The sequence below is a fragment of the Eretmochelys imbricata genome, chromosome 1 (assembly GCF_965152235.1).
Source record: "Eretmochelys imbricata isolate rEreImb1 chromosome 1, rEreImb1.hap1, whole genome shotgun sequence".
Lineage (NCBI taxonomy): Eukaryota > Metazoa > Chordata > Testudines > Cheloniidae > Eretmochelys > Eretmochelys imbricata.
The window spans coordinates 291,940,580-292,012,668 of record NC_135572.1 but is presented as its reverse complement, the minus strand read 5'-3'; positions in this window follow the sequence as shown (position 1 = coordinate 292,012,668).

Genomic DNA, 72,089 nt, shown 5'->3' with positions numbered 1-72,089 from the left:
CAGACCAGAGAGAATGTCAGCCAGCAGAACAGAATAAAGGATTTCTAGCCATGGGGCATTTCAGTTGGCTTCAGTTCTATTCTTAGTCTTTTATACGTACTGCATATGATTGTCCTGATGAAGTCAGGTTCCTACTCCTGTAGCCAATAGGAGTTATGCCTGTATCAGGACTGACTGAATGGACTCGAGGTGGTTTTTCCTCCGTTCTTTCCTTGTCGTGATTCCTGATCACCTCCTCCCATGAAAGTCTACATGACAGCTCTGTCTTTCTGCACCTGCTCAGCTAGCTTGTGCTCCACTGCTCTGGCCACCAGAAAGTACAGCCCCAAGGAGCTATAATGACATGTTTTATCTCGGGCCACTTTTTTCACAACCACTCTGAAGTGGTTTCCGTAGTGTGGAGTTAATGCATCATCATATAGCCGTGACTTACAACCAGCTTTTCTGGGAGGGAGGGTGTGGACTTCCCGTCCCGGGCATGCCTGTCTTTGTAGTCCTGGGAAGGTAGGAAAAGTGCCAGGATGGTAAGCTGTCCACCCTCATCCAGGTACAAGATGGTGAAAAGCAATATAGTGGGTCCCCTCACTGCAGCTAATATTGAGGGTATGATTGACACTCTAGTTATTTGCATGCCCTTTACCCTTCCCTGTTACCTCTCTCATATTTTCTCTTTCATCCCTAAAACCCCCCAATATTTAAATTTATTCAGCAACTATAACCACAATATCTGTTTGACTTAAAGTCTCCTATTTCAGTTTAACCTACGTTTTATTCCCCTGAAAATACACAGTTTTATATCCAAAAGGACAAAGTTTTATTTCTTTTGTACACCGATACGGGGGATAGAAAAGATAGGGTAAAGGAAAAGTAAGTGATACAGCTGCCGTCAAAGTGTCATGGATAATTGTTGTGCCTAGGAAAATTAAAGTTTTGATATGGAAATTTGGCCTTATGCTTCCAGTACAATGATGGCAGAAGATTAATTTGTATAGTCCAGCAATGTGATTAACTAATCCAGTCTTTGTGCATGTAGGGCTGAGGTGGTTTTTTTGGTGGGGAACTAAACATTTCTAATGTAATCACTCATGATAATCAGTAAAATGTGGACACTTTTATAGAATAGTTTAATAAGTGTGGTTGCAAATAGAACAAATCTTTAATTGCTAGTTTGAACAGGATCAAGTTCCATTGCTCTTTGTAAATTTTATTACAATGAATCAAGTCGATTTATATATCTAGCTTACTTCTGTTCTTGCATTCACGCTGACTCCTACTGGCATAGGTCCTGGTGCAGATCTCTGAGGGTAGAAAGTCTGCTGGGCAAAAGATTGTGCGCCTCACACCTACAGCTCCTTCCGCACAGCTGTACTACCCCCAGACCCGCCCACTGGGGCGGGCACCAGCCTCACCGGCAGCTGTCCCTAGTCCAGACATGCCAAACACATGGCAAAAACACAGAAATTTGGCTTGTTTTTGGCTTAATTGGCTTGTGAGTTGCTTGTTGGCTAGTTTTTGCTTGTAACTTGTTGCTTGTTTGGCTTGTAGCTTGTTGCTTCTTCTTTTTTATCAGCTCTCAGAAAGCAGGGGCAACGGGGGGCAAACAGGAGTAAGGGGGGGGAGAGTCAGGGGTGCACAGCGGGCCCACCACAGTCTCAGACTGCACGTCGGGGGGATCTAGTCACATAGAGTGTTGGGGTTCTTAGGCTTGTTTGGTCCTTTTTGAAATGGGATAACCTGATTTTTGGCTTATTGTGAAAGTTGGGGTGCTTATTTACCGTGTGAAAGTTGGCAGCTGTGTCCTGGTCACGAGCTAGTGTTCAAGCGCCGTGCACGCCCCCAGACAGGAGACACAGACAGCTGCGTGGGAGGGACATGGAGGAAGACTGTGGAGGTATAAAGCAGACAGCCTCCCTTCAGAGGGGCACTAGGTGGAATATGAGGCTAGCAGAGTCTCTGAAATGTGCAGGATTGGTCAGGAACAGAGAGTGTCAAGGACCTCTGAAGAAGGCACTTATTGAGTGCTCCTTCTCAGCAGCTCCCACCAGAGGAGCCCCCAGCGGGATTTAAAGCTATCTCTCTCTTTTTCTCATTAGTAATGTGTAGGAGGGGAGCAATGGAAACACTGCCCGATGTCCCTTGGGAATCATCCCTCTTTTGTAATTAGAGCTTTGCCAACTAAGGCAGTGAAGGTTAAACCTCCCTTCTGCAGCTTTAGTGACTCAAACCCATTAATTGTAAGTCATTGTGGCCCAAGGAAACAGCTATGTACAAGCTTAAATGTTCCTCAACATTACTCACTTCAGTGATCCCATTGACCTCTCAAGTGAGTAATGTTAAGGATGTGTATAGGTATTTGTGGGATCAGAGCCTGTGTCTGGGATAGTTATCAAAAGACAATATAGCTCTGTGCACTGGTTTGTAAATATTTGCTTTCTTTGCTAATGAATAATTTCCCTGACAAAAGAGAAAGACGGGGTCAGTCAATAAGTATACCAGCATCTTCATCATGAAACTCTCTGCATTCTGATATACCCAATACCAATTTTTCTCTGCACTGCCAGAAGACAGAAATTAATTTATGATTCTAATGACCTTCCTCATACTGACTGTATTTAAAACATAGTATCAGGACTTGCACCAGGGCAGGAGTCAGTAGTCGGAAGCCAGAGCCAAGGGTCAAACCAGAGGACAGGAACTGGATACCAGAGCCAAGGATCAAGTCAGATTCAGAAGCCAGAGCCATAGGTCAAACCTGAGAACAGGAACTGGAGCAAGCAAGGTAGCAGGCAAGGAGGAGTTCCGGGCAGGGGCAGGACCAAGGCAAGACTGGGTTCAAAGCAGGGACATCAGGAACAAGCTAACACAGGAGTAGTCAAAGTGATGACCACTAAGCAGGCAGGAAGCAGCTGCTCCTGCTGGCTTCAGAGCCAGTCTGCTGGTCCCTCCAGCCAATCCGGTGGTGTGGCCAAGCAGGCAGCCTTCTGCAGGCTAGCTGTACTGATGAGATTGCCTAGCTCTGCTGCAGGCCCTGATTCCTGACACCTGGGCCCCCTTGTGCTAGGAGCTGTACAAACACATAACAAAAAGACAGTCCCTGCCCCAAGGAGCTTACAGTCTATGTTTCAGACAAGAGACAACAGATAGATACAGACAGGTGTGGGAGTACAGGAAAACAATGAGACCATATTGGTCAGCATGGCAGGCAGTGGTCTCTGCACTCTAGCAGCCTGATGGTTGTGAAGCTTTTGGTAGGTATCATGAAAAGGCAGTGCTTTTGAGGTGGGATCTGAAGGTGGATAAGGAGGTAGCGTTGCGGCTGCTCACAGGAAGCACCTCCCAACTACTGGGGGACAGTATGGCAAAATACAAGAAGGGGTTTGAAAATGTAAGAGTATGCCTTAATCCTGACACAGAGGGCGTGAGAGGGTCATTCAGCTGACATGCCCGTTTGTCCTTCGGACTCTTTGAGACTGCCAACAAATGGGGACTATGTTTCCTGAAGTCTGGTATTCAGAATCAAAGTATAATTATGGTTGTGTGTATTTTGTGGACACCTGCCTATTAGGAGACCATGGACTTACTTCAGACAGGCCATCAGAGAAATGGAAAGCTATCGGGTGACTTTTAAGCCACAGCTTGTATTGTGGGTAAGATGCCGAGGGTTTCCCAGGCTGAAGCCCCTGACGGTGGGGACTAGACTCCAGAGTGTGAGCTCTGCCACCTTCTTGCAGGGAATGTGCACTTCCTTTCCTGTCCCAGCACCCGCAGCCAATGCAGGAGGGGGACAGAGCTGTGGGTGTACCCTCAGCCCAGCTCCTTGGGACAGTCTAGCACTGCTGGTGGTGTTAGACCCCAGCCCCCACACTCTGATTGAGGCTGGCCTCTGCAAAGTAGGGTGGAAAATTCCGTGCACGCTCTCAGATCTCTGTGTCTCCTGTCACTCAGACTGACTCTGCCACAATCTGTTCTGAAAGCTCTGTGTCCTCTTACTAATCCCCTGAGGCCACAGTGAGTCCTTAGCAATTAGGAGCCAGCTCCTCAGCTGAAACCAATGGAGCTAGATCAGTTTAGGCTCTCATCCTGTACTATTAAAGTCAGTGGGAACTTTGCCATTGACTTCAATGGATGTAGGCTCAAGCCCCTAATGAGGATCTGGCCTGATATATTATAAGAAAATCTTACCTGAATTTAAACAGTCACGGTCAATACTGTATGTGTGGGAAGCATTTTTTTTCTTTGCAAGAATACCACTGGCACCTAAAGCATAAACATATTTAAATTCAATAGAATTTAAAAGGCAGCAAAGTTAAAAGCGATGCCCTTTTAACAGATGATTTATATCATTCCATACCAAAGGCTGCATTCTGTCTTCCCTTGGCTTGTCAAGAAGGCTTTACCCTCCTCCATCAAATCTGCTGTGATTATGTCCTCTTTTCAAGGTTCCATAACTTGGCCGTAGACATTTGCTCTGGGGCCAAATTTATGTCAAATAAGTTCTCAGCCTAAAAACAATTTGGGCTTTGGCTTGTAAAACAGATGTACCCCTGGGCACTTTAACCTATCTATGCTCCCATACGTTTTTGAAAATGCCATGTTAGATATCCATGAATGTAGGGCCAGATTCTGACCCCTGTAATACCAGTGCGAATCCAGAGTGACTCCACTGACTTCAGTGGAAAGATTGAGGATTTAAATTGGTATAATTTGAGCTCAGAATTTAGCTTGTTATCTCTTGGTGTAACTTTAGAGATAAATGTTCCAGTAGTAACATTAAAAGTTTAATTACATGGCCTTTTTTTTTTAAAAGTAGTGAAATTAAGAAGGCAAATCTACCTCTTCTTATACATTTTCTATTTCATTAGTTCTTTCCTAAGATAAGCAATAACAAGCAAGACAATTTTCTGTTGACACTTTGTTCTTTAATAAAACCTTTAAAAACCTAACTAAGTTCTGAGATATAAAGTTATTGTTGCTGCATCTTGTCCTAAGAGGGAGTGGTGAGTATCAGCTGGGTAGAATGCTATGAGATAATTCAGACAAACTGAATGGCTTCTGTACACGGCAGTGTATTAATTATTTAGTAACCCTCAGCAAACATCAATTAAAACTATAGTGTAAGTCCATTGGGAGCAAGGATCATATTTCTGGATTGTCTGTGCACAATTCTTAGCACAATGGGGCTTTCGTTCAGGATTCCCAGCCACTACCACAATACAAGTAATAAATAATACCAATATATACCTGATTCTGATCTCGCGCTGCATTGGCTTTCATTCATTCTTCAGTGTGAGGCCTACTGTGCTTATTCCTCTTAGCCCCTTCCCCTGCATTTTGATTTGATAACAGCGGTAATGATCATGGCAAAGGGTATTTTCAATGGACCACTGTTTGTGTTTTGCTGCATCTTCAGTGCAGCCTTGAGAAATGCGGCAGCTGGGACTTTTTCGATGCTTCAAAGTGATTTGTCTGGTACAAAGGGTAGCATCTGATAATATATTCTGCCACATGTACACTGTACAGTTAGCAGAATTCAGATGGTTAAATGACCAGCTATGTTCAATGGCTTTTGCCTGCACCTCAGGCCTTCAAACTCTTTTTAGCTGGTAATTAATCCCTAGGAAATGCCACAAAGCTTGATTGTTATTACTTAAATGTATAATTAGGGATTTACTGTACAGTGTTGTCTGCTGAAAAATAATAGGGGTAGGTGAGAGTTTGCAGACATTAGCGTGAATGTGCAAGTTAAATTCATTGCAGGTTTGTAATTTCATGCACCAATGCTATAACCGCTCCCTCAGTTCTCTGGTAGCGCACAGCGGCTGCTAAACTGGTTCCTGTTGAGTAGTGCACTCCAGAAAGTTTCCCACTCAAGCTTTGCACTCTGCTAATTCCACTTGCTTTCCCACCCCCTTCATATTCTTTCCCCACAAACACTTCTGTGCTTTCTCCCATGTGTCCCTGTAAGTATGGAGTGTCCTCTCTAATCTTGCAAGCTGTCATGTACTTCTTGTACACGGTAGGTTGCAGGGCTGCTACTAGCTAGTCAGGCTTATGTACCAGATTTGTACAGATTTGTACCAGAAATCTGCAGATCTTCCTTTCCTCAGAGCTACACACCTCATGCTTTCACTGTAAGAGCCTTCAAAGCTCTGCAAGGTATGGCTGATAGCTTAAAAAAGGTATGCTACCCACAGTGCCGCCTAGTGGCTGAACAAAATAATACAGTTTAGCATTCCATTACTCAAGCACTTCCAAGTCCAACCTCCAAATCCATCTGTCTGTAAAGTCACTAACAATGCTTCATACTCTAGGGCAGAGTCTCAGACTTGTCTTATTCCCTTTGCCCTTTTAAAATATCATTAGCAGAGACTGGCCACATTCTCTTATTTGCTGATTCCCTCCGCGTGTAGGAGTACCCAGTAGGTGTACAGTCTGCATAGCCAATTCCTACACCTCTTGCCCCACAGCAGGGGATTTGTCAAAGGAGGAGAATTTTCAAGAACAGGAATTGGCACGTCAGGGGCAGGGAGTGACTGGGAGGAGGCATAGCTGGAAAGCACTGTGAGTTGGCAGATGATTCTTGGGGGTGTGTGTTAGAGCAAGTCTCTCTACTTGGTGATTGGGACTGGGGCCAGGAAGAGAATCAGGAAACAATTAGCCTCCTGATAATCCTTACTCTCTGCTGTATCCAGCAGGAAGTGACACCCTAGTAAAATCCAAATTATTTGAAAAACCAAACAAATGAAAAAGGAACTAACATGCTGCCTGTCTTAAAAAAAAGTAATGTTATGGCATGCAATTTCCATCCCTCTCTCCCTCCCTCTGCCTTGACTGATATGATCTCTCTGGGTGAAATAAACTCCAGTGCAGAAGTGATTTAAGTGATGCGTGGGCTGGTGCTAGTCTTTAGCACAAGCATAAATTTGACCCTCCTTCCACTTTGTCATGTCATGCTATGTCTAGCCCAGGGCTCATCCTGCAAGTCTTGATTACTTGGCGTAGTACTTAATAGAGGACCACTCATCTGGTAGTCTATGCTTGGAGCATCCGATTAATAGATTGCTAGCTCCTTGGGGCAGATACTAGATCTTTATTCTCTCTGTAAATTGCCATGCACATCTAAGGTGTTATCTCCAATTATTAAATAGTAGTATTGTTTTAGAATTGGCATTTGACCTAAATGGGGTTATGTTGGCTGCGAGAAGAAAGAAAGAAAGAAAGAAAGAAAGAAAGAAAGAAAGAAAGAAAGAAAGAAAGAAAGAAAACGTTAACAATAAGGCTAAAATTTCCAATTTATAAATCAAAGTTAATTTTTAATACACTTTTTGGAAGACTCTGTCTTTTGTACTTTCCACCCCCAAACCTACACTTTCGGTGACTGGCTTTGCTGGTGTTAGATTATGTATGTACATCTCCACACACAGGTTTTTTCTAATACTGAGAGCCCCATTGTGTACTCTTTGAGCTCATTTATAGTCTGCACTTTGAAATGGTGCTTAACATATAAAGGAAAAGCTCATAGTTCATGAGTCCCAATGACCACATTTGCATTTACTTTTAGCATTCATGTCTCCACCAAAAACTTGTATCTGATGCTGCATTTAAAATACCAAGAGAGCAAAATATCGAGCAAAAATGAGAAGACCTTCACTCAATATTTCTACTAAAAACTAAATTATGTGCCCATCAGAAGGGACATAAATACAAGCCTGTTAATTTTCATTCAAGGCAGTTACTTTGACACAATAGGCTAAGGTCTCCAGAGGAGCTATAACAATGCATTTTGTTGTCAATAATCCATGTTTTAAAGGGTTTCTCAGAAGCACTTATATATACAAAGCACAGTCTCTTAGGTCAATAACACACACTTTAAGCAGTCCAAATGTATGCAAGATCCATTAAGATTTATGAGCTCAACACTGTATACACTAAAGAGCCCATACATATGCATTGACATGACAGGAGGTGTTAATCTATCTATCAAGGTCTATCAAGTCCATATTGCACATTTTAAAAAGTCACTAAAAGGTAGATTTAGCCAACAGATTGGATCAGGGATGAATGGGCTGTTACAGGGTAAGGTGGTCATGATGGTCCCTTCTGACCTTAAAGTCTATGAGTCAAAAGCAGGGTCATAGACAACCACCAGTGGTTGAGGGTGAGGGCTCCTGCCCACTTCTCTTGAGGGTTTGTAAACATTTTGGTGCAAATCAGAGTAACTCCACCATGTCAATTTTGTCATGACAGCTGAAGATCTGTCCCTTTGTTTTAAGGTCCAAGAACATACTTTTGAGGAGGAGAGTTTAGCCCCTTACCTTATTCTTGGTAACATTACACATTGTCTAAACTGCTTAAATACTAGCAGGTGTTTAACATATGATCTATAAATAGGACTTCAATCTTGGCAGCTCTTACATGTCAATGAAGTATGTTTTAACTTGCTTAAAAACCCTCAGAAATGAATATATAAGAAATGAATTGATATAATAGGAAGGGTCTCTAAAGAATGCATGGAATTCAGCTGAGATTGGTGCCCTTTGGAGATCAGATTAAGCCATAGTTGTCAGGTTTCAGAGTGGTAGTCTGTATCAGCAAAAACAATGAGGAGTACTTGTGGTGCTTTAGAGACTAATACATTTATTTGGGCATAAGCTTTCATGGGCTAAAACCCACTTCATCAGATGAATGGAGTGGAAAATACAGTAGGAAGATATATATATATACACACACACAGTACATGAAAAGATGGGGGTTGCCTTACCAATTCTAATGAGACAACTCAATTAAAGTGGGCTATTATCAGCAGGAGGAAAAATCACTTTTGTAGTGGTAATCAGGGTGGCCCATTTCAAACAGTTGTGACATGTGTAAGTCCCTATGCATGATTTGTGCATGCCTTCCCCTGAGAGATGTGACTGCCCCAAGCAATGCTGTCTTGGAAGGCCAGGATGTGGATCTGACCTATTTAGGAAAGCAGCTATAATCCAAGGAGTAGAGGAAAGTATTGTTCCCTCTGTGGAACCTTGATGTATTTCTCTAATCTGTATACAGGGCACGAAACACTGTGGGTGCCATGGAAATATATGTAATAATACAACTAATTTAAATTAAATCTTAAAATTAAATTTAAATCGTATAGTGTCAAATTATACTCCCCCTCAGATTGATCCCATGGGAATGAACCTTAGAGAAGGTAAACGATACACCTCCTTTCAAGTGTCCTTCAGATTCTTTTGGCTTCCACAGAATAATTAGGGGTTGTATTGCCAGCCTTTGGATCCAGCGTGATCTGTAGTAAGCCCAAACCATCTAACATGGAAGCCATGTGCCTTTTCACTGTCAAAGGCACCCCTGCATCTTTCCTCTTACACCCAAACAGTATGGGTGAGGTAATATCTTTTATTGGGCCAGCTTCTGTTGGTGAGAGAGACAAGCTTCCGAACCACACTGGCTTTTATTGGATCACAGAAGTTGGTCCAGTAAAAGATATTACCTCACCCACCTTGTCTCTCTGATATCCTGGGACCCACATGCCTACAGCTACGTCACATATCCAAACAGCATGGTAGTATTTGGACTTCACTGCCAGGGTTTCCCCTGCATTGAGAGACACTTGACTTTTCTAAATAGTGCCCCAAGTCCCCCCATCCTCCTATGCACATGAAGATCTCAGGCCCTGCTGATGGCCATCCATGGGATCCCAGGAAGGGGGAAGGCTAGCGCTATGGAGCTGGCTGATCTCTTATGCATGTCAATCGCAGTCAAGATCAAACCTTAGATGACTCAGTATTCAAGACTTCTTATCTGTAACTTCCATGGTTCGGAAGGAAGCCAGTAAGGTCTCAGGTCAATTTTTCTAGATCCCAAATAAACAAAACAAAACAAAACAAAACCTAAGACGGAAGATCTCAATTGGCAAAGAGCCAAGCACACTTTTGGTGATAAATGAACATCTTAATAATAACAAAAATCTTTCTGAATTGTTAGGTTTCAAATACCCCTTCCTTTTTTTTAAGGCTCCTGATGTCACACTGAGAACCTTCACTTATGCAATGTGTTCTGCCACCTTGGATTAACAGTGGGAACTCATGTTTAGATTCCATCAAAAAATTGCAGCTTGACATGGGATTTTATTTACTTGAAATAAACACTAATCCTCATTTCTCAAGGGCATTGCACTGGAAAAGGGTCATAAAACCTTGTCAGTTGATAAACCTAACTGATCGTAAAAGAATATTAGTAGCATAAAAAAATTAAGAGTAAATGAGAAGATAATTTGGATGGTGGGACTTACCAATCAAAAAAGAGGAAGGAAATCTAGTAGTAGTGGTCTACTTTGCCCTTTATTAAATGACTGGTAAAAATGCAAAGAAGATAATTTTAATATAGGAGATGTTGGCTGCAGTCAACCTTTTTTGTCTCAGAGGTGAAATCTTAAATAGTCAGATGAGTTTGAGAATAATATGGTCTCTATTAAAGTGATTTTAAATTTAAGCATAATTTTTGCTAATACCATTGAGCAATGGGAATAATTAGAATGGTTTCAGTAATGCTGAAGATTTGAATAATTAAAGACACAAGATTAACTTCAGAACAGGCATCATTAACCTAAATCAAATATTAGATTTTTTTTGTAAAAGAGAGGTGGGGGGGTTTAGCCATAATCACATTTTTCATTGAGGGAGGCTCATTAAATAGCATGGTTTGTGATTTACTCTGCACCCGCAGGATTTACTTGCATGAATATTAGATCTGTGTATATTGAATATAAGCCGTTAAATCCCATGAAATGGCCCAACATTTTTGTACTATGTAAAGTATTAATTGAATAATCTTGTTTTCACATTGGATGATGACAGTTATATAAAGGCTACTTTCAATTTTGTTTTGTTTTAAAGAAAGGAAAATTAGAAAATCCAAACCAGATTTCTATGCTGGTCAAAATGATGCTTCTCCCCTCTTCACCCCCCCGCCCCCAAATATCTCTAGGCTTCATTTATTAATGTTGCAGTTGCTTCCTTTTGGGTGGCATTTGGCATAACTGGAATCTTAATGATTGATTAAGCAAAGAGTAAATACAATACACAGTGTATCAGTGTTGTACTGGAGATTACTGGTATTCAGTGTGGGGCTGGATTCCTCGGAAGGATAATGAGTAAATCTAGGAATGTTAATAAACACAGTGCAACATGTATTATTAAAATGCAAAAAACAGATAATTAAACAAAGAGATTATAATAAAAAGTATGATTTTCTCTATTTATAGAAAAATGGTACTTCATAAATATTGATTTGTGCTATATTTTCCCCCCGATGTGGTTATTTTCTATAAATATCAGAATCTCATAATGAGCACTAGAACTACTCATTTCTCTACTTGCAAATTTTAATGAATAGAAATGCATTTATTATATGGAAATGTACCTACCTGTTTTGCCTTTGATGAAGCCAGCCCCTGATTTGATTTTGATTTTGACCACCATTAATGGATTAATTAATTAATACAGTTCATATGCAAAGAACTGTATCTTATCTTTAATGATAGGCTTGAAGAATTTATCAGTGGAATTCATTAGATGCTAATCTGCTGTTCTATGCATTGCTTAGGCACCTGCTCACTTTTGTACTACTTCTTGGAATGCTATGTCTTTGGTTTTCTTCTTCGTTTGCCAAAAATGGCTTTCTGTGATGGTAACATAAAATGGCAATGTATTTTTAGAGCAAGATTGATTTGATTGAGTAAAAAAACCTTTCAGGCATCAGTGCCATGGAAGCTCGTGAAAAGCATCAGAAAGTCAGCAATGAACAGTTTATCAGGCTTATGGGAAAGCCATTTTGATTTTTGGTTGAATCTAGCCTTTATGATTTATTCAGTACATTAAAGGGTTCGATTCTGTCACCTTTATTCACGCTGAGTAGTAACATACTCTGCCCCAGTTTCTGATCCCTGTGCTCAAGCTAAGTTCTTATTCCACAAATAGTGTGGAAGTAGCATTATGTGAAGTTTGGCAATTTCAGTTCAGCTGGGTCCTATCGAATATTCGGCTGGAAGGAGATTCATCCCTTTGTACTCACTGAGTTTTGTTTCCATTTAAACCCATGTGGCAAAACCAATATGCGCACTGAAACTGGTGAATTTGGTGCAGTGCCATTCCACTGCCTATTGGTTTACGGCATTTTGGCCTCACCAAAAGCAAACTTTCCCTTGCAGAGTTTCTACCAAATTACTCTCCTGGGGTTAGTAGGGTGGCGGGAATTGACCCTTCACCATGGAAAAGGCCAAGGAGCTGGCTCATCACCCACCTAGAGATGAGTGAGAGACTAGGACCAACCACTTGGAGACAATATACATTCTCACTGGCTCTGTGTTCTTGCTGATCTCTCTTGAGCACAGCTCCATAAAGGCTGTTTTGTCAGGAACTTTATAGACATCAGCAACATTCACATTAAAGGGGAGCCCACACCTTGGGGGATATAGATGTGCTGGAAATCTCTGTAAGCAGGGAGGGTGTGTGCCCAATCACTCCTAGCCTGACCACATCTCACTCCATCCATCTTTGTGGATCCCCAGGCTTTTTGAGTGGTTCTGGAGGGAAAATTGTCATTCAGGCAGTGGACACTCCCTTTTCGGCTTGATTGGGAGAGATGTGTGTGTGTGGAAGATCCCCTGTGTGTGCAGCTCTGAAGGGGCATATTGGGACCATTACTGGGAAGTGACTACCCCTCTCAGGCAATTGCCTCTGGGTAGCAGGAGAGGGAGCAGTCCCTCTAGCCTCCTTTCCTGTCTCTGGATCCTGTTTTGCCAGTTCCATTATAATCATGACCATTCCTTTCCCTTTTCCATGACTGGATCTCTATTTTACTCTCAAATATAGCACTAACAAGGTCCTAATCTTTTCATTAGACTCTGACCAGTCCATCTGCCTCACTATCTCCAACTCCTGCTCTGAGTCACTTTGATCGTAGACTTTCAGATCTATAAGTGCTGTTAGCCTCCTGTCATTACCTACTTTCCCAGAGTGGCTGGCGCAGAGAGAGCATTTAGCTCACTCCCTGTGGGCATTAATATTTTTAGCCCCTCTTCAGTCACATTCACTGTCGTCATTAGGCTTTGACACAGCATCATGGCCTAATTCAGCAGCAGTGGGCTGACCCCTGCTAACCTGATGTTTTTGTCCCAGTCAGTGAGTGAAAGTTCAGACTGATCACTGCTGCAGCAGCTTGCTGAGACATTTTTATTTCTTTGAGGAAGCCCTGGTGGAGAACCAATTATTCTGCAGAACCCAAAATTTCCAAACAAGGCTTTGGGTGCTGGCCTACTGCCACACCTTCTGCATGTAACGTATAGTACCTGGTTTGGGTGACTGAGACATACCACCCGGCTTTACCTGTTCTACACAGGAACTCCATCATATGACTAACTTTCTCAAAAGTTAGATATCTATCAAAATCAAAACAACAAACAAACAAACCCCCTCAAAGTCATTCTTGAAAATGTTATGTCTGTCTGTCTGTCTGGAAACAGAAAGAAAACGTGGGATCAGATCCTCAGCTAGTGTAAATTTTATACTGGATAAGCCTCTGGCTTGTAATCTTATCTCTAAGCCCAGACCTTTTCAACATATCCCATTGTTCCTGAGGGCTTTGGGGGGGCTATTTCACTTCAGTCTTACATGCATTATCCAAGGCTCCAACTGCTGAAGCTTCATCAGGAGTGAGCTGAGGTGTTTAGGGAGTGTCTTTTAAATTAATTGCTTAGGTGGTTATTTATATCAAGCTTTACAACACCCTTACACTTCCCTGGGGATGGTTGTGGATCACATCAATTGCTGGTGCAGCTTTAGGGCTGCTCTTTTATCCTATGTCCTCACAAGGCAGTTTTGGGAACCAGGAATTGTCGAGACATAGACACACATCAGTCAGACCCCCTTCTTCCTGACCACATTGCTACACTCCAAGTGGTGCTGAGAAAGCTACTATGCCACCCTAGGATTCCTGCAGGTTAGGAATTCTATTAGCCAGCTATACCAGCATGAAGGCTGCTTTATGCTGCCAGAGTGGCATGAAGCAGCTATAGGACAGATTCTGGTAGGTAATGTGTTAATTTGTGCAAACCCTCATATTGAAAAATGTCATGTTTCATGCTTGTAATTTGTTTCATAAACTATAGCTCACAATATGTCAAATCAAGCTTCAAAAATCCAGTTCTTCCTATTTAAATATAGCACAAAAATGGGGCTTTTCTTTCTTTCTTTCTTTCTTTCTTTCTTTCTTTCTTTCTTTCTTTCTTTCTTTCTTTCTTTCTTTCTTTCTTTCTCAGATTCATACAAAAGCATAGAAAGGGGCATCTATCCAAGGCACCCCTGCAAAATAGTAACAAAAAGAGATTAAATTAAACAGCCAGCCAAACACAAAGTTTGCCCCTCTCACAAATCTGCTTCTCATTAAAGCACACCCTCCTCAGCAACCTGCTCAAATAAATGTCCATGTCAGTTTGCCCTCACAGTCAACACACCATTGCTATATCTCATCATGGAGAGAAGCAGGTTTCAGAACTGAGGGCCATCACAAGCAATGATCTATCTCCAGCCCTGGCTCTTTTGAATAAAGGTGAATCCAGCCTGAGGGCCTCTGCTGATCATAGCAGTGGCGTTATGACATAAGGAGAGAGATACTCGCCTAAGTCTGAAGGTACCAAGCCATTTAGGTCCAGATTTTTAAATGTATGTAGGCACTTAAAGTTGCAGATAGGCTCCCAGTGCGATTTTCAAGTGTGTAAGCACCTCACTCCAGAGTAAGGTTCTTAGGTATAGGGCTGGAGAGAAAAGAAGAAGTCTGTAGCACACAAAACATTGAGGTTTTGGAATTAGGTTTTGTTCTGCTCTGGAACGAAAGTGAAACCTTTCAAAAAATTTCATGAGAAAGACCCACCCCAGCATAGCAATAGCTTGGTGATTAAAGCGCATATCTAGGACATGGAAGACCTAATTTCAAGTTCCTGCTCTAAATCACTCAGAGCAGGGGCTGGAACCTGAGTCTCTTACACCCTGAAGAAATGTCCTAACCACCAGACAATTGGCTGTTTTGAACACCTATGCTTTTTCGGGCCAGAAATTCCATCCTGGATCTGAAAGAGTTTCCTCAAAACTGATACGTTTCTGCCAAAAAATTCAGTTTTGACAAATTGGCATTTTCCAATGAAAAAACATTTTGTCAGAAATTTCCCAACCAGCTGTACGTATGTACTTTTGAACCCCACTAGGTACCTTTCTGAATCTTTAGGTGCTATAATATCTTGTCCTCAGGGCTTCCTAGGTTAAAATCAACACTTTACATTCAATCTGGAAACCAATAAGTTACTCTTTGCAGAGTTGGACTAATATCTAGGCTCTCAGATACCACTGTGTTGAACGTAATCAAAACCCTTAAAAGAAACCTTCATAGTGCTGAGAAAATAACTTGATCCATTGAGGCTTATGTCTTTGTGTTCATTATCAACCCTTAAGTACTGGAAAAGCTTAACACTGTTGCACCTGTTGAGATCATATCATTTGCTTGCTTCCCGGTGATTCTGTCATTAATACAGTAACTTTAGCATCTTTATGCATTAAGATCATATTTTGCATAGACTTCAGTTGTTGAGATAAGAGCATTAATTTACCACCAAAAAAAAGCTCCAGAGACAAGTTCAAAGAAAATATTCCTCAGGATGCTTTTAGTTTCCCCCACTAGGTATGCTTATCAGTCAGTTCAAAATGTGTCCAAATAATAATAATATGGCTTAGAGCATACTACCTAAACTAAATATCCGAGAAAGTCATTGTCATTAATTGAATAAACTATTCCATAATAGATACAAAACTACCAGTGGCAAGTGTAATATAGACAAGTCATTTGTGACAGAAATCTCGTTCACATATTTGACAACATGTTGTTTGGCATGTTTTGTTTGGCATCCTAATATTTGCCAAATTCCTACATCTGGAGCTAAGTGGTCTGAATGCCTTATGCTGTGATACAAATGTAAAATGACTGCTTTCCAGATGTTACAAATCAAGGTGTACAAAAAAGTTGCAGATAAAAATAACAGGTACAAATCCAAACATTTCAGTATAAAATTAGAAAAGGCCATTTTGCATTACTTTCATGGTAGAGTGCCACCATTAAAATTCACAAGATTTTGTTCTCTCCACTGACAGTTTGAAGATTCTGTATAAGTGCAAATAGCAATTACCAAATAGCAGGAATACCTGACGTGCAGACTTGTGAATATTTGGCTGACACTTTTGTAGAATGTGTTTGTTACTCCAAAATAAATGAATCTAAACTGATATAAGACTAAATGTCCCTGCTGGGGACAGGACTGATTAGATGATTCTGAACAGTCATAGGTTAGGGAATTCATAAGGGAATTGTGGACAGCCAGGGTGACCCAGTGGCCTAGTTTATTTGTATTGTCCTAGTGGAGGGAACATCCCAGTGTCCCAACCAGTTTTACTGAATCTCAGATTTTGTACTAGTTTTAGTAAAAGAATCCGGTCATCCTTCAGTGTAGATTTGCAGCTGTCTGTCTTCTCAAATGCCACTGCTGTGACCTAAGCAATGTCCCCACCTGAAGCATTTCCCATACACCATGTCAATAGGCCAGGCAGGGAAGAAGCTCTTCAAACCTTTGTGGTCCTGGTGGCTAGTGGCATTTTCATTTAACCTGGAAACAGTGCAGTTGGGGGTAAAGGTAGAAAGAGGGAGACCAGGATTGAGGGGCAGAGGAGAAGACTTGTGGGGGAGAAGGTAACCCTGAATATGGGGAAGCTGAGGAGAAAGGAGACATGGAGGTGGAAAGGGGATAGAAAGGGATGCAGGTTGCGACATAAGGAGGAAACTGCACAGCAGAGGTGTAAACACAAACTGTGTGAGGGGAGGGAAAAAAGGCCTGTGAGCCTGGGATTTTCAGTTAAGGAATGAGGTTGCCCTCTGGAGGGTCAGTCAGAGGTAGAGGAAGTGGCCAATGGTTACGGATGGCTGCCAGATTCATTTTGTTTTGGTCATAGCTAAGGTGATTTGAGGCAGGTCATAGTAGGGACAAGGTTGATTGATATGACAGCATACAATATATTTTCCTGCAGTGGAAAAGCAAAAAGCTTGAACACTAAGTTCTGCTCTGCTATTTAAAGAAAAACTGGCATCAAAGCATTTTACTTTTAGTCAGGAAAATGTCTCCAACTTTAAGTGAATCCAGACAACAGTGGAATTCATGCACTGTTTCTTTGCAGCCTACCTGGATAAGGACCCATATATCTATTTCTCCTATATCCTCCTGTTCATCATCACAGTTCCGGTTATGGTACATGCAGCGTGCATAGCAGCGGTGTTACAGGAAGGCCTGAGATTTTGAAGCAGTTCAAAGGGCTGAGGGTACATCTTCGCTGCAAAAAAACCAAACCAAATCAAACCAAACAAAAACAAAAACAAAACAAAAAAACCCCAAAGCCATCCCATGGCAGCGAGTCTCAGAGAGCTGGTCAACTGTCTTTGCCATGTGCGCTCACGTGGCAGGGCTAAAAATAGCAGTGTAGATGTTCCTGCTCATGTTGGAGCCCAGATTGTGAAATCCAGTGAGGGGATGGGTCTCGGAACCTGGGCTCCAGCCCAAGCGAGAGTGTCAACACTCACTATTTTTAGCCCCGTAGCGTGAGCCCCGCACACATACAGTCAGTTGATGTGGCTCTGAGTCTCACATCTGAGTCTCCAGTCATAGTGGGGAAAGAAAGGTAACCCCCCAGCTGACTTTCCATCCCCTCCCTTCCTTTCCCCCTAAGAAATGATAATGGGCCACTTCACTTTGAGTGATCCCTTAAAATATGTGTTAACTACTTATGCTAAACAATCTGTTCCATCTTGTATTTAGCTGGGACACTCAGTAGTTTCTCAGAACTGAAGAGGAGCTCTGTGTGGCTTGAAAGTTTGTCTCTCTCACCTACAGAAGTTGGTCCAATAAAAGATATTACCTCACCCACCTTGTCTGAGCACTCCAGTATGACAGACTTTTGTTGCTGCCAGTTATCAGCAGCCCTCTATCCCAGAGATTCGAGTGGCTACTTTCTTAACATTCAGAATATTCTGAATAACAAATAGAATAACAAACAGAAGAGCTTCCTGAAGATCATTTTAAGGACATTATAACAACAGGGGAAGCAGTCTGTATTGGTGAGACCTTGACAAGAGGTGACATCCCGAATTCCTTTTTTGCCTAAGGCTCACCAAATCCTAGCAATACCCACTAAACTTATTCATAAGGTGCAGGTAAAAGAAAGTGGGGCACATGAGCTAGATCCCTGGTTTCCAGATATCTACATCAAAATGCCAGAGGAATAAGTACCATCGACTTAATAATGATGTGAAAGAGCAAGAAGTGATCACCAGCAAGTTGCCTGCTAGAATTCTCCCAGCTCAAGAAGCCACTGTTGCCCTAGAAGAGTGAATCTTGATTCCTGAAGGACAGGAATAGGCAACTTTCTGCCGAACAAGGCTTTTTAATGCATGGAGAGATCTTCAGAAACAATGAGGAGTCCGGTGGCACCTTAAAGACTAACAAGTTTATCTGGGCATATTTGCCAGAATGTATCTATACCCTTCTTTGGACCTTAAAACAAGACAAACAGAAATACAGAGGATCTAAATTCCTGGGTCCTGTGTGAGAGAGCATTTAAGAGCCTGCCCTAAAGTGAGTAATACACATTGTCATTAGAAAAATTGAATCCAGACAGAAGGAGAGGGAGATGCATAGTTGATACCTATGAAAACTGAAGTTGACCTTAGGCATGGAACTGGGCACAGATATCAAGAGACACCATATTATTGGAGAAGATTTACATTTTCTACCCTACAAGTGGAAGTAATGACATTGGCTAATAGGGAAAGGCGCTTAAGCAACAAAGAGAAGGAAACTGATAAACAGAAAGTGGAGGAGGTAGAGAATCTCTCTATATAAAGATGTTCAGTCTCCATGGAGTGACCGTGGGACAGGTTTTAGACTTTTTTATGATTGAAAAAAATCTCATGATTAAGTGGTGAGAACTGACTGACCTTATAGCCCTGATAGCCAATGTCTGTCTCTTTTTATTAGGGTACGTGGGACAAAGTCTGTCCTTGTCAGCCCCCCTGGGAAAATGAAGATCAGCTAGGTGCTTCACAGGAATACTAGGAAGAAAATGTGCAAACAAGGACTTCTTCTAGGTGGATTTATCATGATGGTCCTGGTCTAGAACCTCAACAAGCTTTTCTCCTTTAATGCGAATCAAATAATGAGATATTGCTTCATTTAGAACTCTGCCTTCTAGGTCTGAAGCTAGAGTTTTCTCCTCCCTGTCAGTTTATTTGAAAGCAGATAGAAGAAATGAGTTATTAGGTCTATGAACTCATTATGTAGGAAGCTGGATACTACCTGAGGTTATCCCAGACCTTCTTAATTTGCAGGGAATCCTATGGAGAGAAGTATGGCACTAACAGTAAAACTAATGATGACTCTGCTAATTTGAGAGTGGCACATCAAAGGGGCAGGTACTTCCCCAAGGCTGGAGATCAATTTTTTATTGTTTAATTATACTCCTCACTCTTATCACTCTACTTTACACCATTGTTCAGAAGCGGGTGTATAGGAGATAGAGATGCTAGGTTTTCAGAGAGTGCTCTTAAAAATAAAACAACAGGGTGATCTAGCTATTTTAAATAGAATAATTTTATTAAGTATTGGAGGATATATATTTCCCTCAGGATGTTATTGTGAGGATAATTTTTAGGAGAAAAAGAGCTTGAAATCTTTTTTATATGGTATGCACCACAATGTTACACATTTATAGTACCTCTGCTGTAAAGAAAATTTTCCAATGTACAGGCATTTACATGGCTACATAAACTACATATTTAAAGAATCCTGCTAGCATCTGATGCATACGCTACCCTAATTTAAAAAGCGTACTCTCATTAAATTGTATTTCTTTATAGCAGAGGGAACTGTGTGTATATTAATTTAAAAATAAAAGCAAAGGTAGGTCTTCTGACAAAGTCAGGGGCTGTTGCCTTGGTGAAATCACATAGTTTAAAACATGAAACTACAGAAAATTGTTTAAGCAGGAAAGGCAATTGATTCAGCAGGTAGCAGATAAGGCTAGAACCTGACTATAATCCAAGGATAATTAAAATGAAAAACCTGAAGTCAAAGTGAGATGAGCTTTATCTTTTATGATTTTGCACATTCAGAAAAACTGCCTTGTTTTCATTCTGATTGTCAGATGATGATGCTAGGATTGATATTTTCACATATTCAGTCAAATTTGATGTCTTTGCAAGTTCACAAAATCCAAATGTATTTTTTAAGCACAAAAATGGTTCTCTCCTCTGAACAAATTTGCGACTCAGCACGATGTGCAAAATGTTGGCTGTGAGCCTGCGAGGAAACTTCATACTGGATGATGGGATATTCATGTTGAAGGAGGTGAGAAAACATATTCATGAATAGCAAAAGAGGAAATTTAGCTTTCACAAAGAGACAGGTTTCCTCCTCCGCAAACACGTTTTTCACAGTTCTAGTTTCTATTGTCTTTTCACTCAGCAGGTTCTATCAGGTAAGCTCTTAGTTCTTCCAAACAATGGAAAAGATCCAAAGGAAGAAAAACAAACAAACAAATCAACTGTGTGCCACTTAAAGTATGTAGCACAGTCACGAGACCCTTCCATAACTGGTGAGTCTAAGCCAAGTTTAAGGGAGATCTTGTGTAGTTACCCTAAGCATCATTGGCTCTATTCAGCTAGGCCCCAATCCAAAGCCTATTGAAATAAATGGGATTCCTTCCATTAGCTTCATTTGGCTTCAGGTTTCTTGAGCCCTGTCTCAAGGGAAACTGCATAAGATACTCTAATTCCTATGTACAATTACAAAAGAAGAGTAAATATTGAGTTTATTAAATACAGTAAAAAAAGATAAATTTACAATCCATAGGAAATAAAACTCAGCACTGTAATACGTGGTAAAGACAGAAGTGCCTGAATAAAAACAAAAGAAGGGACTTTTGCATGTTTTAAGGCAAGTTCCATTATCGTATTCTGGAAGACAATCGTAGCTCATCATGATTAACTGAATATATTCATGTGATGTCTGTAAGATTCTCTTATTTACTTCCTGAAAGATAAGTACTGAAGGCTGGAGAAATGTCAGTCAATTGGGCTGCATTTGCAAATAAGGATGTCTTGATTGGTTGTGCTCAGTTCAACGAAAACTATTATTATTTACCTCTCAGGAAGTAAATAGTTTCTAAACTCATCTCCCCTTTAGAATATTTCTTTTAAATGGGTGGGGGGAACAACCAAACAACTCAGAACCTTCTGGTAAAGTATTCAATTATAGTTGCTCACAGCCTTATCTTGCTGTTTGAGTAATTTAACAATGAATGTATGCACCAGTACTTATGCAGTATTGTGATTGGTAGTATAGAAAACACTAACATTGATTATATTGACTTCTTATTTTGGTGAATATCAAGATTTATTATCCCTTGACGCACATCTGGACGTTGTCTTTGCTCTAGTCAGTTCTATCAAGACCTCTTGGGTCAATACCCCTTTATATTCATTTTAATAGAAACTAATATTTGCTTTTCATAATAGCTAGTTATGATAGTAATGGAACTTACAACAATTTTTCTTTTTTCTGCATAAAAGCACCAGTTCAGAAAAGCACTTACACATATGCTTAACTTTAAAGCTATTGAAGCCAATAGGGCTTAAGCATATACTTGATATTAAGCTTGTGCTTAAATGCTATGCTAATCAGGGGCCACAAATGCTGAGTCGCATTTTCTGTTCCTCAAACTACATCAGGCTGGAATTTCTGATGAAAAATACAAATGAATTGGCAGCTGTCACTGAGAAAAATCAGAACTATACATAATTAGGGAGATATTGAAATTTTTTACAATTTTAAAAAAATATGGACAATGTTGTTTTTTTTATATGGCCTAGAATTTATTTTATATCTGAACCAGATTCTGAGGGGGCATACATTGATGTAGTTACATTGAAATAAATGAAGCTACATCAATTTACACTAGCTGAAGTTCTGTTCCTTAACATTCTTTAAAAAGTAAACCATTTCCCCATGCCAAAATTCTTCATTATGGTATTGTAATGTCTCACAGAAGCCTTGCTTTAAGCATCACAGAAGAGAGAAGGGGAGGACAGCTAAAATCAAAAACAAGAAAAATTGTGCTTGTTGCAGATGGATTTTCCAGAGTAATCAGATGAATCAGTATCCATGTTATCACCACTCACACTCCTACTTGGGAGAATATGGAGAACAAGGGAGCTTGTGCAGGTGTGGAGGAAATACGTAGAGAAAATTATATATAAAATTCATTAAAACTAGTGAAAATCGTTTGCTATAGTCTAACTGTTCATTTCCTTATTTTTCTTGTAAATTTGGTATGAAAATGAGAAAATTATTTTTCTAGAGTTATTTTATTTTTGTTTGTGTTTTTGATAGGAGAATTGTCAAAGGCGGCTGCAGCTGGTGGAATACTGTGATTGTGAGGCTGAGTGGGAACAGCAAAACTCAAGAAAAAAACAAGACAAAAATCAGAGTATATGGAATGTCAAGAAAAATACATTTCTATAGCACTCCAAAGTAAATCCTCACCAAATTTCATTCATTTTAAGGGAGAAAAAAGACACAGCAAAATGCAAAGGCAGCTGGTAAATTCCATTTTGGATAATTATACTGTGCCTATTTCAGCTGCCCCCTAGAATTTCATCTGGGTAAGGAGTTAGACACCTTTTGTTCTTAATTGCTGGGTAAAGTTGCTGTTAAATGGCTGCTTCCTCCATCTTAGAGGTGGATCCATTTCAATGAACCATGAAATGATCCTCACAGATGGGGCTGCCAAATAATTGTAATCATCAGGCCATCATTCAGGAAAGCATTCTTATTTGGTTAAGCATGTAAGCACATGTTTATCTTTAAGCATGTGCATAAGAGCTGTTGAAGACAATGGGGGTCCTACAGGCATAGACAGAGTCCTACAGGCATTGCCAACCACAAGCACTCAAACATCATGAGACAAGCCTCAGAAACTCATGAGACTGGTTTAAAATCCATGCCATATTTTAAAAATAATAAATTTGTTTTTTCCCTCTTTTCTTTGTGGTTTCAGGGACCTTAGGCTGTCCTCAGTTGTGAAGGCTAGAAGCTTAGTCAGTTGATAATGAAAGCTGAGGTCACACAGACACAGGAGCTGGAGCTTTGAGAAAAATACCCAATAATACCAGAGCTGGCAATACTGTGTTGCAATGCCACATTCTGCTACTGTGACAGGTCCATGGTCTTTGGCTCTCCAGGAATTCAGGAAGAGGGGCATTTTTGTGTGTGTATATCGTAACTGAGTATTATGTAACTCATTCTTTTCACAACTGCTCAATAGTATAATTGATTCTGTGCTTAAATGTCTCATGAGGTAGTAAACTACCAGTCACGGTCAACTGCTTCTCACAGGTAATTCTCTTCATTTCCCTTCTCTGAATCATGGGACATGGATACACAGCCCCACAGTGCAGAATATGGGGGTGTGAGTTGCAGTGTATGTTAAAGTGTTGTGCAGTAGCTGCCCCATGCTAGCATGAACTAGAAAGTATCTCATTCATGTTAAGGTTGTCCTGTTTGAATGTGTAGACAAACCCATAATGTCTCCTCTCCTCCTCCTTTCCACACACATTCATTCTCCCATTTACACCAATTCCACTCACCTTTCTTCTCCCTTCCCACCAGCTCTAACTACTCTCTTCTTCCTTTTCTAAGGGGTTGGGTCAAGTAGGGCTGCTCTCAAGTTTTGTAGCATGGCTAATGTCTTTGCCTTGACATGTTTCATCTTGATGTTATTTGTAATGTATTTTTATAGATAGGATTGTTCAAACGTTTGGGTACCAATCCTCAGATGGTGTAAACTGTCATTGCGCCATTGACACAATCCCAAGTTTCCTATGACCTGGGCTCAGAAAACTGCCACCACCACCAAGCTTTGCACTTTGAAATTTTCCTCATGTCATCGCTCACTCTGCTCCCTCATTCCAAGAACTCAGTGCCCAGGGACAGAGGTACTCGCTGATAAATGTTAGGTGCTCTTTGAGGGCCACTGCAGGAAAATCCAGTTACCATAGCTCCACTCCAAACTTAGTTATCAAAGTTTTACTTTACTATTTACATCTAAACCCATGAAAGAATTCATTTACTCATGAAAGAATTCCTCTAGAGGTGCATTCTTCACCCTCACAAGAACAAGAAAGTCTTATTACAGATCCCAGTTCAGACTTCCTTCTCAGAAGCTGCTGGGTCCTGTGTTCTCTGAACTTGGTCTCAAAGCCATCTTCCCAGGAGCCTGTAGGGTATGTTTACACAGCATTTTGGAGTGAGCGGGAGCCATGGGTTAGAGGACTCACTAGCACTCTAAAAATAGCTGGTAGACAATGCTTTGAAGCTGCAACTCAGGCTGGAACGCAGGCTCTGAAGCCCACATTTTTTCCTTAGGTTCAGAGTCTGAGCTCCAGCCCAAGCTGCAACTTCAAAGCACTGCCTACACAGTTATTTTTAGAGCAATAGTGCGATCCCCGCTAGACCAATTTTGTTGACCTGGGTTGGGAGGTTTGCTCCTGCTCACTCCAAAGTGCTGTGTTGACATGCCCCTACAGTCCCTGAGGGACGAGCCTCTGATGTCTTGGAAGTCCAATCTTGGCACCTTCAGCCAGATCCCAGGAAAAAAAAAACCACTTCTAGCCAACTAGCCTTACCTCTCCCTTCCACCAGTCCTTGCCCAACAGCTCACATCTGAAATGTTCTATGGTGGCTGTTAGCAACCAAATGGACCTTTACAGATTCCTCAGATGTTAAATCACGGACTTATGTCCAGCCACTGCTTTTATTTCTCACAATCCCATATATTAAATAACATCAACTCACCACATTACCTAACATTCTCTACCGGAGCTATGGCAATTCACATCCTCTGAGGATCTACTCAAAGATAGCACAGGCATTGCATGCACTGAAATAAATAAATATAACACTGGTGCGAGGTATAAAACCATGTTGATGCTGTGGTACAAGGACTCATGGCCCCCCAGGAGTCCTCCACATTTTCAAAGCCAGGTCTTGTACTTGAACTTTCAAAGTCCTGAACTTACAGTAACTTTAATTCATTAGGACAATAAAATGAAAAAATGTTTAAAAATGTTATATTGGAAGTTGGAAGCTGGTGCCATCTAAATAACACTTAAGATGTCACTTGCCACATCAGTTATTTGGGCTTATTAAAGTAGGCCGAAGAGCCCAGGTGATTTGTTGTTTTCCAGTGTTGTCAGTGAGTTTTAAAAACTACTGTATCATACCAACCGCCTCAAAAGTGCAAGAGCAAGCAGTCCTCTTACATTTTATGCTTTGACCCTGAAGGATGATAATATTTTCCCCATTCTATGACTGGTTGTTCTCTGCTGTATAACCTAAGATCAAGAAGGTGGGGGTGAATAACTACTTCATTCCTTCCCTCCTCTTGGAGTGCTCTCGTTTCCTAAAAGCAGAAGCTGCCAGGACAGTGCTTTCTGCCTGACTTTCACTGTTTCTTCTTCACACTGTACCTCCAGTAGTCTGGTCCTCATCTCTATTTTTTTCCAGAGAGAAGGGGAACTCCATAGCTACATCATGTGTGATTCTAAAAACATAGGAACCAGTGTCAACTGCCTGTCAGACCATAAACATAGACAAAATTAATTTTTGCTTGATTCATAAATGAATGTTGATCAAAATGTGCATAACAGTCAAAGATTGACAACAAAATTTAACCAGTTTGACAAATTCAAGGTAACATTTTAAACAAACAAAAAACCTGGTCAGTTATTTAATATAGTTTTGATATCACAGAATAGTACTTTTTGTGCTTTACAAAAAAAAGGTAAAGTATAGTTTTTGAGTGTGCTATTTGTGAAGCAAGATCTATGTATTTTTACTATTGCTGAGGTATGATGGTTTAAGTTAACATTGCTATAATCTGACATAGGATTATACAAATCAATAATAATAATTATTATTTATATTACAGTAGTGGTTAGGTGACTCAACTGAGACAGGTGCTCTGTTTTGGGAGGTGGTGAACAAATACACAGTAAAATACAATTCCAAAGATTTTACAATCTAAATAGACAAAACAAAAAAAGAGTATATTATTATCTTCATGTTACAGGTGGAGAACAGAGAGATTAATTCACACAGGGAGACTGTGCAGAACTAGGAATAGATGTGGATCTTCTGAGTCCAGCCCATTCCTTAACCACAGAATCTATTCTTCTTCTTGGGACTCTATCCATCTCTTTCCATCTTTGAATTTCCAAATAGATGGAAATTTTCATTAATTTTTTGAAAAAGTCCAAGGAAAAAATTACCATGGCTTTTTTTTTTTTATTTCCCTATTCCTTATGTTTTGGCTAGATAATAAAATGAGTGCCTCTGGATTCTAAGAGCCAAACTCTGCTTTGATGGGTATAGGTATGGTGCATACAGTGAGAATTTCTTCCTAAATATGTATTCGTTAATGCAAACATCCCTTTGTCAATAAAATAAAGTACAAATAAAGAAAAGTCACTGCAGGTTATGTAGGGCCTATCCTGGTGTTACTTTTCTGCTCTGCTGTCCAAAAACCAATAGAGGGAGAATGAGTTAGTTAGCAAACACTAAATCTCTGCTGACACTGAGGATGCTAGTGCAAAAATATAAAGAAGTTGTATTAATTTCAAACTCTGTTAGACACAGGACACCTCCTCCTGATCCCTTTGATATTAATGGTAAAACTCAAATTGGCCGCAGTGGTACAGGGTTGATCCCATAGACAGAAAATAATCAATGTTTCATATATGACAAAGAGACAAGGTGGGTGAGGTAATATCTTTTATTTGACCAACTTCTGCTGGTGAGAGAGACGCGCTTTCGAGCCACACAGAGCTCTTCTTCAGGTCTGGAAAACTAATTCAGAGTGTCACAGCTAAATGTGGCTGGTTTAGCTGTGACACTCTGAGTTAGTTTCCCAGACCTGAAGAAGAACTCCATGTAAACTTGGAAGCTTAACTCTTTCACCAGCGGAAGTTGGTCCCATAAAAGATATTACCTCACCCACCTTGTCTCTCTAAAACCCTGGGACTGACACAGCTGCAACAATGCTACATACATATATGAACAAGGACATTATTGGATTGGGGCCAGAGTCCAGCTGATATCCTAACACAGAACCACTGTGTCCATCTGGTGTCCTATGTAGGGACATCAGTTTTCTGATCTAATGCATCTTCTTTCGGGATTAAGCCTAAAGGCCAGTATAAAAAATTAAAATTATATTTGGAAAAGCCAACCAAAGAGAACCTAGGCAATTGTATTTCATCAATAATCATCCTAGAGCCAGAAACACCTAAATTCCTTGATCAAAAGTGTTTGCCATTTATTGCAGCATTCATGTGCTGCACAGAGGCAGGAAAGTATCCATCTATCAATACCTTTATACTTATTTGACATTTAGAGACTTTCCTGTTCCATTATCTTTTCTTTACTTTGTGACATTTTTATCAACTTCAACATTAACACGGCAGATTTTACAACTAATACAACTGAAAAGGTACAACGAAGTGAGCAGCATCAATTACAAAAAATTACAACTCCTGCTATTATCTCAGAGGTAATTAAATGAACTGTAATTATTAGCCTGGATTCATTAGATTCATGTTCTCATGACCTCCTCAGATTAGATTATTGTACTTCTTGGCTGGCAGGTCTGTCTGGCATGGCATCACAATGGCTACAGTTAGTTTAAAAGGCGGTGACAAGAGTACTGTTACACACCAAATGATTTAGCCCATTTCTCAGGCATTACAGGTGGATCATAAAATTGCTGTTCTTTTTCACTGCTACAGTGGTCAAGTTTGGTATTCAGCTAAACACTTCTCACTTTTCCACTGTGCAATTATGATTTATACAGAGCCATAGGTATGCATGGGAAGAAGGTCGTTTGGGAGGATGAGGGTTACAACAGTGACAGATGATGAGATATGCTTATTGCTATGATGCATCTTAGCTTCTTTAAGTTAGTTTAAAATGCAGTATATGAACATGTAGAGGCAGTGATCAGAATGAAGGCTGGTTTGGAGGGCGGTGATGGAAGGCTAACTGGAAGAAGCAATCTGGATCTGAAGAAGTAAAGTGGGAAGTATGGTGCCCAATGTTCTAGGCAGAGACCCAGGAAAGCAGGAGGAGTTGTTTGTGAGAGGAGATCTGGGCAGCAATAAGACAAGATGAAGGGGCAGAGCATAGGGTGCTAATGGTGCAGTAAGTGTGTTTACAGATGAAATCTAGGCAGGGGAGATGAAAAGGGTAATGCACTGTAGCTATTTACTTGTGGTGGCCTTTTTAATTGCTGCATCTTTTTATTTCGAGTTTCATAATTATAGGGCTTTCGACTGGGATAGTCCCTGTCATTGGAGCTCTTCAGCAGAACTACATGACATTGAGAGGCAACTTAGACTACAGCAGATAAATTGAAGACCTATTTGTTTGGTTTACCTTTTAATTGGGGATTAGTTTTTTAGTCAGTTTTATTATAATTGCACACAGTGTGCTTTCTGTCATGGATTAATTTACTGCAAAGCACTTTGGGAGGTCATAGCTTTATGTGATGTGTATATTGAGGCAGTCAGATAGCTGCCCTTTTGATAGCTGTGGGTGAAGAGTAAAAGGAGACACTAGTAAGAAACTGCATGTTGCAATTTCATGCTATTTTCCTTAGGTAACAGCAAATGTATTTAACCTTCAGAAAAAACCTGTCTGAGAAATAGCTATAGAAACTGTTAACTGTCAGCTCCGTGTTCTTGGGAACTAGGGCACGGTACCAGCCTGTCTGACTCACAAAAGACCTTCCTCCACCAGCCTCTGCTTGAACCAAAGCCGATCAGAAGAAAGATTTACAAAAAGCAATGAAAAGGCAGGGAAAGACACACCTAAACCCCTCCGGACAAGGGTGACAGGATTAAGAAAACTCCCCTTGCCTCATTTGCATTGGAAATGGGAGAGGGAGGCATCCCATTAGCATACAGAATGGAGATTCCAAGGAAAGAACCGCATGGAGCTCTGGGACCAGAAAAGCAGAGAAGCACTGCATGATGAGGGATCTCTGCTCCAGATGTTAATGGACCCATGTCTGCACACCCCCAGTTCAGTAGTTCTCAGGACAATTCTAGTAATAAATCCTTTATTTGTATCCAAAATAGTGAAGCTCCCTAATTGCATTGTGAACTCCCTCCAAGGAACACCGCCCATAGCCAGGAATGATCAGTTCCCATTGTCTTCCCTGAAGAAAACAACTTTGATATACTCCCTTGAGCCATCAGTTTACACATAAACAAATCTAGTGTTCTCCCTTGAACCATTGTTGTTTCTCTACAAAAACCCCTACCCATGCTCAAGTAAGTGTTCTGATGCCTGAATCCAGTTTCATTGGGACTTCATCTTCTCCTGACTGATCATGCTGGGGTCTCTGCCTGTCTCCAGCACTCCGGACCCTCAGCTACCACCACCACTGGAACCCCTGATCGATTCAAGCTTCACAGAGTGGTGAGAACCCAGCTCTCTTTCTCTAGGTATAGCCTTCTGACCCTGACTTGTGTGATCAGTTATAGTTTTCTAAATCTGACTTTTATAATCAAGTTTAAGTTAGATTTAATATTATAACTGTTTTGTTTGTTTGGCTCCCCTTATATGGTTATTACCTGACAACAAATCACTTTCATGGTTAAGCTGGCTGCTTCTCTCCCTCTCTACCCATCGTGGGTGTTTTTTGGTTTCCTCATTTGCTCTGCAGCAACACTCCTCATACCTAAGCTAAACGCTTCTCATACCTGCAGTGCCCAAAAATCCTGTGGGGTTTGCTCATCAAGTGGGTTATGACCAGAACAATTGTAACGTGCAAGTGGGGAAAGGAACGTGCTGAACCTGGGACATAGGAGGGTGGCAGCTTGGAAGTCCTCTCGACCCAGTCTGCTGAGCTCAGGAACATATGAGGGTGGCAGATTGAAAGTGCTGCTCAGGAGTACTCTATTCCAGTGCGGTGCCCATGGCATATGAGGGTGACAGCTTGGAGGTGCTGTTTGACCCAGCCTGCTGCATCCAAGGGCCTAGGAGGGTGACAGCTTGGACGTGCTGGTCGACCCAGCCTGCTGAGTCCAGGGACATATAAGGAGTCAGCTTGGGAGTGCTGATTAACCCCGTCCTCTCAGACATACTCTGTTAATGTGCGTGTGTGTGTTCGTCTGATTCTGGGGCTGGAAGAACCCAGCCCTGGGGAACCTAGATAGCTCCATTGGGAGGGAACTTGCAGAAGGGAGAAGTAGAGCTCCATGTAAGACACAAGTGACACAAGCAGTACATGGATAGAAGTACAGAACCCCATGCCCATAGAAGAGTAACCCTAATAAATTAGCATATCCCAAAGTAACGGGAAAAGCTGATAACAAAACATTTCAGAACCGATGTAAGAAATTAACATTTTGTTTCAATGAGAGAAAATAGAAATATGTTTTTACTTTCCATCTGTGCTACTGGACTTAATTGAAAGGAGTCACACTGTCGGTTCCGCTCAGAAAACTTAACTAATGGGCCTGATCCTGGGGCCATTAAAGTTAATGGCAAAATTTCCCCTCACTTCAGTGGGAGCAGGGGAGCAGGCCCAAAGAACCAAAATCAAAACATTATCTGTTTTTCTGTGCTTAGCGTCAATACTAACACAGTTAAGCATAATGGGACAGACACGATGTGTTCATTATGCTTAACAATATTAGCACTGACTAAGTCTATCTATCTATCTATCTATCTATCTATCTATCTATCTATCCCATGTAATCACAGTATAAGGCACATTTTGGGTTAAATTTTCAAACCCTTATTTTTGTTTACAATTTGAGTCTGCAAAGTTTATGCCTGCGAAATAAATTGCAAATGTAAATCTGAGCATTTGTGCCTCCAGCTACTTGATTTGCACCCACAATTCAACTCCAGGTACACACATATGAGTGCAGGTTAAGCTCTCAAAATGGAGGCTATCATTCTCAAAATTTGGCCCTACATGCATCTAGTCTGGTTTATTTTAATTATCAGGACCCAGTAACATCAGTATAAAATTGCCAATGTTAGGACCCTGCTGGAGAGTATAACAGACATAATGTATCCCTGATACACTGAAAAGGGCAAATGTGTTAATTCATGTACATTACTCATTATAATTAAACATTTTTAAATAGCTTCTTAATGGAGAACCAATGTCTCATTAATCTTGAATGAACAAACCCAAGAACCCTTGGGAGGGCACATGATAACTGAAATGCAGGTAACACAGCGTACAGCATACCAAAATGGATTCACCATCCTGATCGAGATATAAATGAAATAAAACTCCATTCTCCACAGTGTGGAGATCTTGGAAAATGGGCGGAGTCATCTACATAGCAAATCTGAGAAGCAAGCAGAGTAAATTATCCTCCCGCAAATCTCAAAGCATTTTACAGACCATTGGTCAAATCCTGCTTGTTTTACTAAGCCAATCTCACTGCAGCCAATGGAACAACTTATGTGTGTGAGGCGAGAAGAATTTGGCCCCTTATATAGATATACATAAAATAAAAAACAAAAATAAAACCCACCCAAACCTGCTCATTCAGCATTGCTGCACAGTTAAAATTAAAAGTCAGGAAATACAAAAGTTTATATTCCAAATGTCACGAAAACGTGGCCACGTTACTTATCCCATATATTCTGTGGTATACATTTAGCAATAAAAAATCCCTGTATTAGTATTTGATACAAAACTGGAATACAAAATAATACACAGATGCAATATAACAAAGCACCAATCCTGCAAGCTGTCTGTGTGAAATTTAGCCCTGTGTGAACATCCAATAATGGGCCTCTGTGCCAATACGCACTTCTTATTCCGGAGGGATAAGCGAGACTTAAGTGTTCCATGGGCCTTGTGCTGGCCCTCTGCCCTGGGATAAATTTTGCCTTGTGTGTGGGACTCCCACTGAACATCTGCTGCACTTGCTGACCCCTCTCCTTCCTGATGAGATGGCAAACAACTCTGCAGCAGGGATTCTCCTTAGAAAAGAATGAGGTTTAGTCACAGAACTGACTTCAAATAAAAACAAACCGTGTATAAAAAGCATACTTACTCATTCCATCCTTCACTATCTTGAAAAGTGAGTTCAGATATCCCAACATATTCTGTAAGGACATGATCCAAAGCCCAAAGAAATCAATGGAAAGATTCCCATTGAATTCAATGGGTTTTAGATCAGGCCCAATATCAACGAAAGCCTCATTAATTTTACAGTCAGAGGGGATAAGAACATAAAAGCTGCCATACTGGGTCAGATCATGGCCCATCTTGCCCAGAATACTGTCTCTGATAGTTGCCATACCAGAGCTTCAGGGGGGAGTGTACAGAACAGGACAATTACGGAGTGATCCACTCCTGTCTTCCACTCTTGGTTTCTGGTAGTCAGAGGTTTGGGGTCGTCCCAAGCATGGAGCATAGCTATTGATGGACCTAGTCTCTATGAATTTATTCAGCTCTTTTCTGAACCCAGTTGTACTTTTGGCCATCACAACATCCCATGGCAATGAGTTCCACGGGTTAGTTGTGTCATGCTGTCTGGAGTGGCTCACAGCTGTGAGTGTCTACCTCAGGGCAGGCTGTCAGAAAAACAAAGAAGACATTCCAAACGGGGGGTGTGTTCTATAATTAGATTTCACCAAGCCAGTAACAAATTTGAACTCCTGGCTCACTATACCAGTATTACCATGGAGTCACACACAGTTCGTTTAGGCTCTTCAGTTTATCTTGCCACCCAGACAAACTGGACTTTGTGATAAAAGGTTACTCGAATAAAAATCACACCACATCAGGTTGCTACCAGTCCCAAGGGACTAGTCAATTACCCCAGATCAACTGGTACTCCAGATCTTACACCAAACCCAATGCTGGCAGCCAATTCTATAGTAAACTAACTATAGGTTTATTAGCTATGAAAAGGAAATGACAGTTATTGAGAAGTTAAAGCAGGGAAAATATATTAACAGGTGAATCACAGTTTGTAATTCCAGATGGTGGCAGTGATGTGACAGACTGCCAGTTTCCCAAAGTCATTCAGGGTACCCAGATTGTCTCTGGTGATCTCCGCTTTGCATCTGGTGCACTTCCCTGTAAGAGTCCAAACAGTTCAGAGATAAGGGATCTTTTCGTGAATCCAATTTATAGTTTCCTCTTGCAGAAATCAAGCTGACAGCATCATTACCCACATGGGCTTTTCTTTTGATGATGGCGAATGAGAAATGTATTTTGAGCCATAATGACCACTTATTTTGAAATTAGCACTCTTCTTCATTTGTATTCCCCAAGGCTTCATTCATGCTTGATGAGTTATTTAGGTACAGGGGTATACATAATGTAAATGTTTGCTGTTACATTACAACAGAAGCAGATAAGTGAAAACAATACAATAACATTAGACGAGTTTTCATTAAACACCAATACACTCTTCATGTTCAACAATTACTTTGATCTATCCTCATAGCAAATAAATTGACCTGTGGCCCTGGCCTGACCTAGTCTGTCAGCATCACAAGTTGTGCACTGTGTGGAAAAATACTTCCTTTTGTTTGTATTAAACCAGCCGCCTACTAATTTCACTGGGTGAACCCTGGTTTTTGTATTGTGTGAAAGGGTAAATAACACTTCTCTATTCACTTTTTCCACACAATACATGATTTTATAGACCTCTATTTTATCTTGCCTTAGTCATCTCGTTTCTAAGATGAATAGCTCAAATCTGTTTAGTTTCTCCTCATCTGGAAGTTGTTCCGTACCCTTCATCATCTCTGCTGCCCTACTCTGAATCTCCTCTAGAGTTTTCACTATATCCTTTTTGAGATGGAGTGACCTGGATACAGTATTCAAGGTGTGGCTGCACCATGGATTTATATAGTGGGGTTATGATATTTTCTGTCATATTTTCTCTCTCTTTCCCAATAGTTCTCAACATACTATTAGCCTTTTTGATGACTGCTGTGCACTGAGTGGAAGTTTTCAGAGAACTATTATGATCACATAATCTGACCTCCTGCATAACACAGGCCACAGAATTTCACTAAGTGGTTTGTGCATCAAGCCCATAACTTCTGGCTGGGAGTCTTAGAAAGATACTCAATTTTGATTTGAATACTTTAAGCAATGAAGAATTCACTACATCCCAAGGTAAGATGGTCCAAAGGTTATTTACCCTCAGGGTTAATAATGAGCTCCTTATTTCTAGTCTGAATTTGTCTTCCTTCAGCTAATCTCATAATGTCTCATCATGCAGAGTCTTTTCAAAAGAATACTTAGAGGCCTAATCCAGCACTTTTTAAGTACCCCAAGCTCCTAGAAGGAATAAAGTATCTTGGGCTATACACTCAGTGAATAGTTTGAAAAGTGTTAAAAGGAGGTCCTATTCTACTTCCCAAAATATTTTATTGGTGTACTTAATATAATGCAGTTAATTTAGTCATTGCAAAAGAAAACACTTCAAGGGCACAGACACAGAGTGCTGAGACTATAAGTGCAGATAAAACAAATGACCAGCTTGGCTTCACAGTGAAATCCTTGCTGATCTTAAACACAAAAAAGAAGCTTACAAGAAGTGGAAGATTGGACAAATGACCAGGGAAGAGTATAAAAATATTGCTCGGGCATGCAGGAGTGAAATCAGGAAGGCCAAATCACACCTGGAGTTGCAGCTAGCAAGAGATGTTAAGAGTAACAAGAAGGGTTTCTTCAGGTATGTTGGCAACAAGAAGAAAGTCAAGGAAAGTGTGGGCCCCTTACTGAATGAGGGAGGCAACCTAGTGACAGAGGATGTGGAAAAAGCTAATGTACTCAATGCTTTTTTTGCCTCTATCTTCATGAACAAGGTCAGCTCCCAGACTACTGCACTGGGCAGCACAGCATGGGGAGGAGGTGACCAGCCCTCAGTGGAGAAAGAAGTGGTTCGGGACTATTTAGAAAAGCTGGACGAGCACAAGTCCATGGGGCCAGATGCACTGCATCCGAGAGTGCTAAAGGAGTTGTCGGATGTGATTGCAGAGCCATTGGCCATTATCTTTGAAAACTCATGGCGATCAGGGGAAGTCCCGGACAACTGGAAAAAGGCTAATGTAGTGTCCATCTTTAAAAAAGGGAAGAAGGAGGATCCTGGGAACTACAGGCCAGTCAGCCTCACCTCAGTCCCTCGAAAAATCATGGAGCAGGTCCTCAAGGAATCAATTCTGAAGCACTTAGAAGAAAGGAAAGTGATCAGGAACAGTCAGCATGGATTCACCAAGGGCAAGTCATGCCTGACTAATCTAATTGCCTTCTATGACGAGATAACTGGCTCTGTGGATGAAGGGAAAGCAGTGGACATGCTGTTCCTTGACTTTAGCAAAGCTTTTGACACGGTCTCCCCCAGTATTCTTGCCAGCAAGTTAAAGAAGTATGGGCTGGAAGAATGGACTATAAGGTGGATAGAAAGCTGGCTAGATTGTCGGGCTCAACGGGTAGTGATCAATGGCTTCATGTCTAGTTGGCAGCCAGTATTAAGTGGAGTGCCCCAAGGGTTGGTCCTGGGGCCGGTTTTGTTCAATATCTTCATAAATGATCTGGAGGATGGTGTGGGTTGCACCCTCAGCAAGTTTGCAGATGACACTAAACTGGGAGGACAGGTAGATACGCTGGAGGGTAGGGATAGGATACAGAGGGACCTAGACAAATTGGAGGATTGGGCCAAAAGAAATCTGATGAGGTTCAACAAGGACAAGTGCAGAGTCCTGCACTTAGGAAGGAAGAATCCCATGCACCGCTACAGACTAGGGACCGAATGGCTAGGCAGCAGTTCTGCAGAAAAGGACCTAGGGGTTACAGTGGATGAGAAGCTGGATATGAGTCAACAGTGTGCCGTTGTTGCCAAGAAGGCCAATGGCATTTTGGGCTGTATAAGTAGGGGCATTGCCAGCAGATCGAGGGACGTGATCGTTCCCCTCTATTCGACATTGGTGAGGCCTCATCTGGAATACTGTGTCCAGTTTTGGGCCCCACACTACAAGAAGGATGTGGAAAAATTGGAAAGAGTCCAGCGGAGGGCAACAAAAATGATTAGGGGACTGGAACACATGACTTATGAGGAGAGGCTGAGGGAACTGGGATTGTTTAGTCTGCGGAAGAGAAGAATGAGGGGGGATTTGATAGCTGCTTTCAACTATCTGAAAGAGGGTTCCAAAGAGGATGGATCTCGACTGTTCTCAATGGTAGCAGATGACAGAACAAGGAGTAATGGTCTCAAGTTGCAGTGGGGGAGGTTTAGGTTGGATATTAGGAAAAACTTTTTCACTAGGAGGGTGGTGAAACACTGGAATGCGTTACCTAGGGAGGTGGTGGAATCATCTTCCTTAGGAGTTTTTAAGGTCAGGCTTGACAAAGCCCTGGCTGGGATGATTTAGTTGGGGATTGGTCCTGCTTTGAGCAGGGAGTTGGACTAGATGACCTCCTGAGGTCCCTTCCAATTCTGATATTCTATGGTTCTATGATTCTATGATATGCAAAACAAGTAATACAGGGGAACGCTATTGTGCATTAATGAGAGTGCTCCTGTATTGTCATCAAGTTACTCTTGTCTAGAAGCAGGAATAAAACCAAAGAGGGCCTGCTGAGCTAAATCCGTAATTTGGGTATTCTGAAGACCATATTTAACGTCATGTTTCCTCAAACAGACCCACTCCTCACCCACACATGACCCCTTTTTTCACTCTGCACTCTTGTGGGTAAGGGCAGACATGCAGCAAGCTTGAGATTTGCATCTACTCAATGTGAACTACATTTAAGGCCTGATCTGTCTCCCATTGAAGTCACTTGAAGTTTTTCCATTGACTTGGTCCCTTAAAGCTTGATCATTCTTGTGAATTTTCATAGCTCCCTACTACAATGCTTTGCTGCCTACTATGCACATGAGTACTTGTAGTATCAAAGCCCAGTGCAACAAAGAATATAATTCAAGAGGCCCAGCAGATTGTTTTAGATACTAATTAATAAAAATACAATAAATCATAACCATAAAATGCACTAAGTTCAACTTATTAAACCCTCCCTGGTGCCTAATACCCATGACATGTGGCTAATTACTTCTCCTTACTGTGATATATAAAGTGAAGTATTGTCAATACAATATCAATTTCAATAATTACTACTTCAGGCATTTGAACAACATATTCCATAAAGATAAGATTTTTTTAAATAAAACTCAGTAATAGCAAACACATAATACAATGAAGAAAAGTTTGTTTTATCATCAGCCTGGACTTGCCTTGCCCTAAAGAGATCCCTGCCACGGTCATATTTTCTGTGGTAAAAGGATAGCTAAAAAGTAAAAGCTTTCATTCTCCTTGGAAGTCATATTATAGCAATGGGGTTTCATAACTTCGGTGGTACTGATATGAATATATTTGGAGTCTATATTTGGAGGCAAAGTGCTGCATTAAAGATTATGTGGCTGCTGGAGTGCTACTGTGATTTATTTAATTCAAAGCAGTGCTTGAAAGAAAGTCTCAAACTACAGGTGTCATAAGCTGCAGTTCTGATACTGAATATGTCTCTTGGCAGCCATTTGTGATGGCTTTTCTTGAAAGAGGAGAGATGCCTGGAAAAGAGGCACTCTCCACTACTGGATAGTCTTCTTTAGCTCAAGTAGCAGAGCTTCTGGATTTTGCATATGAAGATGGCAGACTCTTCCTAAACTGAAAAAAAGATATTTTCAGTTTAAATGGATTTATTCTTTCCTAATACAATCCTGCTGGGAAATGTGAGGAACATTTGGCGATGATTAGTTCATAACTTAAGCCCTGGTCCAAAGATCACTGAAGTCAAGAGGAATCCTCTGAGCAGTTTCAATGGGCTTTGGATCAGGCTCTAAGTGACTTGCAGGAAGCTGCTAAACAAGATATCTCCATTACCATGAATATCTTTCTTTCATGTCACTCTGGCTCACTGTCCTACCTATTAAGGACTTGAAAAAAAATCCATTGAAGTCAATGAGAGTCTGTCCATTGGCTTTGGCTCAGACTCTAAATCCCTCGCTGGGCTCTGCTCTCTTTCTTCATCAAATCCACTCTCCCCTTACTCACCTTCTAATGTGTCACACAGCTCTGCCTCCGCTAGCTGTACTGGTCCTTTTATTCTCCTGCATTTTGGCTAAATTTCACAAGTGGTGTTCAGGTAAATGCAGTAATGACCAGAAAAAAAATGCGGAAATGATTCGTGTAGAAGAAATAACTGATATTTTTTCAATAGCTTTAGTTCAAACAGATTCTAAAGATTTCATAAAAACTGGAACAAAACTGACTTATTACTGTGTAATACAGTCTGGAGTGTACATACGAGGCACTTTTCCTGGACTACAGTTTGTACAGAGAACCAGTAACCCCCCAAAAAACTAGAAGCTTCATAAGAGGTAACTGGCAGAGAGAGACTATTAACTGATGGAAAGTGGAGGCTGGTGGATGTAGAGAAGGGGAGTTACACTTGATTGGTTGCAGTAGGAAGCAATTCAGCAAGAGCAGAGGCTGAAATAAATGAGGCCAAGATTTTTCAAATGTGACTAGTGATTTTGGATGCCCCTATTTTGGGGTGTCAAATCTTTAAAAGGGTTTAATTTTTAGAAAATGCTAAGTATCCCTCTGAAAACCAGCTTGCATTAAGATATCCCAAATTGGGCAACCAACATCATTATACTATCTTAGCCAGACCTAGTAGGGTGTGGATAAAACTTTAAAAATTGTTAAAAAAGAGGAGGATCAAAGTTACTGTGATACATACAATATCATGAATCATGAGATGTGCAGGCAAAGGGAGGAGGATGGAACCGAGGAGGTGATTTTGCAATAATGGGAGTATAGAAACATAACCCTGACTAAAAAAAAAAAAAAGTCCAGAATGAACTCCAGAGTAGAGGCAATGAAGAGGTACAGAATGGATTTTAGCGGCACTTGTGGGAGCAGCATAGAGTTTGACATTGGGTAAGGGGCCAAGGCAGCACACAGCATTAGCAGCAACGGTGATGGCAACTTTGAAACTTTCAGACAGACTTTTATTTTGCTTCTGGTTATTTTTCCCTCCTGGTTGATTGTGTGTGTTCTCCAACTCCTCTCTTTCACGGTCTCTCTGCCAAACCGTTAATTTCTTTGCCCTCTAGTCTTTCCTTCTTCCCTTCTCCTTTATTCCCGTTCCTTTTCCCGTTCGCTATTAACTCATCCCTCACTCCTCCCCTGCTCACTCCACAGATTATTAACATGAAAATGAAAAACAGAATGAAAACAAAGCAAATATAACCAACCCCAAAGACCAAGGAACTAACATAATATTTGCCACTCGTCATCCTGATCACTCTGCTTCTATGAAACCTCTTTCCCCCTCCTCCCCATTCATCTCTCTTATTTTGATTGTAAAGTTTTTTGGGCAGGGACCGTCTTTTATAATATGTTTGTATAATGCCTAGCACAATAGTAATTTGAAGCCATTAGGAACTACCAGAATACAAATAATAAATAATAATAATGTGACATAATTATGTGGCAAACTATAACTTCTTGTACCTAATTTACCAAAATAAAATAATAATAATAATAATAATAAAAATAATGATTATAACAATGAAAGGAAATCCCACTAGGAAATTACAAAAAGAAAAATGTCATTTAAACACTACTTAATGTTGCGAAGTAAAAACAGTGCAGTAAGCAGCTGCCACATCATTTGAAAAAAGCAAAAACTGAATAGCTAGGGACATGGTAACAGTGACACTCCCCAAATAGTAAATAGACACATTTGACCAGAATCTTTGGTGGTGTAAATGGAAATAATTTCATTGATTTGATGAAACTATGCACATTTACATGAGCTAAAAATGTGGCCCGTAACTCTTATCATGTGTAAAGAAACATATGGTTTATCAGAAAACAACACCTTATCTCTGAACCAAAATCAGTAATAATCTTTCACCATAAACACCTAATAAATACAGCATAGCCCTGGTACATATTAATGGCACACACTGATCAGTTTAAAATATGTTTGCCCCGTTCTACAATACACGCTTATCTTAAACATGTGAGTAGTCCCATGTCACTTTTAAGCAAGAGAAGTCAATTGGACTACTCATGTTCTTAAAGTTAACCAAGTATATAAGTCTGCAGAAATGGAACCATAGCTCTGCCATAGGATGATCATATTATACAATATCTTAAGACAGCAATTATAACTATCTGACTAAAAGTTACACTGTCAATAGATAGATGCTGGTATTTTCCATTTAACAGCATCCCTTAAAAGACAACATTTAGATAAGGAAATCAAGATAGCAAAAATAATAGATAATATACCACAACGTTCCAAGGGTCAGAGGAAAGGTTGTTGTATTGTGAGCAATCTGTATTTCACTATACTTGAGAAGAAAAACCTATTTGCTGAGTGGGCAGTGCAAGGTTTGTGCGATGGCATCTATTCATTTCCTGCATTGTAAACGGTGGGATAGCTTACTAAATTGATTTTTGAAATAAGGTTTTTGATATATTGTAAATGGGTATCCGTTAGTATGTGTTCTACTCTGTGAGCCAATTCTGGAGCACTGGGAGGATGGCCATACAAATGTACTGCCTGAGTTGTGCTTATAGTCTGAGACATTCTGCCTGCACAGGACAAATGCAGGCGGAATGCCAGAGAGCACAAAGGGGAGTGTGTAGAGCAAAATCAATTACACCTCTTTTATAAAGATAAAGTGTACACTTTTCCTTGTACTTGTCATCAGACACCAGGAGGTTGGTCAATGATCCCTTCCCCATTTAACTGACCCGGTCTGTATTCTGTCTGCCTCCTTTACAGTCACATGGCTGGGGAAAGTCTCCTTGCATCCTCTCCCCAACTCATGAACCATGCAGGTGAAGCCAGAACTGAGCCCTAATTATTATTATTATTTATATTACAACAGAATCCAGAGGCTCCAGCTGAGATCAGGGCTCTGCTGTGCTATGCACTGTACAAACACATAGCAAGAGACAGTTCCTGACCCATAATTTAAATAGGTAAGCCAGACACAAGGCGAATTTTACAGATGAGGAGCGAAGGCACAGTGAGTTTTCGTGACTTCTGCAAGGTCATACAGGGAATCTTTGATAGAGCCAGAAAATCGAAGTGTATATCCAGTCTAGTGCCTTAATCACAAGACCATCCTTCCTCTCAATCCCGGGGAGAACTGGGCACATTTGATATACCCTAAGTTTGCTGGACATGTTTAAAGGAGACTCATAAAACAATTAAATATAGCAAATAGTGCATGGAATCAAATATTTGATTGAATTACTTCTCCTAAGCCTTGAAACAAAGTCAAAGTGGGATGAATGGAACTGAAACCAGCGATACAGAAGTGCTCCCAACTGGCATACATGATACATGCTTTCCTTCAGCAGGGAATTGAAAGGTTTGTTTTATAAAGTACACAAAATAGGCTTGGGTAAATAGCTTTGAAAGTGAGCAAAGGCAGAAATTAGTAACTGATGATACTCTTTAAAACACTTTAGAATCCTCTAAGGTACATTTACTGACAGCATGAAGTCTTCTACTTACCATTAGATATTCTTCTGGATCAGAGGTGGGCAAACTACGGCCCGCGGGTCACATCCGGCCCGTGGGACACTCCTACCTGGCCCCTAAGCTCCTGGCCCAGGAGGCTAGCCCCTGGCCCCTGCTGTTCCCCCTCCCCTGTAGCCTCAGCTCATTGCGCCGCTGATGCAGTGCTCTGGATGGTGGGGCTGCACAGCCACGGCCTGACCCGGTGCTCTGTGCTGCGCGGTGGCAGGGCTGCCTGTCCTGGTGCTCTGGGTGACGCGGCTATAGCACCGCCAGCCACCAGTGCTCCAGGAAGCGTGGTAAGGGGGCAGGAAGCAGGGGGGGTTGGATAGAGGGCAGGGGAGTTTGGGGTGGTCACGGGGCGGGGGCGTGGATAGGGGTCTGGGTGGTCAGAAGGCAGGGAACAGGGGGGTTGAATGGGGGCAGGGGTCCTGGGGTAAGTCAGGAAGGAGCGGGGGGGTGTTGGATGGGGCGGCGGGGACAGTCAGGGGCAGCGGGTCTGGGGGCGGTCAGGGGACAGGGAGGGGAGGATGGGACAGAGGTACCGGGGGGGCCGTCGGGGTCAGGGAACAGGGGGTTTCGATGGAGCAGGAGTCTCTGGGGGGGCCATTAGGGGGTGAGAAGCAGAGGCGGGGTCACATAGGGGGTGGGGGCCGGGCCACGCCTGGCTATTTGTGAAGGCACAGCCTCCTCTAACTGGCCCTCCATTCAATTTTGGAAACCCGATGTGGCCCTCAAGCCAAAAAGTTTGCCCGCTCCTGTTCTGGATGTTATGTTTTATATCCCTACAATGGATTGGTTTAGTAGGAGCTCTGATACTGCTGCATTTTGCTAAATTTAGGAAATTTCTCTGAAATCTGATTGCTTATGGATAATAAACGTAGAAAGAGGGAATCCAGTTCAGAATGAATTTCAACATGAGATCTTGCTGTTGGATCGTCTTTAAAACTTCCCCTTCTGAACCAGGATTATAGAAAGACGGATTCTTTGTTATGCAAATATGGACTTCTATAAAGGCATTGTAATCCACACTAGATGTTTCCTTGCGCTCTAAAGGGCTGGTCTATATTGAAAAGTTACATTAGCATAGCTATGACTCTAAGGGGTGGGAAACATCCACATCCCTGAGCAGGGGGAGATTATCCACTGGGCCCATGGGGACCTGGCCAACTTCGGGGCCCTGGAAAAATGGGCACCCCAGGGGCTCAGCAGAAATCCACCACAGGGCAGGAGAGGAAGCAGCAATGGCAGCGTCGCTCTGACCCTGGCCCCAGAGTGCCAGGCAGAAAATGGACTGAATATAAACTTTTAAAGTTAAATTAACTCTCTCTGATTCTTTTCTGCCACAAAAAAAAAAAAAGAACACAGGAAACTAGAAATGTTGCATACTCATTAGGCCAGCGATTCCCAAACTTTGTTGGCCACGGAACACTTTTTAGCCTATTACGGAACACTTATAATATTATTTTGTAATCGTTTGGTTTTCAAATAAAAAAATGCGTTATTTATGCTCAAATATATTTCATTTTACAAAACAAAGCAAAAATACAAATTTAAAATAACTTGAACTAACAATTTCTAACTGGAAAGCGCATATAAAGTAGTACAAAAATCAAGTGCAAGAGTCAAAATTAAATTCTAGATTCTTTCACGGAACACCTTTTCACATCGTGTGGAACATCAGTGGTACACAGTTTGGGAAACGCTGCATTAGTCGAACGGCATATTCAGGAGCTGAAGATATCACTGTAAAGTCATTGAGCCAATGAAAGAGTGACAGCAACCAACTCTGAATCTGAACAATCCAGAAAGAGGTATGGTTCCTATACTTTCATGGAAATAGGAAGAAGGGTATAAAAATACTCTGAACTGAACCTCACATACACCCCCTCTGATTCTGCAGACAGCACTAATTTTACAATTCGTCCTGTCCATCTCTACAAATGAACTGCCACAAACAGGTAAGAAAAATATAGAAGACTCAAGAAGAAACCAGCCCAGTGAAAATCTTCCTAAAACTTCAACAGGGACTGATGAGAGAAATTTAACTAAGATTATCAAGGGATTAGATTCTAATGTAATGATTTTATTGGTTTATGAAATGTTTTATAACTTAAAAAACCTAACAGTTTCGTCTGTTAATCACCAGGTGTTTAGACTATGTATTCCTGGAGAAGAGAAAGGGGCTAGAAATTGGTACACAAAGAAATAGTAGGCTTTCCCTGGATTTAAAATTCTTAATATTCATAATTGGTACATAAAAGAACACCTGTGATTAAAATAGTGTAAGCCATATTCCTGAGTTGGCAAACTAAAAAACCAAACAGCTAGGCTATTTCTTGTTTCCCCAAACTAAATATTTTTAGGTTTCAGAGTAACAGCCGTGTTAGTCTGTATTCGCAAAAAGAAAAGGAGTACTTGTGGCACCTTAGAGACTAACCAGTTTATTTGAGCATGAGCTTTCGTGAGCTACAGCAGTTTCCACGGTATGTATCTGATGAAGTGAGCTGTAGCTCACGAAAGCTCATGCTCAAATAAACTGGTTAGTCTCTAAGGTGCCACAAGTACTCCTTTTCTTTTTGTAAATATTTTTACTATTTTTAAAATAAAATTACTTGGGATCCAACAATTAAAATGACCTCTTTCTACCCCACACTACAGGGCTGCAGGTGGAAGGGGCAGAACGGGGCCAGACTGCAGGCAGAAGGAGTGGGGAGGGGCCCCATACTTGCTCTTGCCCAGGACCCCACGAAAACTTAATCCGCCCCTGCCCATGAGAGATGTAGTTAAGCCAACCTAACTCTTGGTGTAGACAGCAATAAATTGAGACAAAAATTCTGTCAGCCTAGCTACTGCCCCTTAGGGAGGTGGATCGTATTCAGTGATGGAAGAACCCCTCTCATCGCTGTAGGAATTATCTACTCTGAAGCCGCTGTAGTGTTTTAAGTGTAGACATGGCCAAAGACACTTCATTTTGTCTTCACAGCAATATGGTAGCAACATAGAATAATCTGTCATATATTAAGAAAACTTATAAATGAGTAGCATACAATTAAGTAGATCAACAAAAGTTAGTAGCACCAGTGTTCTCGAATGTGAAGTATCTGTTCTACCTGGTGAAGGTTATTCAATTTGGAAGATACCAAATATATTTTCCCTGATGATACCAAGAAATTAATGGATTTTGAAACTCAAATCCTACCCTGTCTTGAACATTCCTGTGACAGGGTAGTCTGCTGCTCAAGAGTCATAGTTCCTGGCGGTCAGCCCACCTATCACAGGGAGTAGCCCTTTAAGATTTTGAAAGGTCCAATATCTATATATATATATATATATAAAAACACACAGTGGATTCCACTTATTAGCAGCCCCTCATTTGCCAGCAAAAACTTGCTGTTATCCAGCACTTGCCAATAAGCAGGCAGGTTTGTAAGGCAGCAGCCAGAGAAGGAAGCGCTGGGATGGGCCTTCCTTGGCTGCATCCCTGCAAACTTGCTGTGGGCAGGGCAGCAGCGGGGTACTTGGGATGCAGACTGCAGCAAGATGCCAGGGCTTTTCATGGGGAGTGGGGGCACTGGGAACCCTCAGAGCTGCATGTAACCTCTCTCTGTGGGTCAGGGCACAGCATGCCCCAGTGCTTCCTTCCCTATGTGAAGTCCCCCCAGCAGGGCACAACCAAGAGACCACAGGGAGAGGTACCGTGCAGCTCCAGCAACTGGGCTGCAGGGCCCTCCCTCCACTAACGCTTTTCCCACAGCCTTCACTCTGAGCCCACAGCCCCTTTCCTCCTTTTTGGTCCCTGTGTGCAGGGCTGCACGCAGAAAGAAGTGCTGTGTTGGGCTGCACTGGCTGCAGGCAGTTTTGCAGGGCTGCAGCCAGAGAAGGCATGTCCCCGCACTTCCTTCCCTGGTTGCAGACTCACAAACCTGCCTTCAAGGGGTGGTTGGCAAGTCCCAGTGCTTCTTTCTGGGGCAGCAATCCCCACAAACCTGTCTGCAGGTAGAGACCTTCTTCCAAAAAATATTGCTAATACATGGCATGCTGTTGCCAGCATCCAGATCCCATTAACATTAAGAGTCAATTGGACAGTATAAGTTACCAACAAAATATTGCTATTATAGTAGAAGGTCAGAGTTATGAACATCAGAGTTGTGAACTGACCGGTCAACCACACACCCAATTTGGAACCAGAAGTAAGCAATCAGGCAGTAGCAGAGACAAATATATATATATATATATATATATATATATTTATATAACTATATATTTATACAGTACAGTACTGTGTTAAACATAAACTACAAAAAAAAAAAAAAGAAAGGGAAAATTTAAAAAACAAAAAAGATTTGACAAGGTAAGGAAACTGTTTCTGTGCTAGTTTCATTTAAATTGAGATGGTTAAAAGCAGCATTTTTCTTCTGCATAGTGAAGTTTCCAAGCTGTACTAAGTCAGTGTTCAGTTGTAAACTTTTGAAAGAACTACCATAACATTTTGTTCATAGTTAGGAACATTTCAGACTTACGAATAACCTCCATTCCCGAAGCGTTTGTAACTCTGAGGTTCTACTGCAACTGGAAGTTGTTAATATCTGGATTGCTATTTAGTGGAATCTAAGCTGTCTACACACACACACACAGACACACACACACGATCTACAGGACACAGGTGGAAAGGAAATTGTCCTGGTAATAAGCAGTGCTTGGGAGGAAATCCTATCACTGTGTCTTTAAGAGTGCAGGACCAGGAACCTTTTAGAGAGGGCAGGGCAAGGCTCCCCGCTCACCTACCCAACTGGGGATGAGTTGGGTGAAAGGGACCAGCATGTGTACTGTCTCCTCCCTCATAGCAGGGCAGACACCAGCAGAAGAAGGCTGGCCAGTTGAATATTATGAGTTTGAGGGGGAGACGGGGCCAGTTTAGGGAGAAGTCTCTTTAGTTGGCTAACTCACAGCCTAGCTCCAAAGAGGAGAACTGGGGGCTCTTTTTTTGAGGGATTGACCATTTGAAACACAACCTCAGATCCAGGAAGTGGACTTGGGAGGGGGGTCTCTTGAGCTTGGGGACTGAGAGCAGGGTGTCCTGGGGCAACTAAAAAAGTGAGTTACACTTTGTTAGATTATCTTAATAGATCAGACCATATGAAGGGATACATCTTTTGAAGCAGCCTAAGTCTTCGTAATTGCTAGAAAGAACCTAAGGGGTGCTGAGTGCAATGCTCCTGCAGGGCCATGAGGAGCCACAAGGGGTTGAGCTGCAGACAATTTCCTCTTCATGACAAGTTATTGAGAAGGTAATGGTGTCACTGGCTAGTTAGATTTCTCTGCTTCCTTTCTCCATTATCAGTCTGCATTCAGATTACGGGTTGACACAAAAACTATGTAATTTCCATTTTGGACAAAGGTCAGGTGCCCAGGCTTTTCAGCAGCCCTTAATATGGCTGACAATGAAGTGCTGGTGGCACACCTGTTTGATGTGACTGCTCTGTATTAGGTGGATGGGATTGCTTTTCAGTGGCTCTGCTTATGTTTTTCAAGGAGGTGATGATGAGCATTTTCCCATCCTTCCAGTAAGCTCTTGTTTCTAGGACCCTGTAAGTTTCCATCTGGTCACCCCTTGTGTTTAAGATCTATGTGAGGCTTCTAGAAGAGACTGAGGCATTTTTCAGTTGTAGTATCATCAACATGGTGATGATGCAGAATGTCTCTGAGGCCTCATAGTAGTTACAGCAAAGGTAAACAATTATGTCTCAAGCATGAGAGGATGGGTTCTTGTTGAACTCTATTAGTTACTAATTGTAATTAATATGGAATTTAAAATATTATGCATTTCAAAGGAGTTAGGGTCCAAGCCCCGATACAGCAAATAAACAAATGTTAGACTGCATTAGACATTACTGAATGCAAATGCCTACTGCATTAGACATTACTGAAGATATATGTCAAGAGTTCAGATAGTGTAATATAAAGTGGGATTTTCAAAAACGCGCAGCATTGGCCTAATTCTGCTCCTAATAAAGTCAATGGGAGTTTTACCGTAGGCATAACTGGAAGAGGAATTTGGTCACTGCCGAGTTCTTTTGAAAATCCCACCCTAAAAGTTTACTTCAGCTTAAATTCAGAACTATTGGAGAACTCTTCTGCTTAGTACAGAAAAGCAGTTTTAGCTGGTTTCCTAAAAATGATACATATGTTGAGAAAGCTAGTTGCGAAACACAGTCTGTTAGTGAACTTGTAAAAAAAGCAACTTTTCTTGAGATGGCACCGAACATTTTCTCTCTCAGGGTATGTCTCCACTTAAACTGCTACAGCAGCACAGTTCTTCCATTACTCTAATTAATCTACATCCCTGAGAGGTGGAAGAAGAATTCTTCCATTGACTTAGCACTGGCTACACCAGGATTTAGGTCGGCTTAACTACATCGCTCAGGGGTGCAGATTTTTCACACCGCAGAGCAACGTAGCTGGGTCGATTTAACTTTTTGTGTACACCTGGCCTAAAGTGTTTGGCTGGTTGGTTCTTGCTTGCATGCTCAGGGTCCAACTCATCTCCGTATGTGGGGTTGGGAAAGAATTTCCCCCCAGGTCAGATTAGCAGTGACCTTCGGGGATTTTCACCTTCCTCTGTAACATGGAGAATGGATCACCTGCCGGGATTATCTTGGTATATCTCACTTAATAAATTCCCTGCCATTGCAAGGGTCTTGGGCATTGGTGCATCTTGGTATCTCTTATTCTCTGCCTGTAACGCAGGAGATTTTAGTCTCTGTGGGCTGTAATACTTGGGTCGTTGAGTTTAGGATGCTGTTGCTGGTGGTCTGTCATATATAGGCAGTCGGAGTAAATGATTTGCGCGTCCCTTATGGCCTCAGACTCTATGACTCTAATATATATGGATAAAATAAATCAAAGGCAATACTATTATATTTAACACTCTCACTTGTCACAATTTATTCTGCTTGTTTACTTTTTGGACTTCACTTAGTTTGGTGGTGATATTTGGCTGTACGTTTCTCATACAAAATGCTTTTTTGTCCATATTTAAAGAAGTATGATGGATTAGGTAATCCAAATATAACCTTTCATGTTTTTATTAATATTAATACTTAGCACTTATACAGCTCTTTACATGATCAAAGTGCTGTACAAACATTAACAAATCCCCACAGCAACTCCTCTGAGGTAGGTGAGTTAACATTACTATCCCAACTTTACAGATGAGAAGCAGAGGCAGAGAGGTTAAATTAATGGCCCCAGGCTGCAGTGAGACTTGGTTAAAACTCGGGAGGAATTCCTGGTTCCCATTACTATATTCAGATTAGAGCTGGATGAATCACTGATTTTCTTTCTTTCTTTTGTTTCTTGGGGCGGGGGAATGTGCTGGCAGTTCTGAAAAAAAACCGAAATAAAATTTGGTGTGGGTTGAACTGAATCTGAGTTTTTTCGGAATTTTGGGGGAATTGAAAAAGGCTACTTTAGGTCTTTTCCAGAGCTGGGATTTGAACATATGTCTTCCCGCTCCCAGGTGAGTGCCCGATCCCCCGGGGTTAATTGTTACAAAGGCAATAATAGCACTATTTCTCCTTGTTTGGCTGTTTTGTGACTGGCCAAAACTATTCAAGTCACATTTGTGAATAGTTTCAGATCAGCCAAAACTGCGTTTTTTTGGTCAAATAAACCAAATAAATAGAATATTTCATGCAATTGTACTTCAGACCACACCTGCCATTTGTATCTTCCTTAGGTGATTAGATGGTATCTCTTTAAGAAGACGATGGACATTTGGTTGCTGTCAGATAAAGTACTGTGCCTATGTAAGGCTATGTCTATACTAGCGTTTTTGTTGGCAAGACTTTTGTCGGTCGGGGTGTGAAAAAAACACCCCCTTAAATGGCAAATGTTTCACAGACAAAAGTGCGAGTGTGGACAGTGCTACGTTTGTGGGAGAGCGTCTCCTGCTGACATAGCTATTGCTGCTTACTGGGGGTGGTTAATTATGCCGACGGCAAAGCTCTCTCCTGCTGGCATAGAGCAGCTAAGCAGGAGACCTTACAGTGGCACATCTATAGTGTCTGTAGTGTAGACATACCCTAAATCATAACAGGGTGTGCACAGACACCTCCCAAGAAACAAGGATATGATGCAGGTAAGATCTATGATTGTCTCCGTCTTTTATATTTCTGTCTACAGCTGTGTATAACTCTGCAAGAGAACACAAGAATAATCCATTGTTATAGTCTAAAAAGAGGTAATTATTTTAATATAGTCTTGAAGTCTGCACATTCATTTTGTGATGAGCCTGTTGAATTCCAGCTATGCAGTTTGATGGTTTTAAGAAGTAATTCAACCCGGCAGTGTGATGCACAATCTGATTGTTTTTCCACACACTACATTTGTATGGGGGGTTATTTTGCACTGGACTGTGTATATGTTTTGCATTTTAACAAATAGGACCCTTACTGTTCACTTGTACCTGAGGATGCATAGTTGTATTTTTGCTCATAGTTTGAGTTTGGTAAGTTGCTTTCTTGAAAAATTCTGGTGATTAGAGGGAGGAAGAATGAACAAGCTCTTTTTGTTATTTCTCAGGCACCATCTATATTAAGGAAATTCACACTAGTGTAACTATATTGTTGTGCGAATCTTTAGTAACAAGGATGTAACTGTGTTGCACCAGGACTAAATGGGTCTTATACTGGTACTGCTTAACATGGTCACTTACCAGAGTAAGCTGCACTGGTGTAAGCCTTGCTTTTCACAGGTGCTGCTCATGTACATTAGGGTTTGCCCCTCTGCAACTACACTGATGTAGTTACACTGGTGTGAATTTCTTTAATATAGACAAGGCCATAGTGAATCTCTCTCTCCTCCCAGCACTGAAGAGGATTCCTAGTGAATGACAGAGCCAATGGAGACATTAGTTAAGGCACTAGAGTAGGGACCTGATTTTCTATTGGCCAGAGCTTGGTGTAGCTACTTATGTCAGTGCAGTGTGTGTACATTGGCACCATTCTGACTTGGTAGCATTTGACACCCATTTTGCACTGGTGTAATGACTACACAAGAGGCAGGGCAATGGAGATTCTCAAGTCCTGGGACTCAGAACACTTGGGTCCAGTTCCAAGCTTTGCTATAGACTTTGTGTGACATTGGGCAAGTCCCTAATCTCTTCAGTTTCACACCTGGAAAATGGAGGTAGAATTTTCTTGCCTATGGGGTGGAATTAGGATAAGGTCATTAATGTTTGGGGTGCTGAGTTGATGTGGCCATTAAAGTAGAGAGGTAGGAATAAGAAGATCTGCTGCCAGAGACCTATATGAAGACCTGTTCAGAGGAATAAAAGGTTAGAAGAAGAGTAACAATTGCAAGGAATGTGTGAACTGAGATATTTTTAACCAGAAGCACTGCAGCAGCATTGCTCAGAACTGTTTGTCTTCAGAATTTAGTTTCTTTCATTTTCTTCAAACCAAGAAAGAAAACTTTAAATGTTGCAAAAGTGTCCTGAATGTTTTTTCCATCATAATCTGGTATGACTCAAGGTTATGATGATCAAGAAATTTCCGCTCTGGCTGTGAACAGTTTTTTTAAGCTTCTGGGGTGCTTAGTGAAATGACTGATATCCTATGTGATAGCATCTAACACTGTGTGTGACTCAGGGAAACCTTATGCGTTTGATTGCAGAATTGTGTTCATCAAAAGATGGCAAATTGCTGTTTATCAATGCCAAATTCTGAATTTCCAAAGTGCAAATATGCTCCATTACTTGCCAGTTGCAAAGTTACTCCTGAAGGATTTGTGCCATTTGTATATAATCTGCATAATTATAGTTGGTACTTGGGCAATTTGCTACAGGCCATATTGTACCATCCTTGTTTAGGCAGAACTTATTGATTTCAATGGATACTTGTAATAAGATTATTATAATAGTTCCTAAAAGGCCAAAGAACTGGATAGAAAAACTTTACTTTCTGTAGCATGTTGTATACTACTTACTCTCTCTATATATACACATTTAAATTGGCAACTATTTTAAAAATGATTCCCCCCCTCTTATTTCTTGGGACTTTTTCTCTTTTAATTGAGAATAGGAAGGTTAAAATCCCCTTTTTGTGATAGACCTCTACAAACATGTTCCAGCCAATGTTCTGTATAATTAGTTTGGTTATTCTGTAATGTAGATGAATTGGCAATAATTTTTAACTTAGTATATAGATACTGGAATTTATTGAGGATTTTTTAAATTGCAAACTATGATCTGATGCCATTGTTTATGTCAGGAAAGGGCTGAAGAAACATTTTTCTAATGAGCTAGTTTCCCAACACTGAAGATACTTTGCATCTAATATTAGTACACAGATTCCATGCATGTTAAAGGAAGAGATGTCACCATGATTAATACACATCTGTCAGATTAATCATAAGAGTCTAGAGGATTATAACTTGGAAGGAATTCATAGTAAATGTGTTGTAAAAATGCATTTTTCTTTTAAAAAGATCCTGGAAAAATACCAAGGATGGTTCAGCTAGCTTTGGTTTATAAAAATATAACAGTGTCACTTAGAAGAGATTCCCCCCCCCCCTTTAACCTGATAATCATTATGTATTTATTCCCTTAACAATTTACAGAGTTAACAGGAGGTAGTTATATTACCTATGCCTGCCAGTCTCAGGGAGCATCACTGTGTCAAAAAGGAACTAATTTTCTAAATTATTCCTTGCCAGAGAATTCTGATAGTCATCCAGCCCTCCTGATACAAATTTCTTCCACAACACATGCAAGGGTGTGAGACTTCTAGACATAGTTCACCAAGAGATTAGTCCAAAAGGGGACAGGAGCCAATACAGATCCATCATATCCTGGCATAGTGAGCCTTACAGTAGTTGAACCCTGGAACATACAGATAATATGTGGAAGATTATGCTGAACACCCAGTGTCCCTGATTTGGATATGAAGATATGTCTGTGACATTATCTGATTAAAGAATGACCACACAAACCATTGTTGCTACCACTGTTATATAATTGCAACGAATCTTGTACAAAGTGTGATGCATGGGTAGAAAGGATAAATGACCCAGATTCAACCTTTAGAGACATGATAGAAAAGTATGTGAATGGTAATTAGGGCCACTCCATGCTAGATAGGCTAGAACTTTGAAATGAAAACCTGTAGTGTTAGAGAATTGGAGGTGATACTAATTGTATGTGTATATTTATATCTTGTAGAATGTTAGCCATGTAAACAGACAGTTCCTGTCTGTCACTATAGCTATTGATTCAGAGATCAAAAGGCCATATTATCATTTAGATGACCTGTAAACATAGTAACATCACTGAATTCATCTCTCTTTGAAATGTATAGCAAATCATCGGCGAATGGTAGAAAAACAGCAAGTGCCTTACGTTAATCTGTGTAGCTAATTACCAGTGATGTGTAGGAAATAGGTCTACTTCAAAATCCCCAGGTTTGCCTATTGTTTGCCAAAGCACTCCAAGCTGTCAAAGAAGGCCTGAGACTGTATAAAAAAGGGTTTGGGTCCTGATCCTTTTTATTTCAGATGTGCTTGATGATTCATGCAGATGAAGCTTAAAACCAAGATTGAAATCTCCAGTCCTAATCTGAAATCACCCTGCATATAAACATTGGACTATAACCTATGGACTATTTCGGAAAGCACACTTTTCAGCTACAAAGCTCACCATCTCTACTATGAATCTGATGGCAGAACTGTACTCATGTCTGTATGTATAGTGATCTTTTAACCAATACTCTATCTCTTTTCTTTTTAACTAAAAGAACTAACTAACTAACTAACTGCTCTGGCTCATCACATAGAACTCTGCAACCCAACGGGACCCTGCTACAAGTGTCAGGTCCAGTGGAAACAGAATCAGACCCTCTTGGGCTCAGTTTGGGTGGATCTCCTCCTCCTGCCCATGGGCGGGGTGTGAGTGTCCCTCTCTTGCCAGCTGCCATCACTTCGCAGCACTGTGTGTGTGCAGAACAATTGGGCGGACAAGTCACAGTGCCTCTCACTGTGCAGAGTACACACTGCACAGCAGGGAGTGGAGGACAGCAGGGATAGGCCACACATCTGCTAGTGCATGTGGCCGTTGCTGTGCCAACCCAATGGACAGATGGTGGTGACAGTGATGACTCAAGTTCAGGGTGACTGGTTGGGATTGGATCAGAAGGCTACTCTACGCTCTTGGGCTTGGAGCGGGTGAGCCTGGATATGGTTCAGGCCTAAAAATTAGGCCGGAGCACACTTTTATCATGATCTGCTACCCTGATATGAGAGCATCTTGCAGAGGAAAGTTTATTTACCCACTGAGTAGCTGCAGGATGGTGATGGAATGTGCCTTTAATGACAGAAGGCAAGATGGTGCTGCCACAAAACAATTTGGATGCCAGTGTGTGTAATGACATTCATAGTATCTGGGCATGCAGTGCACTACGCAACATATGAGGCAAAGTGGGAGTACTTTGGCCAGGACTAGATCCTTACAAGCCCAGTATAAACAACCCCAAAGTGAACCTCTGATATCTGGTACTGGTTCCAGGAGAGAGATGGAAATAAGGGGGAAAACTATGCATTGACGTCTCATGTTCCAACATCCTTGGCCTGGAGGGGAGACGGGTGCCAGAATAATCTGAGCATGATATGAGTATGCTGTGTCAATTGCCCTGTGAGATAATCAAATTTATGTATTAAATTAAAATATTTGCTTTGAAGTTCCTGTCTCTTTATTGCCCAAGCCCTCCTATACCCACTGACCGAACAGCAAAACCATTTCTTACATTAATAACAACACAGCACACACTCCAGCTACCACAATATAAAGCAAATGCAAACATGAAAGTGCAAAGCAGTTCCAAACTACTGTGCTAATGAAACCACTAAAGTGCCAAGAAAACAATACAAGTGAGAAATACAGTTTTACAGCAATAAAACCTCATTGAGATTGATAGGTGTGACCTCATTCTTCAATTAATGTAACTAAGGATCAGCCCCCATCTGTCAGGAATGAGGGACTGCAGCTGCGTCTGCCCAGTTGTCAGGCAGCCAATGAGTGCAGCTGGGCCATAGCAGAACCACCTGATTGGCTAAGGCAGTCAGGTGGCTTGCTCTTAAGCCCAGCAGTTGCAGAGGGTCAGTGGCTATTCAAACCACATGCCTGTGGATTCTCTGCCTTTCTGTGCTCACCCTCACTGCAAGCTCTGTTCCTGCCTAGACCATGCCTTGCATCTAGCCTTGGTCCTGTCCCAGATTTGATCCTGCCTTCCCCTAACTCCAGGTAATTTGGTTCTGACTCTTGGCTCTGATTCCTGGCTCTGACGCTGTCTCAACACTCAGCTCTGGCATTTGGTATCTGATTATGGTTATGACTTTTGGCTCCAGTCCCTGGCTCTGACTCTAGCTTTGGGCTCTCGCATTTGGACTTGGATCACTAGGCCTGACCCCCTATGATCCATTCTCCTGATACCACTTAAGACAAAAAGGTGTATGGGAAGGAATCCAAGAGTCTTTGCTGAGCATTGTATTGGGTGTATGCTGGGGAGGCAGAACAGACAAAAAACTGGGAAAGACATCCTGAAGGAGCAGCTGACAGCATGGTGGCTGACCCTGGAAGAAACCCCGGGAGAGGTTTTTGGAACACAAATAAGACTGAAGAGAGTGTTCTGGGTGCTTTGAACAAAAGAAGTTCTGTCCTGCTGTTTGATCCCTTCTGTGTTCAGACACAGAACTGTGTACATTATCTGTGAATAATGCAGCAAAGAAATACTTGACTATCAGCAGTTTCTCCTCTTAAACCTACTAGACCTTGAATTTCTGGCTAGCTTCTCAGGTTAAAAGGAAGTAACAACCACAAACATGGTGGCTTGCATCTCACCCAGCTGGTTCCTCTGCCACACCCTTCCTCATATGTTCTTTTGTCTGGAGAATTCCTGGGACTCAGGTCTGGCTGTGCCCGGAGGCAGTTGATGTCTGCTCTGTGCCTTCGGTTTCCAGAGTTCCTGGTGTCTGCTCCAGCTCCTCTGGGATCTGCACATCTGACTTCTGATTGCTCAGAAACTTCAGCCATCCAGCTGAGCACCTGGTGCAGCTCTTTGCAGAATAGTAACATTCTTGGGCAGTTGCTAGACTGAGAGTTATGCTCTTTGTTCTTCCAGTGCATATTCTTCAGGGATTTAATTTTCTCCCTGCACTGAGGATCCACCTGGTGAATTCCTGGTCAATATCCCCAAATCCTGTCTCTAACTGCTCTCATGCCAGAGGTCCACCAAAACCTTAATGTCATCTTCTGGCCAAAGCAGCAAGTTGAGAGGACTGTTTTCTGGGTGCTAGCTCATCTTTCAAGTGCTGAAGAAGCGTTGCAGCTACAACGAGCCATGTGCACTGCAGGCTTTAAGTGACAAACTAGTATATGTGGACTGGTAGGGGACTTCTGGTACAGAAGTAGGGAGTAGGTAGATGGCAAGAAAATCCAGCCAAGAAGAACTGTGGAAAGGCATGGGAGAACTATCAGCATTTGAGTGGCTTAGGCCTGTGTCTGCACTACAAGGCAGCCTGGTTACCAGCTAAATTATAAACAGCACTCAGGCTTTAGTCTGTATCCCCAGATCAGCCAGCAAGTGTGGGTGTAAAGCACCACCACACTAGAGTGGGAGGATTTTGTATGTGGATTCGAACCAGGTTAGAGAAAACATGAGTAAGACACTGGGTTAACTCTGCAGTGAAGACAAGCCCTACATTTAAACATTACCATCAGGGATTAATTAAAAGGACACTGCCAAGGTGAATATCAAATATTTTTCAATCAACAAGTGTCCTTATTTTTTTTTTTAGAAGGGGAATCTCATTCAGAGTAAATTTTAAATTTGGTAACTCCTTCATAGTTCTACTTCAGTTTTTGAACATTTAGATGTTCACAAAATATTAAAATCTCTACACCTCTGGTTTCTCCCAGGAATTTTTCAGAACCCTCATAGATTCCATGGTGAAGGGAACCATCAAAGTACTTACATGGATTAACTGACTTTTGGTATGGTTAGGGTTAAAATATTTTCCTGCTCCTGGTTAGAGTAAGAGGTCTTTGGTAGGGGAAGCACCAACACGACATGGGAATAGCCTATTTAATTGTAACCATTGTGATGGGGGTGGATCACAGAAACCCCCTGGGGCCTGCCAACTGATGTGCCCAGACTACTTCTGCCCCTGCTTTCTTGCCCTGGCAGCTTGGGACTTCAGGGCCCTGCCTGGTTTGAGCCAGACCTGCTAGCCTGCTGCAAACCCAGACCCAGATCTGAGCCACATCCCCTAACAACTGTAGGCTTAAACTGAAAGCAGCTTAAGAAGTGTTTCTGCCTTTAACACTCAGATGCTCAACTCCCAATGGGGTCCAAACCCCAAATTAATCCGTTTTACCCTGTATAAAGCTTATACAGGGCAAACTCATAAATTGTTCTCCCTCTATAACACTGATAGAGATATGCACAGCTGTTTGACCCCCCCAGGTATTAATACATACTCTGGGTTAATTAATAAGTAAAAGGTGATTTTATTAAATACAGAAAGTAGGATTGAAGTGGTTCCAAGTAGTAACAGACAGAACAAAGTGAATTACCAAGTAAATTAAAATAAACCCCGCAAGTCTATGCCTAATACAGTAAGAAAACTGAATAGAGATAAAACCTTACCCTCAGAGGAGTTCCCATAAGCGTCCTTTTACAGACTAGTCTCCTTCTAGTCTGGGTCCAGCAATCACTCACACCCCCTGTAGTTACTGTCCTTTGTTCCCGTTTCTTTCAGGTATCCTTTGGGGTGGAGAGACTATCTCTTGAGCCAGCTGAATACAAAATGGAGGGGTCTCCCAAGGGTTTATATAGACTTTCTCTTGTGGGTGGATACCCCTCCCTTCCCCTGTTGAGCTGTAGCTCACGAAAGCTCATGCTCAAATAAATTGGTTAGTCTCTAAGGTGCCACAAGTACTCCTTTTCTTCTAGCTACAAGATGGAGCTGAGTCACATGGGTAAAGTCACATGTCCATGCATGACTCAGAACTTACAGGTAGCAGTCATGGTTCACATGCCACCTTGAACATCCTCATGTAGACTTCTTATGTGGATTGGAGCCTTCCAAGATCCATTGTCTGTTAAGTGCTCCTTGATTGGGCACTTAACTTGCAAATTCCTTTCTTAAGACACTGACCAAATGCCTTACTAAGGCTATTTAAAATCAACCAAGTATACATCCAATATTCATAACTTCAAATACAATAATGACACATGCATACAATAGGATGAATATATTCAGTAGATCATAACCTTTACATAGATATATTACATGGCATATGTAGCATAAAACATATTCCAGTTATGTCCTATATACATTCATAAGCATATTTCCATACAGTCTTATGAGGTGCAATGTCACAGCCATCATTAAATTGTAACCTTGAAACATATTTGGTGTCTAGTATCAACTCCATCAGAGCTTTGATAGTTAAACATGAAAACTGAAATTTATTTCTCATGGTTACAGCAGTGATTTATTATTGGATACCGTTATAGTCTATTCTCTTATGCCGATTTGCATTTCTTGAATTGATGTGCTGTTTCTTTTAGCTGTTTTTAATCATGTAACCTACTGATTGATCCTTGTGAGTGATGATAAAGTCCATCCCATCAATGATATATCTGTAGTCAAACTAAGTATTCATTTATTTTTCTTATTAGTTTGCAGAAGATATTTTATATGTTAAAATAAGCTTAGGATTGATTAGGGTTCAGAGAGGGGTATGTGTCACTCCTCTCTACTCTTAGCAGCATGCAAAGCTGAGAGACATAAATCCATGATATTCAATTGCCTTTAATTAGATTGCTGTAATTGCAGTGTTTACCTCAAATGATTTGAAGGTTCAATTTGGATAAGAATTAAAAACCAAACAAACAAAAGAAAAAACCGGACGTGACCAAATTCTGTAACACTCATCAGCATTGGCAGCTTGCTGGGAACTAGGGACCCTCATTCAATTTTTGTATACGTTTGCATAATACTTATAATAAAGTCACTTCACACACAATAATTTGATCGTACTTGTATCTTCCTTGGTAGATTTTATTTTAAATGCTTCTTGTCTGATTTCACCAACAAAGTTCACAGGTGTATAAGTATTACTACTCCTATCATACAGATAGGGATACTGAAGTACAAAGAATTTAAAGCATAACGGCAATATTTTCAAATGTGGGTGCATAAAATTAGACCCTTGCATACATATTTGGGCAACTAGTGCTAGATGTACAAAGGGATTTAGGTGCCTGACTGCCACTTTAGGTGCTTCAGTCCAAAATTTAGATCTTCAAAAGCCCCACTTAGCTGCCGCCTAAACTTGTAGGTGCCTAAATTCCCTAGGTACCTATATCTCCACTGGTAAGTTTCCCTAGGCCCCTAAAAATCTGCCAGAATACATGCAGACAGTTACCCAAGTCCTGATGTATGCTGTCTATCACACACTTGAGCCTTGGTGGGATCCAATCTTGCCTGTGGGGCTACATCTGGTAGATTGGGCCCAAAGTGGCACCTGCTATAACCTGGTTAGTTATATAGAGGTTAGTGCACTCCCTCAGGATGCAGGCAACGCAGGATCAAATCCCCCGGCTGCATAATTGGAGGCAGGGATTTAGCCCCATTTAACCATGGGGCACCACCTCTGTTTTTTGTTTAATGAGAAAGGGTTTAGGCACCTAACTCCAGGAGCATGATCATAGCTGTGAATCCCAAATGGAGATATGCACGTCCATCCAGCCCAGATTTAGGCACCTAATTCCCTCTGCCCCTCTCCTCAGGATTTCCTATTGGATCCCATTCTTAGGGGTGTAACTCTTCCCAGGCACTATATAGGAAGCCTGGGTGCCTAACCTGGAGCAGTGGATTCCATTAGGTAGCATTGTGGATGTACTAATGTGTTCAAGGTAACAAAAGTCCAACTCAGACTGCTACATAAAATTGTTTAGAACAAAGTATAGAAGGGAAACTGAAAACTCGTATTCATCCAAACACAAAAGGTTTATTGACACAACCCAAAGATGGTGTTTTGGAAATTAAGCACTAAAATAATTAGGAGTCGTGCTTATCTGCCTATCACTCCCTTTTGGGTCTTAATAAAAGATTGGGGGAAATAAAAGCAACTGGGAAATGGATGGGCTGAAAGGAGCGAGCTTCACCACGACACTGTTTGACTTTCATCATCCTGACCGGGCCAGAGACAGGAATCAGATGCTGCTGCCACATCCACTGGCTCTGGCTAATTCCAGATCATTCCCTGGGGTTAAATTTTGGTTGCTGCTAAGAACCTGTGATTAGAGAGTCAGCAAAAATATTGCTTTAAACAGCCCCATGCTGGTGCACGTTTGCCAGGTGTAAAAGTGGTTAATAAATCTAGGTGCTGGGTCTGTGCTTCTCCAGCAGCAAGGTTGCAAATGAACATCAGCCCCAGAGATAGAAGTGGGACTTTCTATTCATTGCTGTTCTTTTCTCCCGCCTTTTGTGTATGTTTGTTTTGTTGTGTTTTCAAGGAAACAACATTGGACTTTAACAACAACAGCGAAAAGAGCTCCAGCCCATCTCAACTAATTTCCTCTTTTCCCTCAAAAGTACAGTTATTACTATCTTTAATACCATCTAAAGTAGTGGCTGTCAACCTTTCCAGACTACTGTACCCCTTTCAGGAGTCTGGTTTGTCTTGCATACCCCGCAAGTTTCACCTCACTTAAAAACTACTTGTTTACAAAATCAGACATAAAAATACAAAAGGGTCAGAGTACACGATATCCGAAAAATTGCTTACTTTCTCTTTTTTACCATACAATTGTAAAATAAATCAATTGGAATAAAAATATTGTACTTACATTTCAGTGTATAGTACGGTGGTAGCCAAACGGTGGCTCACGAGTCACATGTGGCTCTTTTACCATTACAGTGCAGCTCATGGAGCCCCCCACACTCCTTCCCCATTCTCCACCTACCAGACTGGGCGGGGCGGGGGAGCTCGGGACCTCTGCCTTGCAGCAGGGTGGTGGGGTAGGGGCTTCTGCCCAGCGGAGAAGGGGTGGTCTTGCGGCTTGAGCTCCTCGGGGCGCACCTGCTGGAGCCCAGGGCCACATCAGGGTTGCACAACTGTATGGAGGGCCAGGTAGGGAGGGCTGTGCCTTCCCAAACAGCCTGGCCCCTGGCCCCTATCCACCCCCTCCCACTTCCCGCCCCCTTAGAACCTCCGACCTATCCAACCCCCCTGCTCCTTGACCCCGACCACTCCCTTCCAGGACCCCCCACCCCTAACGACCACCCCCCCCGGGACCCCACCACCTATCCAACCCCTGCCCCTGCTCCCTGTCCCCTGACTGCCATGACCCCTATCCACACCCCCACCCCCTGACAGGCCCCCTGGGACTCCCATGCCTATCCAACCCTCCCTGTTCCCCATCTCCTGACTGCCCCCCCCAGAACCTCCACCCCATCCAACCTCCCCTGCTCTCTGTCCCCTGACTGCCCCTTGGGACCCCCTGCCCCTTATCCAACAGCCCCCCACTCCCATCCCCTTACCATGCCAGAGCCAGACACGCCACTGCGCTGCCCAACAGGAGCGGTGGGCCAGAGCGGTGCCCGTGCGGCACCATGGCTGTGGGGGAAGGGGAACAGCGGGGGAGGGGCGGGGAGCTAGCCTCCCTGGCAGGGAGCTCAAGGGCCGGGCAGGATGAGTCTCGCAGGCTGAATGTAGCCCACAGGCCGTAGTTTGCCCACCTCTGACCTAGACAGATCACCACAGTTTTGAAATAGACCACTCAATTCAAATTCATCCAGATTTATTCAAAACAGAGCTCTGAGAGAATGGTGGTTGCATTAGAGATATATATGTTAATATAAATCACACTTTAGGAAAGAATGTCAACAATAGAGGTAGACTACCTAAGCAGCAAGGTAGTTGAACAAATATAAAAAAAGTATTTTAAATTTGGCAAGAGGCTTCCAAATTTACCCACAGTTAAACAGTGTACATCTGACAATCACTGCATCAAACAGATTATAAGACAACAACTTTTTTTGAAACAATCTTCATTGCAGTTGTTAATAACTCCAGATGCATTATTTAACCACAATATTTTAAAGCAATTAATGTATGGTCACATAACTCATAGGTCACCCCTAATAAGGTAATGTGAATTCATTGAAGTGTTGTGTGAATAATGTGAACAGCTATTAAACAGAACAATCCATTGATTTAAATCTCATTCTGTTCTAATGTGGTTTTTATGTTAAAATCCCAGCTCTTGATGGGTAGCCATTAGAATGAATTTCTTTACCTCTGAAATATTTGAGCATCTTAACATTTTATTTGTGTGCCTTGTTTAAAGCATGGGGGGAGAGGAGGGGAAGGAGGAACTTTTCAACAGATGGTGCCTGACATATGTATAAAGTTTAACAGGTGTATTAAGACACAGCTAGTCAGAACAAGTTTTTCCTCTTCAGTTAAGCATGAGCTGCATATGCTTGTGTTTGTTTATACCCTTATGGAGGACAAGAAAGCCATCAAGATGTCAATTGGCTGTTAGATTCATACAGAGAAGTGTATGTTCTGAACACAGGACATTATCACAGTTGGACACCAAAGCCTATTGTCAATGATGCGAGAAAGGGAATCAAGAAGAATATGTTTAGTTCATCAAAAAGATGAGAATTTCCATGTGGTTAATGTGTTCTGTTTGTTATTGCCAAAGCCAAACAAACTCAGAGAGCATCACAAATCTAAAATAAAAATGAAATCTTTAGTGCAGCCAGGTCAGAGATTATGATCTTTATCAAATTTTCTCTCTCATTTAAACCCCATATCAGAGGAACTCTGGAACAGAGCAATATCAGGACTTTTCCATTTGCAATTTCTTTTTAAATTAAAAACTCAGTCTGGTTGTAATTTATATTGCAGAAGACTAATAATTCTTCTAACATAAAAGAAAAACTGAACTCAGCACATCTTTATTGTCCATGAATTTTCAGATGCCCTTTTCTTAAGGAAGAGCTTGGAAGGTAGAGTGGTGTTAGCCGACGGCCAAGGATGTTTGGTGAGGTGCCAGCTATGCCCGTTTATACCATCCGTGACTTTAACCGCTAGGACGCACTGTCCCTTCGCGGCGGGCAGCCTGGGCTAGGCTGACGGATGCCCCAAGGTCCTAACCACCTGTGACTTTAACTGCTAGAGCTCAGAGCTCCTTCGCAGCGGGCAGTCAATACTGACTGACAGGTGCCCCAATGGCAGCACTAAGAGCCTCTCCACACCCGTGACTTTAACTGCTAGAGCTCAGAGCTCCTTCGCAGCGGGCAGCCAGGATTGACTGACAGGTGCCCCAAGAGTTTGCCCCGTGGAGGCGGCACAACTCAACGCTAGGCTCTTAGTACTCTCACCTAATGGCCAGGCTTTAGAGCCAAAACGGCTGAGGTTCTTTTAATTGTGTTGGCTGCTTTACAGTAAACCAGAGAAAACAAGTCAGGCTTATGCACAAATGGTTACCAAAATTTATTAAGCTAGATTCTAATCATGTGGTTACAAAATTGCTAGTGCCTACTTATTTAAATGTAGAGATGTTACACACACAAACAAGTTACAAAACTGAAGCCACAATCCCAAAGAAAGAAAACAAAGTATAGAGCTCTATTTCAAAATATGTGTACACTAAAGATAGGAGATCAGGTGTGGGTGCTTCTTACCCTCCTTGCATCTCTCGATTCCAGCGGTGCCAAGCCAGGATCGGTCACTCAATTCCGCGGAAAGACGAATAAGGGACAAGGCGTAGGGACCCTCTTAGCTGCAGAAGCCTTGGGAGGCTGTCACTTATCTGACCAGCAGATAGATAGTGAAAAGCACTCCAAAATCATGGTGCTGTAGGTCCCCTACTTATACCTCTGTACTCCTTTATTCTCTTTCTCCTTTCTTATGCCAAATTGAGGCTGGTCTGTCTGGGTGACGCCAGCTTTCGCAAGAGTAGTTTACACTTGCAAGGGAGAGAAACAATAAGTGTTGACTACTGGACATTTCTTTTATCAGGGTAAATATTTTCCCAACTAGGATGTTGGTGTGTGTGCATCACGCTAGTTAGTAGGGGCTAAAAGCCATGTCTGTCAAAGCCTCTGCCTGCTGTGAGCTTAATCGTTGTATCTGCTCCCAGAGGCACACTGTAGCAGCACACCTGTGCTTTCACAGCTTCAAAGGCTGTGCTGGAATATATGTTAAGTGCCCTGTTCCGGCTTCCTCCTGTGTTTCCAGCAATGCTGGTTCTGAGGGGCGGGGGGGGGGGGGCTGTCTGTCTGGCTACAAGTGGTATAACAAATTATTAAATTGATCAAATGTTGTATTTAATGTAGGCAGCAGCTGAGGAAATCAGTGGATCATTTCTGATTTTTCCATCCAGGCTTTTGCTTTAGAATCCAGCAGAGGAAAGGAAACATACAGAGCCAAATTCTGCACAGTCCTGTATCCCATGAGAGCAATTAACTTGGCCTGTTAATATCAATGATGTTCCAGGAGTATGAGCCAGTGCAAAATTTAGTACACTGTAGCTAGACACTTTTTAAAAATGTATTGTTTTCATACATGAGTTACAACAAGACAAAGGGCCAAAAATCAGCCTTTTTCTAACTCCATTGATTTGTTTTTGAAGGTTGCTCATCACAAAAACATTTGAAACATCATCCATGTGACCAACAAACTTACAGTTGTTTATATATAGTCACACACACTAAAGTAAGGAGCTGATATCAGTGAGAAAGTTTATTGCAGAAAAGCTAAGTTGAACATACAATTCTCTATGTGGCAGAAGTGGGGATCATTCTTATTCCATCTCAGAATGAGTTCACTAGTGTTGTCCCACTCTTGTGAAAGCTATGTCTCCAGCAGCCGAGTCTTCCCCTGGTTATGTACAGATATCTTTTTTTCCAGGGGAGCAAAGTTGTCATGTGAAGTCATCATCATAGGAGAGGTGATATCTTAGGTAGCTAATGACATTACCATACAGGGCTATGAAAATCAGTATGGTGACCTTGAATAAGTCTCTGTTCAATGGGAGTTGTTCACAGAGACCTGCTCAGTGTCTGAGAGGATTAGGCATAATCCTCTGGCCAGCCGCAGCTGGTACTCCTTGCCTCTAGGGTTATTTGGGTTCCTAGCCACATTGCAGAAACGAACTTGATGACAGTGAAGTCACACCAGGAATGAATGTGGCCCATTGATGTTAACTATATTTCTAAGGTGATAACGTAATGTTGACTAAAATGTCTTTCTAATGTGATAACATAATCTTGACTATGAAGTGGAAATTTTACAGCTATATGCTCTTTTTATGGCCCTACTAATAACTATAGCACTTTAGTACACAAAGTGTGTACATTGGGGCAAATGCTGGTCCCACTGAAGTCATTGGCAAAACTTCTTTTGATTTCAATGGAATCACAATTTGACTCAGCCAAATGATTTAAGGGGCAATCTTTCATAAGAAAGTGCACAACTTTACTCTCAGCAGTTCCAATGACATCAATAGGCCTGCTCAGATGATAAAATTATTCATGTGCATGTTTGCAGTTCTGGGGCCTAAATCTTTACATTGAAAAGGCACACTGTCATGTAATAGGGACTAGGTGATGCAGGTAACTGATAGTGGGCTACAGAGCTTTACATCTTTGGATCATTCATTCACAACCGATGCACATCAAACCAATGTGAAATGAAATGATGATCTCAGTCCTGTTTCTACATGACAGGGCTTTGCAGTACAAAAATCACGACTACAGTTTAGCACCCTTGTTGGCAGTCTCACTCCAGACCAAGTATTGAATCAGTGTGGAGCCTGATGTACCATCTTGTCAGGATCCCAACACAGGCAGCCAGGACAAAGGATCAGAACAGGGGCAAATCTGAGGGAGGGAGTAGTGGAGGAGGTCATAGTCAGGTTCCAGGCTAGGGTCAATACCAAGGATCAGAGTCTCAGTTGCATTTCAGGGTCTGAGTCAGAAGGCGAGGTCTAAATTAAGCCGAGGTTGAAGCCAGGAGTTCAGGAGCAAGGAATGGTCATGGCAACTGCAGAGAATCCACACTGTCACCAGGACACTTTCTGGAATGCACCTTAGGTTTGTATTGGGTGGGGAGCCAGTCAGGAGCCATGGGGCTTCTGTCTGTCAGACCCCTTGAGGTGGGATTTCCCATGTTCCATGTCCACGGCGGATTGGGGGCAGTGGAGCGCAAGCTGGTTACAGCTTTGGGTGGGTGGCAGCATGGAGATGCTAGCTACTTAGCAATTCTGCAGGCCTGCGTTCTACTCATATGGGGCCCTACACATTTCACTTTTGTGAGGTGATCCATACCTACAAGAATTGGGGTGTATTAACCAAACAATGTACGCTAACTGTACCCCTAAGAATTGATAGAGGACTTCAACAGGGTGATGTCAATTCCACACCTGTCAAATGTATACCTAAAATACAATTTGGTGCTGTTGGTTAGAGCTTGTTGGAAAAAGAAATCCTCAGGATGGTCAAGAATTTCCTTTATTTTGTGTTGAGGTGTCATTTTCAGCAGCACCAGCACTTTTTGACCAGTTCTACTATCTGTAGATAATGCAATATTCACTAAAAATGAAACATACTAAGTGGAGTACAAAGAAGGCAAAAGACTAGCGTGTCCAGCAGAAAGAGAGCCTTGAGTGCTTAATAAAAAGGAAGCCAAAACATCAAATAATGAAAGATGTTCTTCTGCAGAGATGCTAATTCTAGGATCTCTATGCTTCTTATGTATTTTGGAAAAAGAAAAAGTTTGTGAAAGTGCACTCAGGGATTCAAGTGGCAATGGCTCTGACATTTAAACAAAAGGCATTTAGCTGAAACGCATTAAACAATGTGCAATATGTTTACAAAGTTTAATATCTGAGATATTTGTTCTTTAAAGAATTAAAACAAATGTATGCACAGCAATGGTATTATATGCAAAAAGTAACGTAAACAAATAGAACATCTGATTTATAGCAATGGTGAACAGTACTGAGTTAAGGGAACTAGCCATATTGTCACAGCAAATTCCCAGTATTCAAGTGTTTTTATCTCTAACATGTAATCAAGATAACGCACAGATTTTTGTTATTTTGAGTCAACTAGTAACAGCTTTCAATAGTTCAGAAAAAAAAAATCCTTTAGACATGTTCACTGTGTGCAAATTAGTATCTGGGTGTGTGTAGAATCCATTCAGTTGCACTGTTCATTAGTTTATTTTGGCTACATTACTGAAATTTTTCTAAAAGATGTTGAAAGGTGACAGCTATAGAAGTCCCAGTTGTTATCAGTGTATGCAGGCAATTTCCTTCATACCGAATGTTCCAAATCTTAACTCGGTTATAGTGTTTAATGTAATGAAAAGTGAGATGATTTCTATTATCACAAACAGAAGGGTGCTGATAGGACCCCTTGGTATTATAATGACATATTAGAAAGGTGCCATATTTTGTATCACGATATAATTCTGTTTTCAGTAAAATGTGGTATCTGGTGTTTCACATTAATGTCTTTCAGCTTCCTTTCAGACTGGGTACCATCTAATATAAGATGTGTCCTGCCTTTAAATTCCAATACTTTGTCCTGTATTGTGTAGTTAATCGTGAGAGATGTGCTGTATGATGACTTCACACACTACACGGCAAGATGTACTGTTGGACAATGTGAAGCCTTGTTATTGATTGCACAATATGACATGTCATAAGTCTAGTATATTAGAGAGCTAAAATATATGGATTAGGTAGGAGCAATAATGGTCAGGTATAAGCTTACTGAAGGTCAAAGTGTGACTTAAGGTTTGACAAGTATTTCTAAATGAACTTGTTTATTTTCTAGGAGAGCAAATTTCTGTTTACTAAGCTGCAAAAAGGTAACAAGGATAGAAGTTGTATAAATTGCTTTCTAGATAAGTGATAATAGGGTGTCCCTACCCAAGGCGATGACCAGAATAATAGGGAAATTGAGATAAACAAGCAAGTACCATTAAGGAAAAGAACAGGGAAACTGAAGAAAATAGAAAAGTATAGTAGAGAAAACCCAAAATGGGATAAGTAGCCAATCGATGGCAAGGTCACCATACATGGGTTAGGTATGCTTAATAATAATTAACCAAAGAAATGGCTAGTAGTGTAAAGGTGTTTGATGTTATTTGGAAGATATATAATGCTTAATGTTGATCGGAAGGATAATGAATATTATTAAATATTAAATATAGAGCATTGGAGGAGAAATCCACAATGACCCCACCTATGACACAGGAGAAGGAAACTGATCTTTTTTCTGCCAGTCTGTTACTATTGATTGCTTTTATGGTAGTTGTTAACCTCAGGAAATGCTTTTGGTTCAAATAAAGGTTTGAATTAATAACCCTGAGTGTCTTGGCCTGAGTGTGTTATAGTGCACCCAACACATATAGCATACTAGAAATATGCTGCTTCCAAAGCATGTGTGTGTGTATAACCTTCAGTCAGGTGTGGTCTGCTGCAACAAGGGCCAAGTTCAAAAAGCTAGGGGTCCCTTTTAAAACTAACAAACATCACCAACTTAAGGTCCATCTCAGAATTTCTGGGATCATGAAATACTTGCCTGGGCTCCATTAGTAGACAAACGCTTCTTCACTCTTCAGCCCCGATTTTGTGTATGGAAACAAGAAAAAACATTAGTAGGGAAAAGGGAACTCAGCATCAACTTGGGAAAACACAACCATATGGCTATATGAATGATAAATAAAACATTTTATCATGATGACTTTGGCAGTAGTCCATGAACTCAGCTCCCCACCTGCTGGTGTGAACAATCAATAGGCAAATGTCCTTTTGTCATCTCACTTCACCTTTCTCCCTCAGCTAAACATCACTTACCGTATGGTGTCTGTGGTAACAGTCCCAAAGTCTTGAGGTGCACTTGGGTGAGCGTGTCTCCAGGTTCTTGGGATGTGCTGCCTGGTCCTGTCCTGAGGACCCAGTACTCAACCCAGGTATTAGTGATTTAGTGACTGGGTAGAAGGTGCCTCATTAGAGTTTACACAGGTAAATGAGGTAATGAGGTAAACAATACACAGGTGTATTGTTGCCCTCTGTAGCTTCAGCAAAGAGCCATCTTTGTATTGTCTCCTGTCAAAGAGTCCTCTCAATGATGAAACGGACAAGAACAAGTAGCATATAGGAGCCTTGAGTTATCTTACTACAACAGATATACATCTAGCCATGACATAGCAACCCTTCCTTCCTTCCTCTCTCAGTACAGTTCCACTACCCAATGAATTCTGAATACGTGTACAGTTACAGTGACTGCCAAAGGTGTCATGGGAAGAAAGTTTATGCAAATACAACTCTCTGTAGCCATACTTTCCCTTATTCACCATCAAGATGTGGCAGAAAGCTCCTTCACCTCTGGAGCATCTGCCCATTTGGAATTCTAGTTAAATAGCTTATGTAGATGAGATAACTCTATGGCCATTCTGCCTCCTCTTTACTAACTGAGGGGAGCCCAAAGCTCCTTACCTTCTATAGCTTCAGGCCACATGCCTTACATAGGGATCACCAAAGTCAGAGTGTGAGTAACTGTCCACCCTGTAGATATCAGAGTGAAATAACTGTAGAGGATTTTGGGAAGAAGCCAGGTGGTGTGGGAAGGGACAGAACAGGATCTAAGCCTAGTGTGTCAGCAGGAGGATATCTTCTGTTTAAGTCCAAGAGAGGTGCTCTGCTTGTGTGCGTGTATATGAGAAGTGGTTCTCATCCTTGCACCTTACAGTGCCTTCACTCTTCTCAGTCAGTGGCAGGAGGACAATGGAGGCCTCAGAAAAGTGTGTGTGTGTGTTTGTGCACGCGCGCTCACCAGTCAGAAGACATGTTAAGAAGTCTTTAGAGTTGTCCCCTTGCTCCCATCTCCCAGGAGGCTGATGGTGAGGTGATGATAAAAGAGTCTCTTTTTTCATTCTTCCATGCAGGGGATGAGTCTCCTGCACTGGGGCTGGAATCCCGAATAAGGGATTCACCCCAACTTCTCATTTCCTACTGTGGTTTCATGTCCAAGTGGGAAGTCTCCCTTCTTTCCTGCAGAGATCAGGGTGACTGAGATGGGTTAGACCTTTTAGTCTGGGAGCTGCCTTTCTGCCCCAGTTTCTCCCCTACAGACTACTTCTCTTTTCACTAGCCAAGGGGGAAGGAAGAGAGGATGGTCAACAGGTCACCATGGTTATGTGTGTTATAGTGAAGAAATACATTTGCTATTGGAAGTATTGTACAGAAAATACTGCAAAAACAGAGATAAAATTATATAGCATGATGCAGGAAGTGTTCCTTGGCAGGGGCATCCACTGCTTATAATATTGGTCCATGCTGCAAGATGGTTTATTGCATGCTGTTCTATGAAGCTTGTTTATACTGGGTTTTGGTTTACTGTGCAGAAGCACACAGTATATATACAAATAATGCTGAGCCCAGTGTTTAGAGGGTTTTTAAAAACTTTTATTCTTCTATTTGCCTAAAAGCAGAACAAGAATTGTTTGAAGTGGAAATGGAGATTATATTAGCTGTACTCTGTCACAAGTGAGCAAAAGAAACTGGGAGAGTATAAAATGCTCTATTATTCAGGTGCTTTCAGTTATTTCCTCATAAAACCAAACCACTATAACTGAGTTATTTTCTGAATCAAAATATTGCCTACCTCTGTTCAAGTGAACTAGGAGCATCACCAGCTTTTATACTCATATGATTGACTCTGTGCATTTGAAAAGTATATTTAATATAGCACTTTTGGAAAGTAGTCTGAACTACCTAGGGGGACGGCTATCATCAGTCTAAAGGATTCTAAACTGGTTTAGTCAACATGTAAATTAATATAACAGTTTTGTTCTGCTGACACTATAAAATACTTAATATATACTGGAATATTGGAATACTTCTTTTCCATTTCATTCCATATCTCAATGGAAGATAAAATTCACTTAAAATGACCAGAGCTTGCTATTTAATGTATGGGGGAAAATGAATATGAAAAATTCCTTCAGTGAGTTGCTATCACATTAAGGTCATAGACTAAAAGGGCCTTCCCTCTCGTTTGGTGCCTGTCTTCCTGAGCCCTGATAAACTAAGCCAGGGAGGTTAAGCTGCTATTGGTAAAAAGGTTTGTCAGTGCTGAACAGCAAAAACGGATTTCAATGATCTCCTGTCACACTCTAAAAGGGGATAGATTGTGACCACTAGTTTTGCTTAATGGCAACATATGGCTTTCCTTGATGCTTTGCAGACTCTGTGGGGTACTTCATTGTTTTCTTGACGTTTTGACAAATTTGACTTTAAAGTGCAGTTCTACTCTGAAAAGTGGCTCTGTAAAGTGACATTTTAATGTTCCATATTTGTCTCTCCAAGGCTTCCAGAGCAAATGTGCTCCATTGACCAGTAAAAATGATGTTTTTTTTAACTGCCAGTCCTGAAAACTTAACCTGAGATCTCAACATCAAGCTGAGTTTTTACTTCTCATCACTAGTAATAGAGGCCATGAAAGTCAAACTCTGCCCCCAGTTCTGCCAGTACTATGTAGTTGTCTTCAATTTATGCCTTCATTGCTGTCAAGGTTCCTCCCCCACTCTGAACTCTAGGGTACAGGTGTGGGGACCTGCATGAAAACCTCCTAAGCTTACCTTCACCAGCTTAGGTTAAAACTTCCCCAAGGTACACATTAATTTTATCCTTTGTCCCTGGATCTCCACTGCCACCACCAAACTCTAACTGGGTTTACTGGGAAACGTAGTTTGGACACGTCTTTCCCCCCAAAATCCTCCCAACCCTTGCACCCCACTTCCTCGGAAAGGTTTGGTAAAAATCCTCACCAATTTGCATAGGTGACCACAGACCCAAACCCTTGGATCTGAGAACAATGAAAAAGCATTCAGTTTTCTTACAAGAAGACTTTTAATAGAAGTAAAGAAATCCCCTCTGTAAAATCAGGATGGTAGATACCTTACAGGGTAATTAGATTCAAAACATAGAGAATCTCTCTAGGTAAAACCTTAAGTTACAAAAAAGACACACAGACAGGAATAGTCATTCTATTCAGCACAACTCTTTTCTCAGCCATTTAAAGAAATCATAATCTAACACATACCTAACTAGATTACTTACTAAAAGTTCTAAGACTCCATTCCTGTTCTGTCCCCGGCAAAAGCAGCATACAGACAGACACAGA